This window comes from Tamandua tetradactyla, chromosome 7 (genome assembly GCF_023851605.1).
Source record: "Tamandua tetradactyla isolate mTamTet1 chromosome 7, mTamTet1.pri, whole genome shotgun sequence".
In the NCBI taxonomy this organism is placed as follows: domain Eukaryota; kingdom Metazoa; phylum Chordata; class Mammalia; order Pilosa; family Myrmecophagidae; genus Tamandua; species Tamandua tetradactyla.
This window is the reverse complement of record NC_135333.1, coordinates 31,735,273-31,805,534: the sequence shown is the minus strand read 5'-3', so window position 1 is coordinate 31,805,534 and position 70,262 is coordinate 31,735,273. Positions and strand designations below refer to the sequence as shown.

Below are 70,262 nucleotides of genomic sequence, written 5' to 3'. Positions count from 1 at the left end.
TGTGCATGTATGCCGCTTGCCTTTGTGCATGTGTCTGTCTGCATGCACCTGTGTCTGTGTGCCTACACACATGTGCACATTCTCATGTGCCCGTGAACTCATCTCTCTTCTCAGGCAAAGCCCAGGCAGCTGCTCCAGCTGGAAATCTTGCCTGGCCCCCACAGTCAGGTGGCACCACGGCCTGAGGAGTCCCCTCCAACCTGCTCCCCAGGCAGCCCCCTCTCCTTTCCGAGGCCACGCCACACCCCGCTGTCCTTCTCACCTCTGTCCTGATGGTCTCCTTGCTCCTCGGCCTCTTCTCAGATTTGGCTTTTTCAGCAAACCCAGCAGCAGCCCAATTCATCTCTGCAGGAAGCAGGTCTGATCATCTCCTGTTTGACAAGGACTCTAGAAAAGGCAAAATTATAGTGACAGAAAGCAGATCAGTGGCTGCCAGGGCTGAGGTGGGAGGGGTAGGGGATGACTGGAGAGGGGAGCAAAGGAACTTGTTGGGGTGACGCAAAGGTTCTACATTTTGATTGAAGAGGTGGGTACACCACTGTATACATTTGAGTTTTGTATGTAAACTATACCTCCATAAAACTGACAACCAAACCTTCCCGGATGCTTTTGAGCATCCCCTGTGCTCCTGGCACCACTCTGGGGAACAGCACTGGGCAAAACAGACAAAAACCCTGCCCTCATGGACGGGCAGAGAGAACAAACACAAAACACAGCGCAATTACACGAAACACAGTAGACAGTGATGCTAAGGAAGCTAAGGGGAAAAATTAAAGCAAGACATTGGAGATCAGGCCACGGCCCCCATTCCACGTCCCCCGTCCAGACTCACCTGCCCTGCGGCCTCACGCCCACCCACTTCTGCACTGCTGTTCCTTTCTCCAGAACACTCTTCCTCCCCCGTGGCCTCCTGACTATCCACACAACACTCGGGCCTGCCTCAGCAACCCACCCCAGTAGAGGGAAGAGAGAGGAAGAGAAGTCGGATGCTCTCGTCCTTTCTTACCATCTGTCCCTGACTGGGCAGGGGTTAGTGGTCCATCCCACAGATGAGGAAACTGAGGCAAGGAGAGGATGGCACTAGACTACGGCCATACACGGAGTTAGTGGTGAACCTGGACGTGAACCCAGGTGTGTCCGACTGAGTCTTCTCCTTCCACATGGGGGTGGGTGGGGTGGGGGTAGGGCTGTCCCTTGCCCTGGGTCAGTGACAGTGACAAAGGGTGTGCAGTTGGCTGGGTGGGGTGGAGGGGGGTGAACACATGAGAGGGGTGCGCTCTGCCTTGGCGGGGCTCAGAGTCTGGTGGGGAGGGACCCCTCACACTCCCTCTGCCCGGGCCCAGTGGACCTGACCTCCGATGTTGGCTTCATCACCGGCTTAGCAGCGGGACTGCGGCATCCACGTCTGGGACAGCTCCGCCCTGCAGGGACCTAAGAGGATGGCTGAGGCGATGAATGACAGTGGTGCACCTGCTCTGGGCCCTTTTCCATGCCAGGCCTTTCCCACTTATTGTAGTATTCATTTGGTGCTCAATGCAACCCTAAGAGGTAGGCAGAAAGTGGGGGGTGGGGGTGGCAGAGAGGTTGTAAGTCGCTAAAGTTGCTTAGCAGCTGGCGAGTGCAGAGTTTAGCTTTGCACCAGATGGTCCGAGCGTCCTGCCTGGGCTGGTGAACCTGCAGTGCCTAACCCGGGCAGCACACTCAGCAGATGGTCGCTTCTCTCCCCAGTCACCCTGGAAGGGGTGAGAGAGGCCTAGGAGAAAACGCACAACCCTTATTTTACAGATAGGGAAACTGAGGCACCGGTGGAGTCTGTGGGCACATGTGCCCACATCCCTGTGCACCGCTAGGCGTGTCTGCCTGTCTGTGTACTGTCTGTGTGTCCTGGCAGGGCAGGGCAGCACCCACCTGCATGCATCAGAGGGACAGGTAGGCAGACACCTTCCCAGGCACGTGTCCGCTCTCGCACTAGGGCTGGAGATGTGGGCGGAAGTGGCTGCCTGCTCTTGTCCTGGGGTCAGACCACGCAGGTGAGCGGCCGAGGCTGGGGGTTTCCCAGAGTCCCCCAGCACAAGCACTGCAGTGTGCCGGCACAGTGGACATTCCAGGTGTGAAGGGCCCGGGAGACCCATGCTTCTCACCCAAGCGGGAGAGGAGACATACGGACACACCTGCGGGGCGAGGGGACTGCTTGCTGCAACTCCTTGAGTGCACCCCCCGGGCACGCAGGGGATGCTGGCACACGCACTGGGCTTGGGTGTGCACACCTGCTCAGATGCTGGTGCACAAACAGAAGGACTTCTGGATACTGGCCCACATGCCAATCCACACCCTGGTCAGTTTTGGTGTCCATTCTCTTTCACGCCCACCCAATGCCTTCCACACCCTCTGGGCACCAACACACAGGCTGGTGCACACGCATACACACGCATGTTCATCTCCGCTCTGGAGCACACAGGTAAGATCTAACGCTTACACGTTTAGCCCAATTTTCCGACAACCCTATAAGGCAGGTGCTATCATGACCCCATTTCACGGATGAGGAAACAGAGGTGCTGAGGGGTAGCTACTCTGCCCAAGATCCAGGACGGATGCGTGGCAGAGCTGGGATCTGGAGTCAAGTTGCATGACTCTGGGGTCTGGTGCTTGTGGCACCTCATGAAACCACCAGGGTATCAGGGACACCCATTTCTGGGGTCTGGTGTCCAGTCGCAGTTTTCAACACTCTCTCCCATCCCGAGGGCAATGAATTGGCCTCATTTTACAGATGAGGACACTGAAGGAGAAAGGGTGGTCCAGGGCATGCTTAAGGTCACACAAGACTGGAGGGTGAAAACTGGACTAGACCCACACCCTTGACTCCTGGTCCCCGGCTCTTGCCCTGTCCTCCTGGAGTGCAGCCCACCGCACAGTGCCCGCTGGGTGTATCATCCAGAGCCCACTGCATGGCCCCTGGAATCTTCCGGAAAGCCACGAGCGAGGGCAGGCTTTGGATGGGCACTGGTACATTGTGGGTGCTGGGTGGGATGGAAGACATCTGAGGAGGCAGTGTGGCCAGCCTGCAATTTGAGGGGGCTCAGGGTGGGGGGAGTATGAGCCCAGCACCCCCCCCCGCAATGTCCCTGGGCTCAGCAGCCACTCTTAGGGAAGCCCCCTGGGGACCCCAGCACACAAATGTCTGTACTGACAGAGATGGCCTGCCCCAGCGAGAGATAGGGACCACTGAGGACTCCAGACTGAGGGAGAGAAGGGCCAAGGTGGGGGGTAGGGGGAAGCCGAGAAGGCCCTGCGTCTCCTGCTGCCAGGGGGTAAGGAATGCTGGCTCAGGAAGTGGGGCTCCCGACATGTTCCCCTCTGTCCTCTGAGCAGAGGTTGTACCGGGCCAGGCATTGTTCAAAGGTTTAAAAATAAAGGCATCTTGGACTGGGCCCTGTTAGCAGCGGGAGGAGGGTGCGTCCTGCCCCAGGCCCAAAGGGCAGCTGCCTGGGAAGAGAGGCCTCGCCCGGCCCCACTGCCAAGATGGCCGGACTCCTGGGGGGTCCCAGAAGAATTGCCCGAACCCTGAGCTTGTACTGCCATGAGGGGCCTGGGCAGCTGGGTTTCAGAGGTGTTGCTGCCTTCTCCTTACTCCAGCTGCTCAAGGCTGCCCCTCACCCTCACCAGAAGCTTCCAGTAACTTGGGCTATGAGCTCCCCCAACACCCCCTTTCACCCACCAGCCGATATAACAATAATAGCTCCCTTCCAACAACCCCTATGGGACAGATCCTGTTATTATTATCATGAGACAGGTGAAGAAATCAAGGCTCAGAGAGGTTGAGTAACTTGCCCCAGGCCACACAGCTGGTCAGGAGAGGAGCCACAGTTCAAACCAAGGCCTGCGGCCTCCTAAGTCAAGCTGCTAACCATACCCATGTCCCTTGATCCCCAAACACTCCACCTCCCCGCCCCCCGCCAAGCTCCCTTTCCAGGCACCCCTCTGACCAGCAGAGGGAAGAAGTTCTACTTCCCCTAAGTGGCCAGGGATTCTAGGAGTCTAGTGGGGCAGGAGAGGAAACTAGCAGATAAGGAACACAGGGGCCTACTGGGGTCTGGGCGGGGTGGAGGGTTTACGACACTGTCTTATTAAATACTCAACCCAGAGCCTCTGCAGCCTTTTGAGGAAACTGAGGCTCAGAGAGGCAGTCACTTGCCGAGATGGGATTTGAGCCCAGATCGGTCTTGGTCCAAAGCCCTTTTCCTCATCCACAGTGTCTGAAGGGTTAATAGGAGTCCCCAGTAGAGAGCACCAGCCCATTGCAAATAGGGGTCAAATGTAAACCAAGAGGGACTGAAGGGCCGGGCAGCTGGAGGGAGGACCATGGATGTGGGGTGCATGGTTGCTAGGGAACCAGCTCCCCCAATTCCAGAGTGATGATGAGTAGGGAGAGCAGGCCAGTAGGTTAGGGGACGAGTGTCAGCGCCAATCAGGATGCTCCCGCTGGAGGTGCAAGGTGCAGCGGGCAGGGCCCCGCGCCTCCCCCAGTGTCATCCTGCTGCCAGGCTTCCCTCTGCAGACGAGATCCGGTGATCTCCTTTCTGCCCCCGAGGCTTCTGTCGAGCCTGGCACGCTGGTGCTGGCACCAGAAAGCGACATTCCAGACCCACTCCCAGACCCCCTTGCCAATCGAATTCTTGGCAGAGCAGGAGAGTGGGGGCTTCTGGGAGACACAGGGTAGGAGTTGGGGGAGGGGTTGCGGTTGGGAAGGGCTGTGGGAGGGGCCAGAGCTGGTATACCTGAAGGCAGGATGCGAGAGAAGCCAGGCGGGAGGCAGGAGGACACTCACTGATTGCCAGGGGCTGAGCATCTCCTGGTTGCCCTCCCTGGACCCCAGCACGAGCCGGGTATGGGCGACAGAGTAGCCTACGGAATGGGCGGGGAGTGGGGGGGCAGTGTCAGGCGGAGGCCACTATCTCAGATATGGTGTCTCTAAAGAGACGCATCCTTTTCAGGTGACCAGGAAGCTCCCAACCACCTACTTAGAGAAGGGTATCAGGGCAGGCTGGACGCCAGACTCTGACTTGGCTGTGTGATTTGGGGCAAGACACATCCCCTCTCTGAGCTGTTTTTTCCCTTAGGTAATCCTGAAGATGCCTTTCAACAAGCAGGTACAGCGCTTGGCTTTTATTCATCATGCTGGGACTTTCACCTCGTCCCCAGTCTCCCTGCTGTCCTGTCTTTACAGCAGCCAGTTAAAGTTGTGATTCAGGCACTCGGCTCCCCTGCTCAGTGCTGGGGCTGCCTCTTATACACCAGGGATGGCTACCCGGTTCTTCTTGTTTGCCCTCTCCCTCCCCGAACCCCCACCTGCCCTCGCCCTCCCCGACCCCCACCCCACCTGCCCTTTCTCTCCCTAACACCCCCCGCCCACCGCTGTCTGCTCTCTCCCTCCTGATTCCCAACTCCCCCCCTCCCTGACATCCCCTCTGTCCTGCCTCCTGGCTGTTCCTCAAACCAGCCAAGTTTCTTCTCTCCTCAGGGTGTCCCTTGGCCTGGAGGACCTGGCCCCAAGCCAGGCCTTCGAATAGTTCTCTCTGGTCATCCTAAACTCAGCTCAAATGTCACCCTGCGGAGAGGCCTGCCCTGACCCCATTCTCTACCGGGGTGTACTCCACCCCGCCCGGGTTTCTCGATCACATTCCTCTGACTTATTTTCTTCACGGCACTTATCAAGACTGAGATTATCTTGTCCATTTATTGTTGGCTGGCGCACTGTCCTTCTTCCCGGTAGGACGGCGGCCTGGGCGGGCAGGCCCGCTGTCCCCATGGCGGCCTGGCCTGCACCTCCCTCCCAGCCCGGGCCACGCGCGCGGGCACTCAGTGTGTCTTTTCTGAACGAATGTCTGCTCCAAGGCCTGCAGGAGCCCCAGTCCTGGCTCTGCCCTGGGGCTTCCCGCCCCCCGCCCCCAGCCTCCCACCACCCTAGGCTGGTTGACAGGCTCCTGGGGCCTCGGCTCCGGGAGGACAGCCCCAGGCCCCTGGGCCCCCCACCCTGCCCCCAGCAGCCCCACGCCCTAAAGCAGGAGCCGGACCTGGGCCTGGAAAGCCCCTGGGGCTGGCTGCTGGGGTGACCTCATCCCCTTGAAAGGAGGGCACCAGGGACAGGAAATGGAGGACAGAGGACGCATCAGAAGGGCTAAATTTAGAGCTTTTGATTCAGCAGCGGAACAATATTCCTGGAGTCCCCATTGTTTGCGAGGGGCCAGAGGGCAGGCTGCCCACTCAATGGCTGGGTCTGAGCCATGCCAGGCTGTCTGGGCACATGGGAGGGGGAAAGCGGGTGGGGCGGAGCCGGGCCAAGGGTCAGGGCAGAGCCAGGTGGGGGGTGGGCTTCGGGGGGCTGCCTCACAGGTGAGGAGAAGGGCTCCTGGTGGTGCTGGCATCGACTGCTCAGCTGTCGACCCCTCACAAAAGCAGGCCCAGCCAGGGCTCCGCCATCCCACCCGCCACCCTACAGGCCAGGAGCCCGAGGCCAAGGCCTGGACTGAGTTGCCAAGGGCCACACAGATGGACACCCAGGCGTCCGGACTCTCAGCTTGATGGCCTCCCACTGGGATGGGTGCCGTGGGCTCTCGCCCAGACGTAGCCCTGTTTCTCCCAATCAGCTCGGACAGCCGCCGGTGGACAAGAGAGGGTGGCTTGGCCTGTACAGGCTCCAGAACCCACTGCCAGGTCAGACTGGGGTCCGGGCCACCAGCAAGGCTCTGGAGTGGAGCCAGAAGCCGAGGACTTCCTTGGCTGCAGAGGCAGGGGCTGGGGAGGCCTCTGACCCCCCGCCCACAAGACCCAGGACTGGGCCAGCAGCCAGGCCTAGTGGCCTGAGCTGCCCATGTCGGCTGAGCTGGCCTCGAGGGCATCCTGTTCCTCTACCCACACTGCAGAAAGACAAGGGTTGTCTCTGATTCAGGCTCATTCTGGCAGGTGACGGCTCAGAAGGCCAGGTGTCCAGGAAACACTTCCCACCTGGCAAGTCCCACTGAGGCCCCTGGCAACCCCTTGGGCCACCTGCCTGGGAATGGAGTTGAGGCCCAGGAGTTCCTCACCAGCTCCTCCCACCGACATGAGTGGGGCCCAGGGAGAGGACTCCACCATGCTCTGAGTGACCCCTGCCTCCTGCCTTCTTCCCAGTGCTGGGAGGGCCTGAGAAGCAAAGCCCGGCCTCCTCACAGTTCAGATGAGGAAACTGAGTCTGAGCGAGGAAGAGGCCTGAGACCTCGGATGGAGGTGGCGGCTTGGCCTGCCTCCCTAGCCCTGTCCACGGAGGGTCTCTGGGCACTCAGTCTCCTGCCTGGGGTGGCGGCCCAAGGCTGTTCCCTGCTCCTCTTGATTTCACATCATGACTCATGTTATCATGTTCTCAGGAGCTGAGTAACCACCTGAGTTATTTATACCCCTGGCTCAGCAGGCTTCCTTCCCTCCTCCCAGAGCTCCGGCAGGGAGGACGGGGTGGGGGTGGGGAGGGACCAGGGAGTGGGGGTGGGTGGGATGTGGACTGGAAGAAGGCAGCTGAGCCCCCCCATCCTCTGGGGTACCACCCCCGTAAAGCGCCCAAAAATAACCCGCACAACAGGATGGGCCTGGAGACGGCATGGATATATAGGTGTTGTGATGGTTTGGGGAGGGGGGAATTCCTTTCCCGAGCGAGTCACCCGTCTGGAAAAATAAAGAAGGAAAAAGCCCAAATTTTTTCCTTCCATCAAAACAGGAAGGAGCTGGGGGAGGTGAGGGATGGATGGGGAGGTGAGGGGTGGAGCCACTCGCCACCGGCGGGGGTCTTCGGGGAGGGGAGCCCCGGGCGCCTGCCTGCAGGGGCTGCTGCCCCCGGGGTCGTTTGCTTCCTCCCAGGCCTGTGGATGTTCCTGTGCACACTCAGATGCCCGCGTGCGCACAGACCGCTCACACCAACATCACAAAGCCACACACACTCATCCCCATACAGCCCCACCAGGTCCCATGTGAGAAAACATCCCACTGGGCTGGGCTGGGCCCTCGGTCCTCCTGACTTATCCATCTCCCCCTCCCCTGAGCACTGGCCTGGGAGTCCCGCGACTGAAGTTCAAGCCCAGCTCCGCCTCTAACCAGCAGAGTGATCTCAGACAAGTCACTTTCTCTCCCTGAGCCTCATCCACGAGAGGGTTTGGGCAGTCCATGCTGCTTCCCTCTTGGGTGCACTGCGGCAGCTGCTGGCAGCTCTGCAAGCCCTGGGTCTCCCCCGAAAGAGCCGACTCCTAACTTGGCTCCTGCGTGCTAAGCACGTGCTGCGTGCCAAGCTCAAGCATCCATTTGCTAGCCTGTCCCGTCCCCAGGTGTGGCGGGTGCCAGGATCATCCCCACCTGTGCCCAGAAGGCAGGGACTCACCCAGGGTGACCTGGACTCTGGGCTGTTCTCATCCAAGGAAAAATGGAGGATGGCCCTGTCACAGCCCCCAGAGGAGGAGGGGGGACAGGGGGAGAGGGAGGTCCAGACCTCCTCGGCCTCTGGCCCCCACCCGGGCCTACGGGTGGCAGTGTGGTGGCCTCGGCAGGGATGTGCCCAGTGGCCCAGGGTGCTGCCTGCACCCAGCGAGCTTTATGTCCGTGACCATGGCGGTGGCTGGTGTGATTAGTCACCCCGCCGAGCTGCCCTGTTTGCTTACACAGCCACCGCCCTCGCTGGGTGTTTGTACAGTTGTCTCCGTCTTTCTGTCTTTCGCCTGCCTGCCTCGGCCTGTAAGCCCTCCAAGGGCAGGGGCCCGCTAGAGCGGAGCTGGCAGCAGTAAGGCCTGAGTCTTTGTGAGGACCACCCCTGGGGTCCCAAGCAGGGCACACATTCCCCACCATCAAATTGTGTTGGGACCCCCATTCTGCAGATGAGGACACTGAGGCCTTCCTTCGAGGCCAAGCTAACTCACAGCGCCTCACCGACAATGAAGAACACTTGTAACTGCCTTTCCCACTTGATAGAGAAGGGGAACCCTTGGATGGTTCCAGGAAAATACAAGTATTTTCTGCAGTTACAAGTATTTTCTCCTGGAAAACTCTGTGTGCTGTCCCAGCCATACTCCTACCAAGGGTAGCTGCCTGCTCCCCACCTGCTCTCCCGCCCAGGACGAACACGTCAGGAGGCGTTGCTCTGAAGTCCAGGGCACTGGTTCAAATCTCAGCTCAGCCACTTCCTGATTGTGTGACCTCAGGAAAGTCACATGACTTCCCCAAGCCTCAGTGTTCTCATCTGCAAAATGGGGACAAGCTTTGCTCTCCCTGGATTGTTGGGTGGTTCCAGCGAGGCCCAACCAAATGAAATCGCTGACCTTTGCCCATTTTCAACTTACCACTGACACTAGTGCTTCTCAAACTGTACTGTGGACACAGGTCACCTGGAGATCTTCTCTCTCTCTCTCTCTCTTTTTTTTTTTTACAATCTAGAAGTCTTTAATTATTATTATTTGTTTAATACCTATTATGTCAGGAATCCATAGGGAATAGTTCCAGCAGCTCAGGCCCCTTTCCACTGGGCCTCACACAGCATGCTCCTCGGGGTGGCGCAGGCTGGTGCTTAACGTGAACCCAGGTGACTTCCTCTGTGGTTTCCCTCTTTTTCTGATCATTTTCCTTCAAGTACTGCGCGATGTGATCCTGCCTCTGCAAGGGCTTACTGTGCTCAATACGTAAGTCTCTTGGCAAGAGTCTTGCCCTTAACTTGTCTGTTTACAACAACACCAGCAGCCTGTTGGGAAGCACCACGGACTCACTTGGCTTTGCCACGGTCACATTGGTGGGGCGTGGCTTTTTGAACAGGGCTCATTCCCTTGCTCTCTACATTATCACGTTTCTTGCAGATTTACACGTATGTTGCCAAAGGAGCAACTCCATGTTTTCTGAAAGGCCTAGAAAACATACCGTGGGCACCTGGTATCTTCTTTCCCTTCGTGTTCGTGACTTTGGTGAATTACTGCGGGAGGGTGAGGCGGCTCCTCCATGCAGTTGAGGCAGGCCTGGAACAGTGCATCTCTGACAAGTCCCCAGTGAAGGGGCGGTCAGCTGCTGTCCACGGACCATACTGGGAAGTGATGCATAGATCACAGATGATGACAAAAAGGAACCAACTGCTCCCACGGGCTGAGCACCTGGGCTCTGGAGCCTTTGCATCCTCTCTCATATCCACTCCTCCAAGCTGCCCTGCAAGGCAAGCATGCTTAGCCCATTCACAGATGAGGTGGCCAAGGCTCAGAGAGATGTACGCCCTGTGCAAGGACACACACAGCCAGTGACTGGCACGACAGGGTCTGAGAGCCAGGCCATTAATCTAAAAGCCTGCGTGGGCTCAGGGTCTCTGTCTTCGAGAAACTCACAACTCCAAGGCAGACTGAGATGCACAGCAGGAGAGGGAAGCATCCAGGTAGCGGTGGGGAGGGGGCAGCTGACAACTTTTGGGAACTCAATGCAGTTCCCCAGAGGGCAGGCAGGTCAGGTAAGGAACTGGGTGGGACCTGGGCTGGTGGGGGAGGGGCACAAAGGACACTTGGGGAGGGGGGACGGGGGCAGCACAAATACAGGTGTGATTTGGGGTAGAAATAAGCCATTGCTACTGCAGCAGAGAAATCACTTAGCGTTCCATATTCAAGACAGGAAGAAGGAGTTAAAGTTTAATGGGCATACACTGGAGATATTGTGGGTTTGCTTCCAGACCATCACAATAAAGCAAGACACACAGATTTTTTGGTTTCCTCGTGCATATGAAAATTATGTTTACACTAAAAACAAAAGAAGCCATGGCTACTGCTCGTGGGTCCCCCTCCCCCCACCCCCTCCCCCAGCCACTTCCCTCTCCCACTGAATGTACTCCCGCACTTCATGCCCTGGGGTCCTTCCCCAGCAGAGGGCAGGGGTGCCCTGAAGTTGGCAGGACTGTTTCACCCCATTTATGCCCCTGACTCACCATGGGACCATGAGCAAGTCACCTGACATCTCTGACCTTCAGGTGACCTCTGAACAAAAAGCCCAATAACAGGACCTCTGCTGGGACTGCGGGGACAGGGTCTCGGGCACCGAGGCAGAGGCAGGCCCCCTACCAGATGGGAAGCTTCCAAATGATGGAGGGAGGGTCTCGGAGTGGTGGTTCAAGGAGAGGAAGGAGGAGGCCAGGGACTAGCTCTAAGACCTCCAAGCAGCCACCTCCCAGCTGCTTTTCCTTTTCACTAGCTCTTGGGGTGCAGTGGGTCATTACACACGCCAGGAGAGAAGTGCTGCTTGAGCCAGTGTCTGCCCAGTGGCCACCTGAGTGCCCTCCCCGATGTGGACCCGGCTTGGGCCAACATCTCTGGGTGAGTGAGGGGCGGAGCCCACAGGTGGGTATGTTTCCATCTTTGGCCCCACCTGGCAGGCGGATGGGTGCAGGGGAACGGAGCAGCAATGCTGGCACCTGGCTCCCTGGGTTCAAGTCCCAGCTCTTCCCTCACTCATTCCTGACCTCGAGCAAGCTGCTCAGGATCTTGGTTGCCCCCACGGGTTAAAATGGGGGTGAAGACAGCTCCTCTCTTGTAGGTAGTTTGTGAGCCTCGATAGTTAACACAGGGGAGTCGGAGCAAGCAGCCGGGCACCTGGTGAGTGCCACGCAGGCATTCGCTGTTGTGAATGTTGATGAAAACTCTGTGCCTTTTACGCGAGGTTGATTTCCCATTCTTTTATGGGCCTTTCATGTTTCCTGCAGTTACAAGTATTTTCTTCTGGAAAGCACTGCGTGCTGCCCCAGCCATACTCCCACCAAGGGTAGCTGCCTGCTCCACACCTGCTCTTCTCTCCCTCCTGCCACCCCCCACTTCCATTCCCAGAATCCCCAGTTGAGTCTCAGAACAAGACAGAAAGACACCTCGTTTGGAAAGGCCTGGCTAACCCACATTCTAGTACAGCAGCTCCCACCTGGTGGGTGGCAAATGGCTTCTGGGCCTTGGGGGAGGGGATTTGGGGGGGCGCTCCTGAACCTCTGGGCCAGTCATCTCCAGCCCTGCACAGCCTCCTCCCTCTAGCCCATACCATTTTCTGTGCATATGATGACCTGAGAAAGACTGGCTCGTTCTGGGCCAGGCCATACAATGAGATGGCCAAAATCGCAGCCCTGGATTCAAATCCTGGCACCACCACTTCCTTGCTGGGTAATGCCGGGCAAGGTGGTAGACCCCTGAACCTGCCCCTCCCGCCCTTCCTCCTCCTCCCCAGGTAGAAGAGCAGGTAGGGACTCGGCTGGCCGCCTTCTCTCCCTGGTAAATGGCATTAATTGCCGACTGCCCTCTCGGCCTAACCGCTTAGCCCAGGGCTAAGCTCCTGGGGGAGCAAAGGGTGCAGTTAGGACGGGCCTTCTCTGGGGAGAGCTGACCTTCGTGGGCGAGGCGATCCAGGTAGGGGGAGGGCTAGAGCCAGAGCCTGGGGAGGGGGCGTCTCCAGCCCAGCGCCCCTCACCCTAGGAGGGCTGAGCTCCACTTCCAGCCAGCATCCAAAGCAGGTAGATCCGAGCTGCCCGTCCAAACATCCTCTTCCTCGTCTGGAGCCTGGAGGAGCTAAAAATGCTTCAACTCAGCTCCAGGAAAATAAACCCTGAGCTTCCCTTGCCTTTGTATACAGGACATGAGGCCCAAGGCTGCAGAGGTGGGGGGTGGGGGCTCGCTCAGGCTGGAGGTCTGTCTGCCGGCCTTCCTGGGGGTCTCTTCTGCCTCCCTCGTTCTCAGGGCCACAGTGGCTGGAGCCTCACTAGGGTGGGACTCTCTGACAGAAGGAGTGGGGGACTTATGGGAGGATAATATCTAGCCCTCCCACCCCTCCACTCCTCAGTGAAGTGTCTGCGGCTCTTCCCAGGCTTGGGTCCCTCCCCTGCCCTGGCTCTGGAGTTCCGAAGGGGGAGGGCAGCTTGGGGAGAGAATTGGCATGGATGGGGTCCCCACTGCGGACTACCAGGCACTGCTATTGACGCTTTGGATGTACTGAGTCAGCGAACTGTATGAGGTCGGGCCTGTTGTTACTCACGCTTTACAGATGAAGAAACTGAGGCTCAGAGAGGTTAGGAAACTTGCTCAAGGTCACAGAGCTAGTAAGTGGGAGAGTGGGGCCTTGCACCTTGGTTGTTTCTGATGGGAAGTCTGGCCCCTTGCCCTCTCTGAGCCTCAATTTTCTCATCTGCAAAATAGACATATGAGAAGGCAATACCTCCCACCCTAGGAAAAAGCGAAGGTGAAGCGGGGCAAAGGGTAAAATCATGCTTTATAGATCGCTGAAAGCTGGCGGAGGGGCAGGAGGGGTGAGGCTCTGGGAGAGGCTGGTCTGGGGGTGGAGCCTGGGATTTGTATTACATCACCCGGAGCTGGGGTCTGAGACCCCCTCACTTGTGGTGAGGCTTTGGATGGTCCCAGTTTGGATCCCCCTTCCCTATCAAGTGGGAAAAGGCAGACTTGTCTTGCAGGGTTGCTGCCCGTGTCTCCCGGCCGAACGAGGGGACCCAGCCTATGTCGGTCTCACCTTCTCGCCTCGTGGGTCTGAGCACCCCCCTGGGATGGAAGCCAGCTCCTCCTTGCCGCTTCCTTGCCCCAGCAGGGGCACCAGGCCCTCACTCCTAGGGGAGGGCAGACGCTCTTAGTGGCTGAGGGCTTGGCTTGCTCTAAGCACAATCTCAGAAGCCCTGCCTTGGGCAGGCCCTGCCCGAGTACCTGGCCCACGGCTGTGGCCTCCTCGGCTCACACCTGCCAGGCACATGGGGGTACAGAGAGTTCTGGGGCATGGCCCCTTCCCCACAGTGCAAAACCTGGTCCAAGCCCTCCTGGAACCCGATACCTCAGGGACTCCAATGCCAAAGACGGGCTCAAGCCTTTCCAACTCTGACACTCCCAAGATTCTTCATCTTGAGGCTGTGAGGGGGTACCCCTTGGGACTCCTGAGTCCCAAGGCTCATGCTCCAGCTCTTGCCAGCCCTCAGGCAGGATCTGGCATCTTTGCACCCCACAGGCCAGCACTCAGAGGAAGAAATAGGTAAATGTTGACTCATCCCTTCCTTCCACAGACACTTGTCCAGTGACTACTGGATACCACTTGGAGCTGGGTTAAGGCCCTTGCTCACGGCATTCAAGACCCACAGGCCTTGGGCCCTTTGGCCTCTGCTGGCCCTTTTCCTGCCACTTTTGAACCTTGAGCAAAGACATACGGGTTATAATGCCCTAGGTTTGTCTCACTAAAGATGTCGGAAGGCTCAGACCTCTGTGCCAGGACAGGCTCTCCTTCCCTATTCCACTGCTCAGTGCTTCCCACAGGGCCTGCATACAGTAGGTGCTCAATGCTGCTGCACTGATGGCCTTCTCTGCCTTCCCCACCCCATGGTACCCCTCCAAGGCCGAGCTGTGTGCTCTCTCCTCTGTGTTTCCATAGAGCTCATGTTTTTATGGCACTTTTCAGTTGGAAAAGCACTTTTACATGTATCAAATCAATTGGTACTCACCAAAGCCCTGGACAAAAAGTGTCAAAGTCAACATCATTGTCCCCGTCATCTGCCAGGAAGCAGCACAGCATGGTGGTATAGGCACAGCAGCTAGACGGCTTGGGTTCAAGTACAGACTCTACCACTTACTAACTGTGACCTTGGGCCAGGCGCTTTAACCTCTGTGCTTCAATTCCCACCCCCTGAAAAGCAGGAACATAATTCAGAGACTTCCTGTAAAGTACCAGGACCTATAATCATCCCAATTACAGAGAAGGCTATAGAAGGTCAAGGTCATCCAGCTGTCAGGTGGAATAGGGTTTTATCTCCAAGACTTTAATCTCATGTTTAGGGAATCTCTCTTGATATCTCCCTATTGCCTGGCCCCCTAATTTACCTGTTTGTGCTTCTGTCTGTCCTTCTGGATGAAGGGCTCTTCAGGGCAGGGGTCCAGGCTTACTCATCTGAATTTGCATTATGCCTGGTTCCTGCTGGTTCCCCAGTGCCCGGAACAGCAGCTGCCTGCCAGCGAATGCTCCGGAGCAGTGCCGAAGGGATGAGCCACTCTGTGTGCTTCCTGCTAAGTGCGTCCACGTGGACTAGCTCCTCTCGGCCCCGAGACCACCCCAGGAGGTGAGTACAACTTCTTTTACAACAATAAACTGCATGTATCCGACTGGATATATGTATACACCTGTGACCCCACCCTTGCAATCAAGACAACAAACATTTCCATCGCCCCCAAAATTTTCCTTTGAGATCCCTCCCTCCAATTTATAGAGGAGGAAACTGAGGCATAAATAACCTTTCCAGAGACACGCAGTCAGCAAGTGGCAATGTCAGGATTTGAACCAGGGCAACTTGTCTCTCAGCCTGCCTGCGGCCCTGCTCCAGGCTGCCCAGATGTTGACAGGAAGACAGCGGGTGCCCAGGGCTGTCTTTAAAAGGCCACCTGTGACATCTTCTCCCCTCTGTCCTGCCCTGTCCAGGTTCAAGAAGACGGTTTGTGAAGAGAGGCAGGTGAAACTGTCTCAGTACCAAGGGGGTGGGTGTGCATGTGAGGAGGGGGCTGAAATCCCAAAGGCACAATAAGCAGATGGCAGAAAGGGCACAAGGGGACAGAATGAGGGCACCCTAAAGCCAGGAGGCTGGGTGACGCGGTGAGCCTGTGGTCCCGTGGTGGGTGCCGTGCTCAGCGGGCGTGTGTGTGATTCTGTGATTGTGACAGAGTGACTGCTGAAAGCAGGGACATAGCAGCTCCCTGAGCTGGGGGCGGGAGGCGTTAACTGTGTGAAAGCTGGTGTGGGTGTGTGGGTCCTTGGAACTGGAAGCCGGGGGCCGCAGGAGGTAGTAAACATCAGGGCGACCGTGGGATCATGATGGCGCCCCATGAAGATGCTGCAGGGCTGTGTGTGTGTATGTGTATGAGAGTGTGTGTGGGGGGATTGTGTGACTTTGCAGTTCCACAAATTCAAATTCAGCCAATGCCAGCAGCTCCTGGCGAGTGCCAGGCAACCAGCTAGGAGGAAGAGACGCAGACCTGCAGTTTAAGGGTACCGCTGCCAGGTTTTGTGTGTTGAACTTGTGGTTGGCCTGGGGCTGGATGCTTTTTGCCCCTTAGGGCATTCAATCCTCATGATAACCCCAGCCCACTTTGAGGCTCAATGGAAGCACACAGAAGGGAAGTGACTTGCCCAAGGTGACCCAGCTATTCAGCACCAGCACAGGATTTGAACACAAACTGTCAGTCGGCAGAGCCTGAGTCCTTTGCTGCCATGCAGGCGCCAGGGTACAAATGTTTGATCTTGGAGCTACCTGACTGCAGGTGAGGGCCTGGACCCCAGGCCACCGCCCTGGTGACACTCCCAAACACATGGGCTGGAACCCAGTTCACAGTCACTGTGTTATGAGGTGGCATGGTTGGTCACCCCTGGCTCCCCCTTGATTGAGGATCGATCCACCGAAAGAAGGACTGCGGGTGTTTCGCAGACCCCTAAGCGCCCAGCCCTCTCCCCAGGCCCTCCTCAGCTCCCGTCCTTCCCTCCCCTCCCTCCTGGCGCTGATTCCCGGCCAGAAGAGGAAAGGCTGTCTCCACCCACCTCGCGCTCTCCCTTCTTTATAAAAGCCGGAACAGCTGAAAGGGTGGCAACTTCTCCTTCTGCCGCCCGGAGCGGCCCGCCTGCTCTCCCTCGCCGCCTCCCTGTGGGCTCCACTTCGGCCACCAGCGCCCATCTTTCATTCTCGAGATTAGATATTTTGCGCACACACGCGCAAAAAGCAAAGGAGGAAAAAAAAAAAAAAGCCCACCCTCCAGCCTCGTTGCAAAGAGAAAGTCGGAGCAGCTGCAGCTCGCAACCTATAGAGGACGCCGAGAGCGGTGCGCGGAGAGACGGACCGACGGACTTGCGCCGCGTCCACCTGTCGGCCCGACCCGGCCGAGCGCGCTGCGCGCTGCGCGCACGTCGCGCGCGAGGAACAGCCGTGCTCGTCGCCCGGGCCCCGCGCCAGGCGCACACGCTCCGGCCCGCCCCCCCCACCCCCCACCCCAGCCGGGGCGGGAGTTTGCACCTCTCCCTGCCAGGGTGCTCGGGCCGCCGCTGCAAAGCCAACTTTGGAAAAAGTTTTTTAGGGGAGACTCGAGTTTTGAGGTGCCCAGCCCTGCGCTTTCCGATTTGGGGGGGCTTTTCCAGAAAATGTTGCAAAAATCCTAGCCGGCAGGCAGAGGAAAACGCCTTTAGCCAGCGAGTGAAGACGAACCATCGACTGCCGTGTGCTTATTCCTCTTGGAGGTTGGAGTCCCCTGCGCGCCCCCGCACGGCTAGACGCCTCGGCTGGTTCGCGACGCAGCCCCCCGGCCGTGGATGCTCGCTCGGGCTTGGGATCCGCCCAGGTAGCAGTTTCGGACCCTGGTCCTGCGCCCAGGCCCATTGCAGCCCCCCAACGACGGAGCCCGGGCCGGGGGCGGTGGCACCCGGGGGCCATGCGGGTGAGCCGCGGCGGCGGCTGCAGCGGCCTGAGCGCCTGATCACCGCGGACCCGCGCCGAGCCCACCCCCCTCTTCAGCCCCCGCCCCCCACCCTGGCCGCGGGGGCGGCGCGCTCGGTCCACAAGTCCGGGGCCCCGCGGGGCCGGGCCCGGAGTCGGCATGAATCGCTGCTGGGCGCTCTTCCTGCCTCTCTGCTGCTACCTGCGTCTGGTCAGCGCCGAGGTGAGTTGCGACGCGGCTGGGGCTGGTTCGCTTCATTCATTACCCCCACCCCCATTCCCTGCTTACCCCCTCCTCTCCCTGCAGGGAACTTTGGACCCTTGCAGCTCGTGGGTCTGGTGCCGGGTGCCCTCCGAGGGCTGGGACGCGAGGTCGGGGGAGGGGGGTGGGGGTGGGGGCTCTAAAGGGAAGGGGCAGCAGTGGCTTTCTTTCCCATGGATGATCCCTGATCCCTGGGGAGGGTGTCTAAGGCGGGTGTGTATGGCCATGCCCCTTACCCCTCAGAAACCCTAGAATAAGCACCCTCCCGGCTGGAGGAGAAGGGGTGCGGTGGTGCCGAGGGCGCCTGAGGCAGCGCGTCCCCTTGAGTCCATTTCGGCTCCAGCCTCGGCTTAGGGTCTGCTCAGGACCGGGCTTGCTCGGGAGATGCCAGCTCGTCCACCCGTGGCGGCCACGCCGACCTTCGGCGGCGGTTTGGGTCTCACTAGGACTCCGGCTCGCGATTGGGGTGGGCGCCCTCAGGCCCTCGCAGGGCATGCCCGGCCCCGGAGCGCGGTCCACGAGCAGCTCGTGTCTTAGGCGCGGGGAGTCGAGAGACAGGAAGAGCAAGGTTTTGCGGGCACGCAGCACTAGAGGTAGGGGGTGGGGTGGGGGCTCTTAAGAAATCCAGTCCCCGGGGCGGTGTGTGCCTGAGGCCCCGCCATACCTGCGCTCGCGCCCTGCGAGGGGAATCACTTCTTTCCCCTGCATGCTGGGTGCCCAGCGCGTCGCCTGCAAAAGCCTGGCTGCAGGCGAGGTGAGTAGAAAAACGTCTGCGGGAGCAGTCAGGTCGGATCGGTCCCCTTTACCCCCCAACCCTCCAGGCCTCTCCTAGCAGTGAGTTGGCAAGTCAATCTGGAACCCAGGTGGGAAAGGGGGCGGGGCAGGGAGGAGGCGCGAGGTAGAGTGGAAAAGAGGGCAGCCGCGAGCGCGGCGTGTCTGGGTCGCGCCCTGCCTCCGCGGGGCCGCGGCCTGGAGCCGGCACCTGGCCGGTCCCCGGGGTCGGCCTGCCCCTCTCCGCCTCCAGCGAGGCGCACGAAGGAGGCAGCGGCGGCGGCGAAGAGGTTAAGGCTCCCGGGCCGCGCCGGGTCTTGGGCCGCCGCCAGCGCAGGTTGTTTTGACCACGGAGGAGCCGTCGCCGTCTCCTTTTGTTCTTGGGGCTCCTCGAGGGCCGCCGGCCGCCCTCCCCGGGGCCCCGCCCTTCCGCGGCCGTCCCCCCCCCGCGGCCCGCACCCGGGAGGGAAGGCGCGGGGTTCGGCCTGGCGGTTCTGCAGGCTCCTCCCGATGCTCCCTCCACTCCTCTCCCGCAGTCACCCGGGCCGCCGCCAGCTGTTGGGGAGGGGGGCGCCGGCCGGCCCCAGCTGCCGCCTCGCCTGGTCGCGGGGCCTGGGTGCTGGGCCCCGTGCCAGGGCGTCCTGGGAACGGCGGGCGCCCCCGCCCTGCTCTCCGCAGCCCACCCCGCCCGGCCCCCCGACTCGCTCACTCACCCCACGCATGCACACTCCTGGCCGGAGGCAATGCTGCGCTCCGGCGGGCGGGCGCGCAGAGCGGCGGGCATGCACTACCGCGGCCGGGTCGCGCGCCCGCCGCCGCCACGCCCGTGCATACGCGGGGCACACGCGCGCGCACCGCACACCAACGCACGCACGGTCCCGGCACACGCAGACTAGCACACGTGCACGCACAGACGCGTACGGCCCGTACACACCCAACCCAGGTGCTCGCCCCCGCGTAACAGGTGGCTCACCATGGGCCTTGGAACCTCTCCACCTGCATAGTGACCCCATTCCTTACTGGGGTCCTATGAGGGGAGGGGAAAGGGGGACCTTACTATCAGATCCCAGCTCCACGGTACTCACTTTTTTTTGGCGGTAATAGGTCGATGCCTCTAGATCTTGCTTTCAATCAAATGTGGCCGAAAATGGTGTTGATGTGAAGGGCACTGCCAGGTGGAGAGTTATTTCTCCCTTCAAACAAACCCTTATTTGAAGCTCCAAGACTGGAGGGACCCTGCAGGCTGAGAAGGGCTTGAACAGCAACTTGGGCTCTCCTCTCGCCTTCCCAGCTTCTCCCATTATTTTCTGGTCTTCACTGATCCCAGCATGCTCTGGAGGGGCTGTGTGACAGCTGGATGAAGTTTTCCCAGGCCTCCCCTTGCCATTTCCAGCTTCATCCAGTACCTCTTCCTCCTTTCCCACAACTCCATGGGAACGTGAGCTGGGATGGGGGGTTCAAGAGGGAGGGGAGGTGCTGGCATGAAAACACCTGCTCTTCTTGCCCCTTCAATTATGGGTGTCCTTGACCACATGGCCCACAGGAGCCCACAGTGGTGTGTAGTGCTTGGCAGCTGAGCAGTACGCTGCTAAGCCAGGCCTGCTCTGGGGGGAGGAGGCCTAAAGGGACAGGGTGGGAGAATCCCGGAGGGCTTGCTGGTGGAGGTGGCCTTGGGCTTGTCGTATCTCCAGGCCTGTTTGGATTGCGATTAAGCAGGCGGTCCAGGTAGCAGGGAAGGAGGGATGGGCAGCTCTGAGGCTGGGTCGAGGGTCTACCAGGCCAAGGGGAGTCCCATGAGGCTCACGCAGGCCCCCGTCCATCAGCTGGACCGGCTTCCGGGAGGGTGACTCCCACTGTCATGTGATGACTCTGGTCTCAGCACCCTTCTGCCAGGAAGGAGGGAAGGAGGCCCACAGTGCTTGGCTCCCCAGCTTCTTCCTGACCTGCTAATAGCCTTAGGTGGTGGAAGAAAGACTTGCTGGAATCCCCCAGTGCTGGAGGCATGTTGGATTTAGGACCAAACAGAATTTGGAGACTAGTGCAAGAGCTAGGAACGATGTGGGGGGAATGGGGAGACATTGGGGTGAGGCTGTTTCCCACAGGCCTTGGAAGACCTGGGCCCCACCTGGAATTGAGTTGGGGGGGCAGTGGTTTAAAAGGGCTGTCAGGCTTGTAAGTTGTTGGACCGGCCCCTCTCTTCCCTCACCTCCTGATAAGATGCCCCTTCTATGAGGACATTCTCGTTTTCTGGCTTGTTTATTCGTTTCTTATATGTTTCCCCTCTGGAGTGTAAATGCCACCAGAGGAGCTTTTGTATTGATTACCCCTGTGTCTCTGTGTTTAGACAAGTGCCCAGTGCCCAGTGGATCATCAGTCAATGTTTGTGGAAAGGACGGTGACTTCTGGGGAGAGAGTTCAGACTTGTGTGCACTCTTGGCAGGTGCTTTGTGAACATGGCCTCTGTGTCCTCTGCGTCTTGAGAGGCAGGCTTGTCCTTCTCATCCCTCTCTGGGGATGAGATTGTCAGAACTGAATGGAACCAGAGAGGAAGAAACTGGATGAAGGGAGTAGAAGGAAAGCCAGAGGGCAGTGGGTCTCTATATCTCTAGCAAATCTCTTGCCCTTGTTGGGCCTGTTTCCCCACTTAAATAATTGAGATTGGATTTCCCTAAGAGTAGCAGAATTAGCTGGCCTCTTGGAAATGCAGATTCCTGGGCCCCACCTGGAATTGGGTTGTGGGGGCAGTGGTTCAAAAGGGCTGTCAGGCTTGTAAGTTGCTGGACCGGCCCCTCTCTTCCTGCTCTCACATTTTCTCTGCTCCAGTAAGAAGGGGTGGGGAGCGTGGCTAAGTGCAGAAGTGGGAAGGGTCCCAGGGGCAATAAGGAAGAGAAGCGCTGGGTGGGAAAGACTGGTTCTAAGTGGCTTCTGTGGTCTGCCAGGAGAGGCTTCCTTGCAAGAGATTGGCTTTGGCGTGCAATCTAAATAAGGCCTGAGTCTCCCAGGCCGGTAGGCGCTGGGAGGCCTTGTCAGCTTCTCTCCTTGCCAGCCGCAGACAACGCCCCGGTTGCTTGGCCCAAGCCTGTGTCTCCCTCAGCGGGAAGGGCAGGCGGGCAGGGTGGGGAGTGTGTATTTGTGTGTGTGTGTGTGTGCTGGGGCTTAGGAGGAGCTGGGAGCCAAGCCCCTTTGATCTGCCAGCCTGGTTGGGAGCAGGTAATTCACCTGGCCTCGTGTTTGCAGCTGGCGTTGGGGGTGCGGTGGGGAGGAGGCTGTTTGCCTGGGTCCCAGGGTGGCCAGCTTTGCCCCAGCTGCCTCCTCACCACGCCCTCCTCCTGCCAAGAACCCTGGACCTGGTTTCTGGGGCAGCTTCGTCAGGGAGCCGCGCCTCCTTTCCCCACCTCTGCGGGGTGGGAACTGGGCCGTGCGGAAAGAGAAGCCGCTCTCCTAAGGAGCCTCCCAGAACCTGTGCCCAAGAAAACAGGGCTCCGGACTTCTCGCCCTCCCACGCCAGGCAAGGCTGATTCCTGCGCCCCCCCCCCCTTCTCCGCTTCCCCTCCCCCAGCGCCGGAAGGTACCGCCGGCCCACGGGCCCCAGGCCATGTCGGTGTGGAGCTGGTGTGCCATTTCCTGTGGCCCCACACGGGATGGTACAAAGTCACGTTCTCTCATCAAGGGCAGGCGCCTCTCCACCCACACATTGTCATCCTTCCCGCTGGCTCCCGGCACCCGTGCCGCTCACTGCTGCCCCCAAAGCAGTCGAATGAATGGTGAGGGCAGTGACAGCTCGTGAAGGGGCGTAGGGGGGCCTCCGAGCAACCCGGTGAGTTTTTAGAAGACGAGGAAGCTGAGGTTTGGGGTTGTTCAAAGACGCGGGCAAGGCGCAGTGACAAAGCCGGGTCAGATGCCAGGTCTCCCCAGCATCTGAAGACACCCTTGCTCTTTCCTCTATTTCGGGGTCTCTTGGCCTCTGCATTGTTGATGTTTGGGGCTGGAGAACTCCTGGTTGGGGGTGGCGGGCTGCCCTGGGCGCTGTAGGTCGTTTAACAGCATCCCTGGCCTCCAACCTGTTGGATGTCAGTAGCAGCCCCCTGGCTGTGACAATCAAAAATGTCTCCAGTCATTGCCATGGACCTCCAGGGACTAAATTGTCCCTGGTTGAGAATGTGGCTCCGTGACATTCCCTGGGGGGTAAGGAGCCAATGGCGCTAAGGCCGGTGGCCTTCGAAGGGAAGGAGGGGGAGGCTGAGAAGCCCCAAGGTGGACTGGAGGGGGTGGGGCATTCTGGGGCCTGGGAGGAACCCATTGCTGCCGCTTACTAGTCAGGTAGACCCATAGCCGTTTCCTTAATTTTACTGTGTCTTGGTTTCCTCATCTGGAAGGTGGGGGATGAAAATAGCCCAGCTTCTTGGCGTTGGCCGTTTGTGAAGCATTAAGCTCATTGCCTGGCTCGTGGTCAGTCCTTAAGTGTTAGCTGTGGTGTTATCAAATTCAAGGCTTGTAGTGAGTTCTGGGCATCCAGCAGCCAAATTCCCAGAAGCGTGAGCAGGAATAGCCCTCTCCTTAAATTAAAATAGACTGTTCGGGAGGCAGTTTACTTGTGAGGTGGGAGAAACAAACCTAGCTAGCCCTCCTGGTAGAGGAGGTGGGAGAGTCTCACCCGAGAGGACACCAGAGAGGAGATGCCTTCATGCATTTGACAGGTATTTATTGAGCACCTACTATGTGTTCCCCCCACCTCCCCAGGCTCTATTCTAGGCTCTTCTCCACCTGACCTTGGAGGGTCTGGGTTTGTTTTTATAAAATGTCATCCCCTTTGCGTGGCAGACCTGAGTCTGGAGCACCGCGAGGGCTCATAGGGGCTCCGCTGGGCATAGGAGATCTTGGCACAAGCACTCACTGTCCACTGGGTACTCGGCCTCCTACCCCCCACTGGGGGTCAGCAAATCATTACCTCACATCATTCCCACCTTCCCTTCTGCGGGTGAGCATGGAGGCCAGGCCAGGTACCCACACCCTCAGCCTTCCTTGCTGTTTCTCCTGCTGCCCCCAGGCAGAATTAGAATGGAGTCAAATGTTCTTCAACCCCTCCATTCCTGGATGTGAACCAGGCCCAGAGAGGGCAAGTGGCCAGCCTGGGGTCCCACAGCAGTTAGTAGCAGTGTGAGGGGTGGAACCATTTTGGGGCCTGACTTCCTGGATCCTAACTGGAGATCAGCACCCACGCTCCTACCTGTGGGTTATGTACTGTATTCACATTTGCAGAACACAGAAGGTGTGACCTCTTACCTGGGGTTGGAGGAACAAACTGCCTTGAAGACGGGAGGAATCAGAAGCACTGTTGAAGTGCAGGAGTGGGGAGCAAGGGGCAGCTAAAGTCAGGGGACCTCCCTCTTTCCCCACTCGCATGCAGCCTCGGGCACTGCAGTGGCTACTGAAAGCTCCTGACTCTCAGCCAACCTCACTGCTAGACCCTGACCCAATCTTTCTTTCTTTGAATCCCCCCCCACCCCCCAATAAAAGAAAAATTCTAAGGTACTGGGCCCCATGTTCAGATGAAGAAACAGAGACTTGGGTTTCAAGGGGCTAGCTTTAAAAGCTGTTGAGCCTAGCTCCAAGGTGGCCGGAGCTGGCCATGATGTACCCCTGGAGGGGTGTCTCCAGACCATGACGAGTGTAGAGGAAATAACTTTCGGAGAGAACTCCCCTTGGGGTGGCCCCGGGGCTGAGGTGGACTTCCTTTCATGCATCAAGCCAGCCTGGGCTCAGCCTCTGAATTCCAGCCCCTGTAGTATTCCTTGAGTGAAGTAGGGTAGAAATTCCTGCCTTCTTAATCAAGGGGAAACTGAGGCACTGTGTGGTTCACCCCAAGGTTCGATAGTGAGTAAGCCATGTCTGCTGACGCCCTATCCAGGTTTCTTTCTGCCACCCCGCATGGTCCTGCATGACGTGTGTGCATGTGTGTGTGTTTGGACACACATGAGTCTGGGTCGCCTTTTCTTTGCTCCTCGGCGGCTGGCTCTCTGGACTGTGGTCTCTTTCCCATTTGCCCTCACTGCTTTCCTGAGACCTCTGGCATTAGGCCCTTGGGTCTCCCAGGATCGTGGGGGAGGTGGCAGTGACCTTCCTATCAGGCCTCGTCATTGCAGGACCTGCGGTTTCCCTGGTGGAAGCCAGGCTCCACGTGGGGCCCGTTAAAGCTCTTAAATTTCAAGTGTGTTTGGTAATAAGCCAGAGGGGCTTTAAAAATAGGGCTCAGTTGGGCACTGGGAAGCTTTTGGGCTTCCCGGCTGTGTCTGAGGATTCCCTTCTCTCCTCTTTCATGCGTGAGACTAAGTAGATATACTCATATATGTGGCTCCCTGAGTTCAGCTGAGTCTGCAAACATTTATTAAGCACCTCTTGTGACAGAAGGCCCAGAGTACAGGCTCTGCCCTCAGACGTGGGTTAGAATGCAACTTCTTCTGATAATCGGTTGTTGGTCCTTGGGCAAATGACGTCACCTGTTTGAGCCTCTGTTTTCTCATCTGTAAAGTGGGATAATAAGATCTTCCTTGGTAACTATTGTCTGTCTTTAGCTACCAGGAGAAGAGGGAGAAGCAGGAAGAAATTAGACTTTTGGAGCCTTCTGGGAACCTGTAGGGTGAAGGGCGTGGCAGATATAGGAAATCCAGCAAGCCGGGATTTTTGCTTGTGGGTGGGGAGTGCAGCATTGAGGGTGGGGAGTGCAACCTCCGAGCTGGGTCATAAGGGCTGCAGTGGGTTCTGCTGTCCAAGGCTTTGTGCAGCTGGTTTTCGGGCTTGGATCCTGCCCCCCTGCGCCTCCCACCACTCCCCACCTGCCTGGCCATTTGCCCATGGCCCAGGGGCCCTTTGGGACAGACAGGAGACCCCGTGTGTGTGTGTGTGTGTGTGTGTGTGTGTGTGTGTGTGTGTGTGTTTAAGGGGGCCTGGTTCAAGAGCTCTCCCTGCCAGCTCACTCAGCCCACGTGTCTGCTTGGCAGGGGGACCCCATTCCTGAGGAGCTGTACGAGATGCTGAGTGACCACTCCATCCGCTCCCTTGAGGACCTCCAGCGCCTGCTGCAGGGAGACTCCGTAGGTAAATGAAATCCTTGGCCAGTGCTCTGGCCCTCTGCCAACCCCTCAGAGGTCAGAAGACACAGGGCAGGGCCATCCCCTCTCCTTGACATCCAGAGAGCAAGAGGCCCATGCAGCCCAGCAAGGGCCCAGTCCCATTTGTCCAGGACAGGGCCAAGGAAGCAGACAGGCTGGGGTGTGGCAGGAGAAACACCCCGATGTGGCTCTGGCTTGGCGCAGAGGGTGGAGTGCCCAGGAGGAGGTGCCAAGGGCATCTGCCGGCGATGTGTCCAGGTGTGAACCAGCCGCAGAGGGCGGAGCCAGAGGAGTCATCTCCCTGCCCCAGCTGGCTGAGGGCCCGCTGTCTGAGGTCTCCCGGGGACACCTGGCCCAGTGAGCGGGCAGCCCTGCCCGTGCCCGAGAACAGTGCGGAGGAGGGGCACGTGCTCGGTGGCACACACGTGGCACGGCTGGCGGGTGGGTCGGGAATGTATTTATAACCGCTGTCTTCAGAGCAAATTCCATTCTATTCTAACCTCTGGCCTGTTCCCTGGAGCCCTGGTCAGCACCCTCCCCTCCCCCCTGCACCCCTAGCTCCCCTTCCCCTTCCCCTGGGGTTTTGTCTCTTTGTCACTTTGTAATCCTTGCCCAGACGCTATCTACTGGGGAACAGCATTTCCTGCCTTTGTCTCCTCTCCCCGTTGGGCCCCTGGCTCCCTCTCAAAAGCATTCCCGGGCCCTTTCAAACCCGCCAGAGCTGGGGGACAGCGAGGCAGGCAGGAGGGGGCCCCAGGGAGGCCCACCTATTGTTCACCAGGCCCCCACCCGATGTCTCCCACACCCCCACCCCATGCCCGGCCTGCCGGCCCTGGCCACACAATGGGCAACTTCCGAATTTAGCCCTTCTGCTGTTTCTTTCCAAGGCCCCAGCTCCCACCCTCAGTCAGCCTTCCACAGCCCGGGTGGGGGTCGGGATCCCGGAGACGAGGTTTTCAATAGCAGGTCTGTTTCGAGGCAACCATGTGGCTATTTTTTCCTAATCAACTTAACCTTTCCACCAAGCACATCTTTTCCCCCATCTCCTCCCCACCAGGGACATTCCAGAGATGGCAGGGAGACAGGAAGGGAACCAGAGGGACAGGCAGATGCACTGACATGGGAGTAGCTGGGCTAGGTGGAGAAGCACCAGCCAGGAGGCTCCCAGCAGAACGGTCTCCTCCAGTCGAGATCCCCTGGGACTCCCGGTCAGGGCACAGCGGCAGGAGCCTTTGTCTTTAGCAGGACCAGAGGTCTGGGCAGGGACCGTGAGTCATAAGGGACCTACCTCATCCCCCAGCACCCCTTAGTTTATCTGCTGGTTCTGCATACATCAAAGAGATGGAAGATTCTGCCCTTACTCAAGTTAAGCTCCGGTCCTCCTGCATACCCCTTACCTCACTGCAGCCGGCCTGGGGCCACTGCCTCTCAGGGACCATGTCTCCAAGGAGAACTAAGCAGGACACAGAGCCGTCCAGGCCCGAGAAGAGAGCAGTGGTTTGGATTTAGGAATAAGTAGATGACTTGGGGTGGACGTGGGGCAGAGCAAGAAGGAGGGAGACAGATAAAGTGGGGAGATAGACCAAGATCTGGAAGGAGCGGGGTCAGGGTCCCCCAGAGCAGGCCCCTGGCTCTCCAACCCTCTTCTCCCCCACCAGCTAACCTCCTCCCTGCCTCTTTCCCAGCAGGGCCATTGTCCGGGGCTCCAGAGGGGCTGTGGCCGGGGCATGCCGGTCCCCCTGGGGATTCTGGGAATTTCTCCATTCAGCACTTCCTATGGGAAAGCTGGGTGGAGGGGGCACTGGAAACTGGCCTTGAGCCTTTGGGTCCTTGCCCCACCCTGGAGGCCGAGGAGGGTTCTCTTACAGTAGCAAAGGAGAAGGGCTATTTTTAACTCCATTGACATGGGTTCTGGCCAAAAAATGTGGCTAAAGAGTCCAGAGGGGCTTGCGGCCTCAGATGCAGGCAGGCCCCACCCTCGACCCCTGGGGTTGCCTGGGGTTGGTGAGAGGGCCCCCTCCTCGGGGGCTGGGCCCGGGGGTATGTAGGAAGGGCGGGCTGTTCTCTCAGGCGGGGTTCCAGGTCGGGGGCTGGGGTGCCGAGCCTGGGGGTCGGGCTGGCCAGCATGTGGTGGCGGTGTGTCTGAGCAGGCCTTCTTTTGCAGATGAAGACGGGGCTGAGTTGGACCTGAATTTGACCCGGTCCCATCCCGGAGGGGAGCTGGAGAGTTTATCTCGGGGGAGAAGGAGCGTGGGTAAGACTGGGGTTAGAATGGAGGCCGCTCAAAGGCTGGGAGCTGGGGAGGGGAGTGGGGGCGTGCAGCCAGCCCAAGGGCTCAGAGGCCGACTTGGTAGGTCACCCTAAACCCCCTTCCCCCCACGCCGAGGGTGGAGAGTGGGCTAAGTGTCTAACCAACCATCCTTCCCTAGCCCATGTGGGGAGGTTTAGTCCCATGCCCCACCCCTGACACCGCTCTCTGCTTTGTAAAGATAATGCTTTTAAACTCATCTGTTCCTTATGGTAACCCTGGAGGTAGTTATGACTGACCTCAGTTGACAGAGTTGGAAACTGGGGCCCAGAGAGGACCAGCCCAGGGTCACACAGCCAGGAAGCTGGCCCCAGATAGTCAAGCTGGCACTTCTCACCTGAACTCAGGGCCATACCTGGTGGTAGCATGGTTCTCCTTATGCCTGAGAGTAGGGTGCTTGCCTCCTGCTCCACTGCAGGGAGACTGGAAGGGGGGGCTGTATGACCGAGACCCAGGGACGCCTTCCTGGACAAGGCAAGGCTCTACTTGAGCCCCTCCTCTCTTTTATGCAGCCGCTGTCCCCTGTAGACAACGTGGGGTGGGGGGCTCCAGATAAGAGTTGGGGGCCTCAGTTCCATCCCTCTCTCTGTGCATTGGGCCGCAGCAGCCCAGCCCTGACTGAGTAGGGCGGGCCTCACTCGCATTACTCCTTAGAGCTGCACGCATCTGAACTGCAGGCACCGCTGTTAGCCCATTTCACAGATGAGGAAGCTGAGGTTTTGAAAGATGCAGCAGTGTAAGGCTGAATTACGGTGTAAGATGGCTCTGTGAGGCTCTGTGAGCACGTTTACAAGATAATACACGATTCAGGGCCACACGTGGGGCAAGCCCTTATATGCCTGAGATTGTAGAATAAAGTCATGGTGGGCTAGCAGGAAGAAACTAACACTTACCGAGATCTCACAACACGCCGGCACTCTCTGAATCCAAGCCAGGGCAGAAAGCTAGTAGAGGTCCTCATATTTGATCCTGACCCCTGTTCTTGCGTGTAGATCTCATCATCCCCATTTTGCAGCTGGAGAAACTGAGGCTCAGAGCAGCTCAGCCACCCAAGCACTATAGGCGATAATAGCCAAGCCAGGACTGGGAACCTCCTCCCTGGCATTGAAGGAAGCGGGCCTCGGGCCAGCCACTCTGAAGAGGAGCAGGCCTGGGACAAGCCCCCCCTGAGTTTCCGTCTCTGCCAGGTGGGGGTCTCTGGGCAGGCCTGGCCCTCCTGACAGAGGTCCCCCCTCCCTCCAGATTCCCTCGCCACCGCCGAGCCAGCCGTGATCGCCGAGTGCAAGACCCGCACCGAGGTGTTTAAGATATCCCGGCACTCTATAGCCCGCACCAATGCCAACTTCGTGGTGTGGCCGCCCTGCGTGGAGGTCCAGCGCTGCTCCGGCTGCTGCAACAACCACCGCGTGCAGTGCCGTCCCTTGCAGGTGCAGCTGCGGCATGTCCAGGTGCGCAGGTCCCGCAGCTGCCCTGCGGCTGGGCTGGGCTGTGGGTAGGGACTGCCCCTCTGGGGTGCGTAACTCACTGACCCAGGCTTCCATGGCAGGCTCCTGGGCTTAGCTCAGAGAGGGCCGCTCTTGTGAAGCCCCCTCTGTGGACAGGTGTGCCGAGGTCACCCATGGGTCCTGTAAGGCCGCCCAGGCCGCTGGAACCAAAAGCCACAGACAGACGTCAAGGAGAGGTTGCTTCGTCCTCCTTTTCATGGATGAAATTCCAGTGTCCCTCGAAGAGACATGGCTACCAACATTTATTTGGCACTTAGCATGTTCTGGACAGCTGCTTAGATTCTCACAAAGCTCTCCGCTCTTTGGATTCTAAGTTTCTTCCCATTTCATCAAAGAGAGAGGCTTAGGTACCGACGAGTCCTTAACACCTGCTCATCTCCCTTTGGCAAGTTATGTCTTTAACAAGGAGCTACAGATACTGCAGAGATATAGATAACTGCCAGAGATGGGGCTGCTCCCTAGCAGAGAGTCGAAATGATAACTCCTCATGTTTCCCAGACAGAAATCTTGGGCAGGATCTAAATCCTGGGCAGGTAGCTCAGCCCTGGCTGGTGAGGCCAGCCCTTGTTTGGCGGACACTCAGCCCATTGGCCACACTGCCCTCCCCTTGGTCAGCTCGTGGCCTTTCTCCCTGCCCGTTTCGCACACCGCAGCCTGCCTTCCATCCCAGGCTCGGCCTGAGATTACAAGTGCCGCCCCCCCCCCCCCGCCAGGCTCGGCCCGAGATTACAAGTGCCACCCCCCCTCCCCCGCCCCCCATCATGGTGTCTCCTGTTCCCTGTGCTGCCAGCTCTTATGGACGACACCTGATAGCTGACCTCACCCTTCCCGCCTCCTCCTAGACAGTACCTCCCCCCACTTCCTTCCAGACAACCATCTCCCGCCTTTGTCCAGCCCCTGACCTTGGCTGGTGCTCCAGGAATGACACCAGAGGCTCCACTTTCAACCCGGAAATGCCTTTCTCCCTCACTGGGGGCACCGAGGGGGGCTGCAGCAAAGCAGGAGGTTAGATCGGGGTGGGGGGGGGCTTGTTTTGTTGGAAAAGCAAAGAGAAGGGCAGAGGTCAAGGCCCTGCTATTGTTTGCCCCGCTCACAGGTTGCTCTCAGGACTTTCGAGGAAAGGTCGGAGTGGGGGACTTGGGGGCTGGGAGAGCAGGCAGGGCAGGCCCCCTTGCTGCCCCTGTGTCCTCTACAGCGGCGTTGTGATGGTTCTGTCCTCCAGGTGAGAAAGATCGAGATAGTGAGGAAGAAGCCAACCTTCAAGAAGGTCACAGTGACCTTGGAGGACCATTTGGCATGCAAGTGTGAGACGGTGGCGGCTGCCCGGTCTGTGACCCGGAGTTCCCAGGAGCAGCGAGGTAACCACCTTCCAAGGGTCTGCAGGTCCCTCCTCCCACGACTGCCTGGGGACAGGGGGAGGGGGTCTCTTAAAAAGTAGAAATCAGATCAGAATGCTTCCCTGGTGAAACTCATCTGAGGCTTCCCATCTGACTGAGTACAATCACTGAGGAATCTGCATTCGGCAGCCTTGAGAGGCCCCACACGTTGATGCAGCCCCTGCCGGCCTTCTGGCCTGGTCACCAACCAGTCCCTCTAGCTTTGCCCCTCCATCCAGTCTGGCCTCCTTGAGCGGTCAAACAAGCTTCTGCCTCAGGGCCTTTGCATGCACCCTTCCTTCTATCTGGAACTCACTTTTCCCAGTTTTTCACAAGCCTCACTCCTTTTCTTTATTTGGGTCTCCACTCAGACATGTCACCTCCTCCCAGAGGTCTGCCTTGACCACTCCCTGTTCCAGCCTTGCTACCACATCCCCCTACTCTGTTGAATTAGTGCATGAAATGGTGGAAGGAGTCAGGCCTGGACAAGAGGAGATCCCATGCCTTAGTCTTTAGATATTTAAAAACTTATCCTGGGGATGACAAATCAAACTTAATTCCTTGTAGAACCAATGGGGGAAAAGCCACCAGAGAGAGTTTTAGTCTCATTGACAGAAGAGGTGGCAATCAGTCAGGGATCCGAGATACAGTTGGCAGCCTTGTGAAGTAGTGAGCTCCCTGTCACTAGAAGTGTGCAAGAAAAGCCCGGGCAGCCCCACAGCAGGAGTGAGATAGATGGATTCAAGCATCAAATGATGAATGAAACTGGACTTATGTTACTGCCTTGAGAGTTCATGAGTTCACAGTCTTAGGGGGAGAATTAGACTTAAATAGAGTTGGAAAAGACCTAAGAAATAAAAATGGCTGTCCAACTGCCTCCCCATCATTTTACAGAGGAGATATCTGAGGCCCAGAGAGGCTGAGAATTTTGCCCAAGGTCACACAGCTGTTCCCTGGCAGAGGTGTGGCTGAACTGCTGGTGTCCTGAAATTTTGTTCTCAGCTCTTCCCTGACCTGGACAGTTGTCTCTAACTCTCATCTGCCTTGTCATTTTTCTCTTATTTTTTGCGAAGGATGTTTGAACTTTAGAGCTAGAATGGACCAAAGATGACCTTGTAACTCAGCCCTTTATTGTCACTAATGGAACTGCTGTTGCACAGAGAGGTTAGGTGACTTAAAGAAGGTTGCACAGCAGCAAAACCTAGCCTGGAACCTAGGTCTTATAATACCTAGTTCTGGTCCTTTTGGCTACATCCTGCTGTCTTTTTCCCCTTGAATGTTTGAGATGAGGATCATTAAGTCAATATGATTAGATGATAAAACAAAACAAAACAAAACACATCAGTGAGTTTTGATCTTCAGTGACTTTCTATTGAGAGGGAGCAGAGCATCTTTATCATCCTCATTTCCTATTAACAAACTCCCCTGGAGGCAGGGTCGTTTCTTGGTCCCTTTGTCCCATTCTCAGGGCGCTGCTGTAGCCCTGGATGCCCTGGGAAGGCTGACAATTGAACAGTTTCAAGCTGATATGTTTACATTATTTATAGAGTGCTAACATGGAGAATGATTTTTCTCTTAAGGAAAAATTGCATTCTTTTTTTTTCCCATTCTTTTTTTATTTAGAGAAGTTTTGGGCTTACAGAACATTCATGCACAAAATAGTGACTTACCTTCTACCACCCACTTATCAGCACTTCGCTTTAGTGTACTTCCGTCACAGTTGATGAAAGAGCATTTTTAGAATTGTATTATTAACTGGAGTCCGTGGTGCTGTGTCTGAGCTCCAGCCGGCCCCTGTGCTGCTGCTTGGAGCATGGAGTGGAGGTAGGGACCCCCGGTGGTCGTCCGCATGCTGACGAGACCTTTCTTTCTCTTGAGCAGCCAAGATGCAAACTCGGGTGACCATTCGGACGGTGCGAGTCCCCCGGCCCCCCAAGGGGAAGCACCGGAAGTTCAAGCACACGCATGACAAGGCGGCACTGAAGGAGACCCTGGGAGCTTAGGGGCGTCTGCAGGAGAGTGTGGGCAGGTGAGGGCCACACAGGGACCCTGGCGCCCGGAGCCCTGAGCTTCCTTCTCCCTGGTCTGTGGCTCCGGCTGTGGTGGGACTTGGGGAGAGGCCTTTTCACATGGGACGTCTGGGTTTATAACAGCACCCAGGTATAAGCTGAATTCTCCCACAGGGTGGGTGGGGTGGGGGGCTTTGGAATCCAGCCTAGCCTGTCCCAGCAGACCCTAATAGAGTGGGACGTAAACACCCAAGTCTTGCCAGCCCACCCTCAGTTCCCCAGACCTAAATGCGGCTGGGAGTCGGGGACAGCTGGTCAACCTGATCCCCCACCCCTGACACAGGGGGCATTGTGGGACAGTGGGCCCTTCTTAGGCTGAATCTGACCTTGTCTCTCTGCTTGGCCTACAGGGTTATTTAATATGGTATTTGCTGTATCGCCCCCATGGGGTCCTTGGAGTGATAATATTGTCCCCCTCGTCCGTCTGTCTCGATGCCTGATTCGGACGGCCAATGGTGCTTCCCCTGCCCCTCCACGCGTCTGTCCATCCCTCCGCGCGTCTGTCTGTCTCCCCACCGGCGGTTTCCCCTGGGGCCTCCGCAGCCTGCACAGCAGCTCGAGAAGAAAGCAAAGGACCTGAGCTCCGCCCCCATCTTCCTGCCTTGTCCCAACCCTCGGGATAAGGGTGCAAGAGAGACTGACGGGGTCGCCCAGTGCTGCAGCCTGGCCTGAGGATCCCTGCCCGGGGCCCTAAGGACTTCTCTGCGTGGTCTCCCTGGTCCCGGGACCCCTGGCTGCTTGGAGGGGAATCACCCCCAGACGGGCAGGCGGTACCTCCGGCCTTGTGCTCCCCTGGCTCAGACCACGTGGGGGAGCACAGAAGAGAAAACCCCCTTCCGCAGGGCCCAGGCCCAGTCAGCCCCTCTCCCTGGTCACCTCTGCTTACAGTGGCTTCCTTTCATTTTATGCATATGACATCTTTGAAGATGTGGACTCCTTAAGGCGGATGTGGCCAGAGCGCCTGCTGAGCGCCCTCTCAGGCCGGGGGTGGGGCAATGAAGATTGTCTCAGGGCAGACGTAGGTGGTGACCTGGGTATCTTCTTGCTGCCTCCTGCCCCGTCCCTCACTCCTTTACTTCCTCTTCTTTTTCATTTCATCTCTACCTCCAGGCCACACCTTTCCCTTGCCCCGACCCTTCAGACCACTTCCACCAAGGGGCTCGTGGGCCCCTCAGGAAGGCTCCAAATGACCCCAGTCTTGAAGGCAGAAGACCAGGGGCCCCGGCCCATTGTATTGCAGCCCAGATGAGACTGCCATGGAAGGTTGGGCAGGATGTGCACTGCCCAAGGGCACCGCAGGCGGAGGGCACCCCTCACACTGCAGAACTGGTCGATCTATATATTTATTATGACAGCATTCTGGCAGATGGAAGTAAAGCGTCTTGAGGAAGGAGGCCCTGTTCCTGGTTCGCACAAAGGCTCTGCGTGAACTGGCTGTGCTCCTGACCCAGCCTTTGGCTTGGAGTGTTCTGGCAGGAACAGGCCTCGGGGTGGGGGTGGGGAGGCAGCACTGTTGTCCCTCTGCTTTCCATTTCCCAGAGTCCTCAGTTCCGAGAGTCCCCTTTCCAGAGAGGCGTGAGAAACCCAAGAGAAGGTCTCCAAAGGAGGGAGCAGCCCCTCACTCCCCTTTTTGTACCCCCTCCTCCCCGTCTTAGACCCTTTTAAGTCCCACCTCTGGCATCTCCTCCCAGGAAACCAGTTCATGGGCTGAGAGAGGGGGAGAAAAGGGGAAGGGTCTCCGGGACTTCCTAGGGGAGGGGTCTGAGCTCCCCCCTCCCTTCCCCTCTCCCACTGCACTTCCACCCTCTCCCCCTTCTCCAAAATCTGCTTCCTTCAGTTTGTAAAGTCGGTGATTATATTTTTGGGGGCTTTCCTTTTATTTTTTAAATGTAAAATTTATTTATATTCCGTATTTAAAGTTGTAAAAAAAAAATAACCACAAAACCAAACCAAACGAATCGGCTGGAGGTCTGTGTTGGCATCGCGCGTGACAATTAACCTTTCCACATTGGCAGGATCTGCCGACAGCTTGGTGCGTGCGCCTCATGCTCCGGGAGGCGCAGGCGCCTTCGCACATCCTCACACACACACACTCACACATTCATACATGCATACGCACACAGGCAGGCCTGCTGCTCTGGGGGAGGGCTGGAGAGAGCCTGGTGGCCAACCGACACAGGGACCCCAGTTCCCCGCCTTGCCTCTGCCGCTGGCAGTGACGAGATGGGTTCTCCAACCAGAGGTCTCCAAAGGGAAGCGGAGCCCCAGCACCCTGCAGGGAAGGGGAACCCCATATGGGGAAGGCTGGCTGGAGGAGCCTCTGGGATTTAGAAGGAAGCACAGCTGGAAGTTGGGTCTGGGGTCTGATCTTGGCAGGGCCCTTCTTAGCCAGCTGTGTGGCCTTTGGAAGTCACATCCCCTCTCTGGCCACAATGTCATCTGAAACATGAATAGACTTTTGGGGAAACTTCTGGATCAAGGGCCAGGCGGGGGTTTTATGGTTTCCCTCGCCTGTGGAGATGCAAGTACTGTCCCAAAGAGAATGTGTCCTGGGCCCCTCCTGCAAATGGGCTGAGACCAATGAGGGAAACATCAGGTTGGTGAAGAGTTTGATTCATCATAAGGAGGATGTTCTAAAACTAAAACCGCTGGGCTTTGGGGAGTAGTGAGCTCCCTGTCAGTAGGTGTGTGCAAGGGGAAGTTGGGTAACAACTTGGCTGAGATAAGACTAAATAACATTTTGATACTGATTGATTTGATTCATTCATGTTCTTAAGTCCCTTCCATGTTGTGCTTGTCACTGTCAGGGGCTCTTTCAGCAATTTGATTTAAATTCATTCTGGAGTCCCTAGCCCTGCACTTGAGGAAGTAGAGTTCATCTGCAGTAGTAATGGGGTGCAGATAAGAGGGATTTACCAGGAAACTCCTGCCCCCGCCTGCTCAACACTCGCCTCCTCAACCCCACATTGCCCTGCGTTCCCAGGGTGCCAGGGCAGGCTTTGGCTGGGAGAAGGAAAGAACAGCTCTCCTAGGAGAAGTGAATTAGAGGGTGGAGGGAGCCCCAGCATACATGGGATCATGGCAGCTGCTAACAGCTGGGCTGCTCCATAAACGGGCACAGGGACTTCCCAGGGGAAAGAAAAGCAGAGCTGCCCACATTACTTCCTTCCCCAGGGGACTCCCCAAGCAGCAGCAGTGCCCAGTCTGCAGGCCCCGTGGACCCTCTGGCTCTCACAACCCCCAGGCTAGAACAGCATTCTCTTGGAAAGCCCTCTGCTGGGGAGAAGGCACTCTCGTCTTCATCCCTTTCTTTGACCTGTTGGCTGTAATATAGATACAATGTCTGGGACTCAAGCAGCCATACTGAGCCATGAGGTGAGGGCCAGATGCTGAGGTTGGAGTGAAATGGAAGAGGCCAGGGACTCTGGAGTGCCTAGGTCAGAATTTTTTGCCGTTCTGTTTGACTTATTCTTACTATGCGTCTTCTATCCTGATGGATGGATCTGGTCACTCTAGCCACTCTGATGTGACCACCAGGCTGGTCTCTTTGTGTCCCCCCAATCCTTGAGCATTCAGCTTCACCATATGAGCGCTTATCCACTCTTCATGGCCGGTCTCAGGTTGCATTTCCCCCCTGAAGAGCCTTCTCTATCCCTGCCCAAAGCTCCATCCCTCCTCCGTCAACTAGAGCATAGGACTGTAGCTCTCTTTGGAGGCTCAGCATTTCCTGCTTCCATAAAATAGCAAAACAATGAATGTTTACAGATTATAAAGTCAAGTACCTGTGGACTCAATACCTGCAGGATTGCATTAAGGAAAGGAGGAGACAATGAATGACAAAGTGATGGTGAACAGGCTTAGCAAAGATTAAGTGACCAGCCTAAGAGGACACAGCTGCTGGGTGACTGGGTCCTAACTTGATCCTCCACTACTGACGCCACATCCAGCACATTTCCACTATTTTATAGTGTCAGGCCAGGACCCCCAGAACTGCAACACCTCGTCACTGCATGAACTCGGGTTATAATCCCAACCCCACTGTGCAGTTACCATGTGATCCTTTTCCTCCCGGATCCACCTACCCTTCCTTCAGACCCCCATTCTGATGTCAACCCTCCAGCAAGACCTGTGCTGATCAGCTCTTCCAAAAGAGTAGAGCTCGGCCCGCTGGAGCCCCCTCTTTTTAACCCTGCTCTGTTTATCACCTTGGCCCTTGTCTCCAACTAGCTCACTCTGCAGAGACAGTTTTCCTCATCTTCCCTCCCCCTCCCCATGATGGAAGCCCCACATGGAGTTATTTTGTTCACTCTTCTGACCCCCAAAGAGTGGCTGGTACATAGTAGGAGCTCAATAAATGCCTGCTGAAGGAATGAATAAACATACAGTTCTGTTATCAGTCATTGCCTCTTGCTCAGCCAACCGTAGCACATGCTGTGCTGTAGCTGAAAATTGCTGACTCTGAGCATGTCACTAACTACAGATAAAATTTTCCAACTCAGCTCACTCCATGCTCAGCACAGCATCTTCCTTGATCATAGGCTCCTCAAGGACTAGGATCACGTAGAATCCATTTTTTAAGTCTATCCAGCAGTCATCTTTCACATCTCCACCTCTCCATCCTCCTCCATGCATCCACCCACCTACCCCTCCAGCATCATCCATCTATCCATCCATCCATCTATCCATCCATCCACGCATGCATCCATCCATCCATCCATCCATGCATCCATGAGTGGATCCATCCATCCATCCATGCATCCATGCTTCCACCCCACTTCCTTCCTTCCCTCTCTATTTATCACCCTCCCCATGTCCCAGGCCCTGTACTCACCACTTCGTTTATTAACCTTTGAAGAGCGTGGTGCTATGACATGGCTTCCCTGCTGCATGCTTGAGGAGCTGCTGCTTAGGTTTGGGACAGTGGCTGTGCCTGGTCCATGCTTGACCCTCGGTCAGGGGTTGGGGCTGTTATCCCACCTCCCGGGCCCTCCAGCCCCCAGCTAATGGCTGATCCTGGGACAGTGAAGTGAAGATGGAAACAAATGAAAGAACAAATGCAAAAATCACAGAGGGATTAGCACTTCAGTCGCTGCCGAGGCCTGGGCTTGTACTCCAGGCACTGCCCGTTATTCCACAACAATCCTTTCAGGCAGATACCATTCTCCTCGCGTTACAGAGGAGGAAACAAGGTTCGAGCCACCCTTCCTCCAGCTTCCCCGGTGCATTTACCTTGCACATGGCCACACTGTCCTTTCGGGGAAAGTCTGGGGAGATTCACGGGACAGGCTCGGGATGGAGTGTCACGTCCTTCCTTCATTTCGGGGGCCCTGGGTCTGTGAACCGACTCGGTCAGGGACTGGGGGAAGGACCGCATGTCTCTGTCCTGGGGAAGCCGGGATTCTGTTCACCAGGCCCAGACCTTTCTCATTGTAAAAGCCCCAGTGGGCCACTGCTGCCTTTTGTGCTCAGAGCCTCGTGGCCCGTTGTCTGTGCCCCCAGTTGCTGGTCCTGCCACTGGTGATGGTAACAGGCCCACCACACTCTGGCAGTTCTTTGCTGCCCCTCAACCTCTGCCAGCCCAGGATCTCAGTTTGCACCCCAGAAATCAGGAGTCTGGTCACTGGCAGGACTCCCCACTGGACACTGAGGTCTTTCTAAGGCTGTCAGGCTCCCTCATCAGGGAGGTTTGCACCGTCTGGTGAACGGACTGTATTTGGGGCTCTCACGGGGGGTGTAGTTAAGGGCAGTGGGTAACCAGGTCACCGTGGTTAACCCACTCCTGTGCCTCTGTATCCTACCTCGTCACCTCTGCCGTCTTCACTTGAGTTAGCAGGACCACCGCCGAGCCAGGCTGCAGGACCACCGCCGAGCCAGGCTGCAGGACCACCGCCAAGCCAGGCTGCCGGCTCACCTACCACTCCGCAAACCAGCCACGGAGACAATTAGAACCGCCTCCAGCTGGCGCAGCCAGCACGACGGTACAGCCAAGCAAGTAATTCAGCCCAATCAAAAATCCTGTTCTCTCCTCCTCGGTGAGAGCCCTCAGAATCCATTCATTTTCTCCAGATTTCGCATGCTGAGAAACAAAGTTTTGCAGAGCCTTTGGTTTGGAATTGATGTTAATTCTCCACCCTCCCCCTTAGACATCCTGGGTCCTGGGCTCTAGTCTGGAGACAGTGGGGGGCGGGGGGGAGACAGGTGGGAGGAAGTGGTTACATGGTCCTATCGAGGCAGGACCAGCCTCATCACACCATGATGAGAGGCTTCTTCAGCTGGCAACAGGGGCTTGAGGGTGGGGATTGGGAGTTCCAGGGTTCAGAGTCACCCCAAATCCTCCCATGTGGCTCCAGGCCAATGCTCAGTGGTCCACTCTTTCTCCATCATTGGTCTAACCTCAGCGGAGGAGAGCTGGTGAGGCCGTGGCATCTGCTAATGACAGAACTAGCCATTCCTCCACCTCAAAATTTGACTTTAATTTTTGGTATCTCAGCCTTGTGGCTATAAGAGAAGCTTTCAGCTCAGCCATAGAAGTCCTTGATTTTTTGAAATCTGGGTCTTGAGCCAAATATTTAGGAATTTGGGAGATCATTATCTCTTTCTTTAACTGCCCGGTACTGTAAGAACCAACAACCCATCCCCACAGTTTTCATTCCTCCTTCCTTGCCTTCTCTTCTAAGGCAATGGGTTGTTAGTCCCAAAGCCTTGCCTTTGGTGGGCTCTTCGCTCCAGGTGGTTCCAGGTGGTTCCAGGTGGCAAACCTGACTTCCTGTTTCTTTCGGCATGCGACAACCTTCCAGAATCTCATCCTTTACTATGTGTTGAAATTTTATTGCCTTCAGCCCCAAGCAGTCCAGGTCACCAACCCCAGCTTCTCCAAATTTCCTCAAGTATCCATTGCCTGCAACTACTCCTGGCACCAGTTTCTATATAAGGCCACGTTCTCAGTTGCAGGTAACAGAAACCAATTCCAGTTAACTTAGGCAGAAAAAAGATTGACTCAGTGAATATTGGATGACTCACAGAACAGCCTGGGGATCTGGGCTTGGGTAGGTAGACAGGATCCACACGCTCAGATGTGGCCTGTGAGGACAGTTCTTGGGCCACCTGCTGGACACTGAGGCACGTGGGGCCAGCACCTCCCAGGAGGAACTCCAGCCCTGGACACCGGCTGCCTGTGGGCTCAACCAGGGAGAGGAGACGCCTGCTTCTTTGCAGCACTAGGTTTTGTTTTTAAGTCCTGGGCTGGAGCATCCTGACCTGATTGGTCAGGACTGAATGCCCCAGCCGCCAGTGGGTCTGAGAAGATGAGTAGCTGGTACTTTTAGCTTCTATAGAGGGGGGCAGGTCCCACCTTCTACCATAACCTATAAGGTGGGGTTCAGAGAATGGGCAGCCAAAACAGTGAAACAAAGCAATGGGGCAATTGTCTATTTCATTCAGAACCGTTCTCCTTTCACTGCTCCCTGACTAGCCCAGGTTGAGTCTACCTTCCCTATGATCCATCCCTTCTGATTTATCACCCCTACTTGGCCCTGAACTTGAAGATGCAAACTATAAACTTGAGGATGGAGAACTATGATTATTTCACCTACTGTTAGGTTGCCAAATGCTAGCATAGCCGTGACCAAATTGTGGGCACATAGTACACGGGGGTTTAATGCTTCAATAAATCTTTCTGCCTGGCTGAGACTGGGGTGAGGCAGGTGAAATACCTAGCCTCAGTACGCAATTCAAGGGGACACGAAAATACCCTCTGTGATCAAGAGGAATCATATTTTAGTACAATATTTAAAAAAATCAAAATGAATGCAAAAAACCAACGATGAATCAAGTCCTCAAAATTGTAATAAAGCTAGCACCCAGCCCTGCAGTGGCATGACTCACCTCACTCGCCTCACCCTAATTTCGGTCCTGTCGGGTCCTGCCTTTGTTGAAAAGTTGCTGCCCCAGGCGAGTGCCTTGCCTGCCTCACTCGAGTCCTGGCCCTGCTGTCCAGTCTCTGTTGCCACTGCTCTTTGTCATGGCGTGGCCTTGGTTTCAGGTCTTCACTTTCTCTTGCCCCCAACAATCAGGAATCCTCCCTCCACACCCCTGGCATCCCCCCCACAGTCCTCCTCACTCTCAGCTGCTGCTTGGGCTTCCTGGGGGTCCAGAACTCAAATCACTTCTTCCTTCAAAACTTTCCCTGGCTCCTATGGCCAAATGAGGCTCAGACTCACTGGCAGGTTGTGCAAATCTGCCTTCCCTCTTCTTCCTCACCTGCCGCCCTGCAGGCGTCCTGTCCTCCCCACTATTCGCCCTGCAGATAGCAACTCCCCCCACCTCCATCCCACATCTAAACCCCACCAGCCTTCCTCAGGGTCAGCCTCAGACTCATGATCAAACTGCCCCCATACCTCTCCTGGCCGGAAGTGGGCTTTTCCTCCTTTGAATCCCCTCTTTGAACTGGGATGGATAGGATCTGTGCCTGAGCCACTGATGTGATCCCCCAAGGCCGGCCTCAGTGCCTGGCTCCGACAGGTGTAGGATGGATGAAGGCAGAAGTGACAGGGGCTTGGTCCCTCGTGCTGCCTAAGGCTCCCAGGTACACAGCGGCAAGAGTTAGCTCTGCGGGCACACAGGCATTAGTGCCGCCAGCCGTCTGTACCTGGGCAATCTGGTACGCTGGTCCCCTGCACTGTCAGAGCCCAGGGAGGGCAGGTGCATGGCGAGGTTGGTGGTGAGAAGGGACTGACAATGGTCTCGGTGGACAGTCTCTTCCTTTCTTGGCATTCGAGCCTTCCATGGCCTGGCAGTCTAGCAGAAAGTTTCAGAACTTCGGCCTTGGGTTAGGTCCCAGCATTGTCACTCACTACCGTTGTCTCATTTGTTAAATGGACATAAAAGAGGACTGGCTCCAATGAGATGATGCAGTGGTGTCTGGGGGAGCAGGCCCTGCCTGCTGCCTTCCTGGTGGCCATCCTTCCTGTGCTCTTTTGTGGACCCCAGAAAAGCCACGTCTTGTAATTCTCATTCAATATTGCTGGGTGGGAGCTTTTTGACTGTTCCCAGGGAGATGTGACCCACCCAATTGTGGGTGGGAAACCTTTGATTGCATGGTTTCCATGGAGATGTGTCTCCACCTATTCAAGGCAGAATTGCTTACTGGAACCCTTGAAAAGGGAACCATTTTGAAAAGAGCCACCAGAGCCCACACAGCCAGAGACCTTTGGAGATGAAGAAGGAAAATGCCTTTGGGGGAGCTTCATGAAACAAGAAGCCTGGAGAGGAAGCAAGCAGATCTCCCCATGTTTGCCATGTGTGTTTCCAGTTGAGAGAGAAACCCTGAATGTCATCGGCCTTTTTGAACCAAGGTATCTTTCCCTCGATGCCTTAGATTGCACATTTTTATAGCCTTAAAACTGTAAACTTGCAACTTAATAAATTCTCCTTTTTAAAAGCCGTTCTGTTTCTTGTATATTACATTCCGGCAGCTTTTACAAATTAGAATACCTTCCTTCTCCTGCCAACAGAAGCACCCTGACCTGTTTATGGAGCCAGAAGAAAACCAGTGATGCTCATCACCAGAGGATCAATTGTGGTTGGTTCAACCCAATCATGGATATCCGGTTCCCCAGACCAACGTAGGTCCCAGCTGTGGCCATGGGGTTTCATTATGGCTAATGAGATGTAAGAGGCAGTCTGAGGGGTGTGGTGACATCCTTGACAAAGACTTATAACGACACTGTCCTTTCCTCTTCTTTCTTCTTCCTGGTTTGAATGCAGATATCATGTTTGGAGGATCAGCAGCCATTTTGCAGTAATGAGGTGAGAGAGATGATGAAGAGGTCAAGAGAAGAGCAGGAACTCCAGCCCTGACATTGTTAAGTCACAGAGCAATGCCACAGTTATTACCTCCTGACTTCTTGTTATGAAAGAAACAAACCCTTTCTACTTAAGCCACTAAAAGTTAGTTTTTATCTTTTATTTGAGGCTGGATGCATTCCTATAGGATATGCTGTCACATATGCCCAATAAATGTTAGCTTGTACCTGACCTCATATTTTTTTCTATTCTGGGTGATATGTAGCCTCTCTGAATCTCCCCATCATCTTTAAGATGGGGGTGGAGATACCTGCATCCCTGGGCTGCTGTGAAGATTAAATGAGACATAGGCTGTGAAATTACTCTGTGGACTGTGAAACCTTCAGCCGGGAAGGAGAGTTGTTCTGGGCCTCTCACCTGGAGACCAGACTCCTCTAGGGGAGGGACAAGTCAAACACAGCAAGAGAGAAGAGAGCAGGCCTCTGAGCAGAGCTTGGGCCCGGCTGGTGGGAAGGCGATTTGGTTATGGAGACACTGTGCAATGTCCTGGTTGAGCATTCGTGCTCTGGAGCCTCTTTCCAGGCATGCTGTGCCTTGGTGGTCTCACTGGAAAAATGGACCTAATGATAAGACCTACTTCAAGGTTGGTAGGTCAAATGAGAAAATGCAATAGGTGCTCAGTAAAAGTCAGCCGTTTCAGTCAGCAATGTCCACGCTAATGCCATACAACAAAGCACCTGCCAACTAATGGCATAGAGCAATGACCATTTCTTCCCCAAGGGTCTGAGAATTGACTGAACTTGGTTCCCAAGCCATGGGATGAGTCCAGGTTTGCTCCACATAGCTCTCACGCCCTTTGGACTAGCCACCACCTCGCCCCGTCTCGGCAAAAGGCAAGAGCACAAGAGGACAAGCCCATTGTGCAAGCATGTTTTGGACCTTTGCTGGTGTCCTGTCTGCTGATGTCCCTTGGCCAAGCCCACAGCCAAGGAGTGGGGAAACCATGGCGAGGGTGTGGACGTGTAGCCCTACCATAGGGCGGTGAGAATTGAGGCCAGTATGAATGTGAGACTTTCACATTAGTTGGGCAATCCAGGGCCTGTCACCTAGTGGGCATTTGAATAGTAAGGAAGCTTCTGGTTACCGTGTGAGGCACTTTTGCAGGGGAAAGAAGTTTAAGTAAAAACACTCTCTATCACCCTGCCCACCCCCGAGGACAGGACATCCCATGATGATTCTAGCCTACGGTGTGCCAGGCCCAGGGAAATCATGAAAACTGGGTCCCCGCCCTCAGGAAGCTCTCGGGCCCTTGGAATAGAGGCAGGTCGAGGATCTAAAATCGGGGGGCGCCAAGGGTCTGTGATATGGGAGGTCATGGGAGCATCAAGGAGGAAGGTCTCTAACTTTGCCGAAGGATAGAGGGAGTGGGAGGGGCTTGGAAAGAAGACATTTGGACCCACTTGGAGGGGCGGGTGGGTTATCAGTAAGTGGACAGGGAAGCAGAGATGGGACAGCAAGTGCAAAGGCAGCCGAGAGTGAGAGGAGCGGAAGGGGCCCGTTCTGGGAGCTCGGGTGACGCTGAGTTCTGCATGGCTGCATGGAAGAAGTCGTGGGAGAATGCAATGGGCCACGGCGACAAGGGGCTAAGCAGGGCAGCCCCCGCAAAGAACCAAGATGACCGGCGGAGTCGTCTCTCCTGTACCTCACCACCCCCACAACAGGAAGCTTTCTGAGTGGGACCCCCTTGGATCTCCCAGGGCCCTGTGCATCCCCTCGCCCCCAGAGTGGCTGCATCCACTCTCTGCATTGTCATTGCTTGGTTGCCCTGGACTTCCTGAGATGGGGCAGAGAGTGCTCTCCTCACTGGCTCACCCAGCACAGGTCCTGGGGAGGTCTGGAGACTGGAGAGGGAGGCCGGCATGGGCTCAGGGCAATGGCCCGGGAGGAAGGGGTGGTTGATGCCTTGAAGGAGGGGGGTGGGGTGTGAACCTGACTCTGAGGGCTGGCCAGCATGCGGCAGCTGGGTCTACTAGCAATGGAACCAAGCGTGGTCAGAGGCGGGAGCTGGGCTGCAGGGCTGTGTCCTGGGAGATGAGAGTGGAGGCGTTGTGGGGGTCAGATGGCAACACCTTGGAGCCGGGCTGAGAATGATTTGGCTTTTCTTTTGAGCAGTGGATGAGGGAGAAGAGGCCTGGGCGTCAGGTGGGGGATGGTCAGTTCCCGTCCACGTGTATGGAGGCAGCTGTATAGGAGCCTCTCTTGGGGGTAAGAGCAGTGGCTACAGGGCTGTGGTGAGGTTGGGGCCCAGGGAAGGGCTGCCCAGCCATTCATGCAACACACAGATGTTCGCCGAGCACCTGCTGTGTGCCAGGCCGGGGGGGATACAGCCATGAACCAAAGACGCTACACACGTGGAGCCCATATCCCAGTGAGGGGAGATGGCAGTGGAAGTGGATGGAAGAAATAGGTGCATCACCGTGGGTTCAAAGGCGAGCAGTGATGACGGGACACTCACTGGGGACCTACTGCGTCCCAGATTCGGAGCCATCTCTGCCCTCCAGGAGCTCAGCCTAGCGGAGGGAAAAAGCTGTGTGAGTGCGTGCACACGCACACCCTACTCTGTGGGTGTGTGACGCGTGATCTGCGAGGCCCAGTGTGTGTGCACAGCTGTCTGTGGGCGTGTCTGTGAGCCTCTCTGTATTCTGAGTGCATTGTGCTGTCCTGTGGCTCTGTGTTGTGTGTGTGTAAAGAGGGAGGCAAGGGGGTGAGAGCTGTGAGTCAGACCCCCCCACCGCGGCACGATGAGGTCTGCTGGGGGGAGGGCCTCTCCTACGCACCTGCCCCTTGGCTCTGGGGTGGGGGTGGGGCACCCTGGGAACGCCCACGACGTTGTGGGAAGAAGTCTGGGGCGGCTGGAATGTGTTTGTGTTTCCTGGGTGACTGAGGAGCGGGAGAAGGCTGCCTTCCCATGACAGATGTAGGAATGTTTCCGCTAATCAGGGCGGAAGGCAGGGGCGTGGGGGCCACCTGAGGCCTCCCCCAGCTTGGCTCCACGGGACCACCTGTCCAGAGCAGTGGCAGGGAGACGGACGACCTCAGACCCTCGCTCCCTCTGCTCCCTGCACCCTGCCTTCCTTGGGTCAGGCCCGTCTCCTCTGCCCCCCTCCCAGGGTTAATGAGCTCAGCGGGGGGGCCAGGGTTCAGCCCAGAAGATGATCCCGGATGTGGAGGGCACTTTGCATGGGGGAGAGGAGAGATCAGGAGTCTTTCCCCAGCTTATGTCGGTGGGGGGTGGGGGTGGGGGAATGCAGGGAGGGGAACTCTCCGGCTTTTGGAGATTGATCCTGACCAGCCCTGCCAGCGCCCCTGCCTCCCACCAGCCCCGCCAAAGGCCGCCTCAACACACTCCATCTTTTTTCTAAGTTGCCGTATAATAGAGATCTAGGGCAGTGAGTGATGGCAGGACACTACCCAAATGGGGAAACTGAGGTGGGGAGCAGGGAGCTGGCTGCCCCAGGTCTCATGGCCAGGCGGTGGCCTGGGGGTCCCAGCCTTGGTGGTCCTGACCCCAGGCATGCCCAGCCCCCCACCCTCCGTCTGCCCTCGCCTGGCCCAGCTACTCCAGGAGTTCTGATTGGGCTGCTGTGTGCTCTGGGCCTTGGGGTGGGGTTAGGGCACAAGCAGGGAAGGATGCAGAGGGAGGAGCAGATACTGAACACATAATCGCCCCAATCAATGTGGTGTTCCCTGCTGGTGCCCCACCTGCAGCTTCTTGAACCAGCTCCCTGAGAGACCCTGGCCCCTCCCAGGATTTCAAGCCCTGCCCTGGCCTCTGCCCTGCCCTGGACTGTGCTTCTCATCGGTGAGAACAGGGAACCCTCCTGCTCTGTCTGCATATGCATCCTGGAGGTGGGGAGAGCCACCTGAGGCTCCAAATATGTGAGGACCTTGTGACTGAGAAGGTCCGACCTGGGGGTGGGGTGGGGCAAGGGGCCCTTGGTCACTGGTGGCTCCAGCGTGATGGCTCCCACCCCAGGATGCACTAGGCAGGAATGTGAGGGGAGTGGGGGGTGTCCCAAGGGCTTGGGGCCACGGCTGTCTTACCCATTGCCCTTCCCACACTACCTCCCCATTTAGGAAACTGGCTGGGCCCAGTCTAGAGGTCAACAAGATCCGGGTGGGGCCTGGGGCTGGAGCCAGGGCCGGGGTGGGGGGGGGGACAGCAGCTGCAGGGAGAGGAGCGGGGGGTGGGCACAGGCTTGGGAGAGAAGGAAGGGCTTGGTGATTTGGTGACTTGCCTTGTTTCCCAGGCTTGTGCAGGCGGGACGCCCTGGATCCTGTCCCCTGCCCCAGTCCCTGCCCCTAGCTGTCCCTCGGCTCCCGCGGGTCCATTTCCCTTCTTCGATTTGGCTGAGATACCGCCTCTCTCTCGGCCTTCCCCAGCCTCCCTGCTTTGAAGATCAGGGAAGGAGGGATGTGCCTGTGAGTCACCCTGTGACTCATGGGAGATGTAGCCAGGGCCTGGTGTGTGTGCACTTGGGTGAGTGTGCATTTGTGCATGGGTATGCACTCACATGGATGTGCATATGTGTGCACACCTGATGCATGTAGCAAATTTGTGCTGTGTTTTAAATATTTTACATTGATCACGTTACTGCTGAGAACACAGCATAGCATGCAATGGCTGTGTGTAGACCCTCATTGGAAATAGCCTCAAAAGTTAAGTTTGATCTTCTTTGAATATGAGGTCCAAGTCCCCCGGCTCCCTGGCGCCCGCTCTCTGACTAGTCCGGACCGGAGGGCAGGGGGTAGGCCAGGAGGGAGGGAGACCAGACATCCAGGTGTGAACGAGAGCTCCCCTGGGGCTCTGCTTTGCTTGCTGCTCATTTCTCAGCATAGAGCACTGCCTGGCACACAGTAGGCCCTCAAGACATTTTGTTGAATGAATGACGAGTCACTGTATGAGATGCTGAGGGGCTGAACCCAGGGGTGCAGGGGATAGAGAGAGGGTGCTGGGGCAGGGGATCCTGCTTATTCTCTCCTCCAGGCACAGCAGGAGGGCCCTCTTTCCTCCAATGTTGACCAAGAGAAGCTGGGTGGGGAGCTGAACACCTGGGTCCTAATCCTGGCCTGCTGGGTGACCAGGGGGGGTCACGTCCCTCCTCTGGGGGTCAGCAGTCTTAAAAGGGGGGGGTGATGGTTAAGTTCAGGTGTCGACCTGGCTGGGTTATGGGGTCAAGCAAACCCTGCCTGATTGTTACTGTGAGAGTATTTCATGGAATTAAATCATTAGTCAGTTGATTGCATCTATGGCTGATTGCATCTACAGTCACCAAAGAAGACCGCCTTCTCATCCGAACAGTTCTCCTTTAAGGAGAGAACTGATGATTTCAGCTGTCAGGAAGATTTCTGTCTCTACTTCAGTCAGCCAGTGTCTCCTGAGGATTCATCGAAACCGTTCATCAGAGTTCCCAGCTTGCAGCCTGCACCACAGAATTCCGAGTTGCCAGTCCCTGCCGTCACCTGAGACAATTCTCTGGAGAGCCCTGACTAATCCTAGGGGGATGTGTCACAAGGCAGCATCAGACAATTCTTTGAGGAAAGATTTGGGAAAGGGGAATTCCCTTGCAGAGGGAGTGGGGTGGGCACAGAGACAAAGCGAGCAGAGGAACGGTTTGTGCCCAAAAAAGCAGCAGCTCACAGAAGCAGGCGTTTTATAGCAATGACCAAGGGAGAGCTTTTATGAGGCCCCACACTTGGGCATCTCCCATCAGCCATCCGATCAGGTATAACCGCCCCTGCCCTGAGCTGTTGGTTAGCCCCAAATCTTTATCTTACCTGCGGGGTCATTTGAGAGTGGCGTTCAGACGCTGTACCAAAATCTACACACACAGCCTCCCTTGTGCCCTTGGATCCCTCAGCCAGGTGGCCCTGTCCAAACCCAAATGTTTGGCCTGCTGCCCCGACCATTTCTTAGAGACCCCACCAGGACTCCTGGTGATTTAGATAGTCCCCCCAGAACTCTCGGTGTCGCCAACCCTGGGAGTCTGCCAGCGCCTGATGTCAAGCTCCAGGTTTATATTTTCTGGTATCAACACATCTCCTCTTTTCAAACATTTGAAACCGCAGCTGCCTGCCTTTAGCTTCTGGCTCCAGTCCCATTCTCTACAATTCCTCAAAGGTGGCGGCCGTGGTTCCAGGGCCTTGGCTCCCCGGTCACAGCTGGACTTGCTCTGTGGTGGCTTGGACCCCGGAATCTGGGCATCATCCTCAATTTTCCTCACTGCAGGGAAGGAATGGGAGGGGAGCTGTGGGGTTGGGAAGTGGGGAGCCATAGTGGGTAAACTTCTTATAATTGGACCTTTTATTTTGAGATCTTGTAGATTCACAGGCAATTGTAGGAAATGATACAGAGGGGACCCCGTGTACCCTGTACCCAGTTTTTCCCAATGGCAACATCTTGCAAAAGATAGTACAAATCACAACCACAAGGCTGTCCCCTGCTGCCCCCCTTTTATAGTCATGCTCTCTACCCTCCGTCATTACTCTTGGGAACCACTAATCTGTTACCATTTCCGTCTTTGCTGTAGTTTCATCATTTCACGTATGGCACATGAATGGAGTCATGCAGTATGTAATCTTTTGGGGTTGGTTTTTCTCATGCAGCATAATTCTATGGAGATTGGTGCATGTATTGATAGTTCATTTCTTTTTATCGCTGAGTTGGATACTGGAATATATTTAACCATTCATTCCTTGAAGGACATCGGGGCTGTTTCCAGTTTTTTGGCTATTATGACTAAAGCTGCTATAAACATTTGTGTGCAGGTTTTTATGTGAGCATAAGTTTTCATTTCTCTGGGATAGACGCCCAGGAGTGCAATTGCCAGGTGGTGTGGTAGCTTTGTGTTTCACTTTTTTTAAATAAACTGCCAAACTGTTTTCTGGAGCAGCTATACTCTTTTATTTTCCCACCAGTGATACAGATTTCTCCACATCCTTGCCAGCATTGGTGTTGTCACTATTTTATTTTAGCCATTCTGGTATTAGACTTGTAGTGATATCTCATTGTGGTCTTAATTTACATTTCCCTGATGGCTAATGATTTTGAATGTCTTTTCATGTGCTTATTTGCCATCCTCTTTGGAGATAGGTCTCTTTGTGTCTCTTGTTCATCTTTCTAAATGGATTGTATGCTTTTTTTTTTTTGCTATTGAGATTTGGGAATACTAGTCCTTCGTTGGATATGTGGTTTGCAAACATTTTCACCCAGTCTGTAGTTTGTCTTTTCATCCTCTTACCAGAGTCCTTAACAGAGCAAACAATTTTATCAATTTTTCCTTTAATGAACCATGCTTTTGACGTCAAATCCAAGAATTCTTTGCCTAGCCCTAGATCCCACAGATATTTTCCTAAAAGTTTCATAGTTTTATATGTAAGTCCAATATCCATTTTGAGTAAACTTTTGTGTAAGAGGTAAGACAGGCCAAACTTCTTTTCTTTTTGACCATGGATGTCCATTGCTCCAGCACCATTTATTGAAAAGTCCATCTTTCCTTCACTGAACTGCTTTTGTACTCTTGTCAAAAATCAGCTGGACTTATTTGCATGGGTCTGTTTCTGGGTTCCCATTCAGGTCTGTTCACCTGGGCGGATCTCCTCCTGCCCCACCACACATCTCGAGTATTGCAGCTGCATCATAAATCTCCAAATTGGGTAGACTGACTCCTCCCACTTTATTCTTATTTTTCCAAAGTATTTTAGCTCTTTTGCTTTTAGAGTAATCTTGTTTATATCTACCAAATAAAATTTTGCTAGAATTTTGGTCAGTATTGCATTAAACCTGTAATATCAATTTGGAGAGAATTGACATCTTCCAATCCATGAACATGGCATGTCTCTTCATTTATTTATCTTCTTTAACTTCTTTCATTAACATTTTGTAGTTTTCAGCATGCAAATCCAGTACATGTTTTATTAGCCTTACATCTAAATATATCGTTTTTCTTTTTTTTTGTAGCAATTGTACACAGAATTATATATTTAATATTGATGACTGCGTCAGTCAGAGCTCTCTAGGGAAACACAACTGTGCAGGTTTGAAAGGCTGGATGTACCCTAGAAAAGCCATGTTTTAATTCTAATTCTACCTTGTGGAGGCAATCGTTTCTTTTAATTCCTATTCAGTACTAGGTTGGAGACTTGATTAGATTATCTCCACAGAGATGTGACCCACCCAAATGTGGGTATTAATCTTGATTAGATGGAGAGATGACTCTACCCATTCCAGGTGGGTCTTGATTACTTTACTGGAATCCTTTAAAAGAGGAAGCATTTTGGAAAAGGCTTGAGATTCAGAGAGAAAGCTGCAGCAGAGCCACTAGAGCAAGAGAGGCCACACATCCAGAGATTTTTGGAGATGAAGAAGGAAAATGCCCCTGGGGAGCTTCCTGAAACAAGAAGCCTGGAGAGAAAGCTAGCAGACGTTGCCATGTTTGTTATGTGCCTTTCCAGTTGAGAGAGAAACCCTGAACTTCATCGGCTTTTCTTGAGTGAAGGTAACCTCATATTGGTGTCTTAATTTGGACATTTTTATAGACTTGCCTTAATTGGGACATTTTCACATCCATAGAAACTGTAAACTTGCAATTTAATAAATTCTCCCTTTTAAAAGCTGTTCCATTTCTGGTATATTGCACTCCAGCAGCTAGCAAACTAGAACAACAACCCACAGGAGATATCTGTATATATTATAAGATTTTATAAAAATGTCTCTTGCAGCTGTGGGGATACACGAGTCCAAATTCCATAGGGCAGGTTGCAAGCTGGCAACTTCCATAAAGGTTTTTGACAAATTCCCCAGGAGAGTTGCTTGGCTGAGATGAAGGTTCTCTCTTCTGACTGCTGAAGTCATCACTTCTCCTTTTAAAGCCTTCAACCAGTTGGATTAAATGTCTTATTGCTGAAGACACTCTCCTTATTTGATTGTGGATGTAGTCAGCCATAGAAGCAATCAATTTACAGATGAGTGAAGTCCACAAAATGTACTTACAGTAACAGTTAGGCCAGTGCTGGCTTGACCAGACAACTGGGCATCACCACCTGGCCAGGTTGACACCAGAACTGAGCCATCACAATGTCCATATATTCATTGCTCGTGTGTAGAAATACAACCTTGTAAGTTTCAGGAATTTGCTTTATTTTGTAGCTTCCTTAGGATTTTCTAACACAGACAGTAGTGTTATCTGCAAATAGGGACAGTTTTAATTCTTCCTTTCAAATTAGTATATCTTTTATTTCCTTTTCTTCTCTTTTTCCACTGGCTAAGACTTCCAGCACTATGTTGAATAAAAATGTGAGGGTGGATATCCTTCCTTGCTCCTGATCTTAGGCGAAAAGCATTTTGTTTTTCATCAATACATATAAAGTTAGCTGTAGGTGTGGTGTAGACACTATTTACTAAGTTGAAGAAGTCCCCATCTATTTTATTTTTTTCTTAGATTTTTAATCATGAATGAATATTGAATTTTGTCAAGGGCTTTTTCTGCATCGATTGATATGGTTGTGTGATTTTCTTCTAATTTATTAATTTGGTGGGTTACATCGATTTCTTTTCAAACTTTGAATCAGCTTTGCATCCCCGGAACACATCCCACTTGGTAATGGTATATAATTCTTTTTATATGTTTCTGAATTTGCTAATATTTTGTTAAGGATTTTTGCCTCTATATTTATAAAGGATCTAAGTTTGTAGTTTTCTTATATTGACTGTCTTTGTTTGATTTTGATAGCAGTGTTATATTAACTTCATAAAATTAATTGAAAAGTGTCCCTTCCCCTTCTATTTTCTGGAAAATATTGTTTAGAGTAGTGTTAATGATTCTATAAACATTTGGTAAAATCTTCTGGACCTGGAGATTTCTTTGTTTTTTAAATAACAAATTCAATTAACTTAATAGTTATAGAATTATTTAATTAACTATTTCATATTGGATGAGTTATGGTAGTTTGTGTTTATCTGGAAATTGGTCCACTTCTTCTAAGTGGTTAAATTTATGTGTGTAGAATTGGTCATAGTATTTCCTTATGATCATTTTGATGTCTGCAGGATCTGCAGTGATAGTCCTCATTTCATTCCTGATACTGGTAACTGGTGTCTTTTCTCTTTTCTTTTTTACTCTTGTAGAGTTTCATCAGTTTTACTGATTTTTTTTTAAGGAAACAGCTCCCTGTTTCATAAATTTTCTCTGTTTTTTTTTTTTCTGTTTTCAGTTTCATTGATTTGTGCACTTATCTTTATTATTATTATCCTTTTGCTTGTGTTGATTTTATTTTGCTATACTTTTTCTAGTCCCTGAGATGGAAGACTATCCTCTATTCTAATGCGTGCATTTAGTGCTATAAATTTCCCTCTCAGTACTGCTCCCGCTGTGCCCCACACATTTCGATATATTGTATTTTTATTTTCATTCAGTTCAATGTAATTTTGGATTTCCCTTGAGACCTCTTATTTGACCTATGGATTATTTAGAACTGCACTGTTTAATTTTCAAGTGTTTGGAGATTTTCCTGTTTCCTTTCTTTTATTGATTTCTATGTTGATTCTATTGTGGCTGGAGAACATACGCTATATGGTTTCAATTCTTATTAATTGCTGAGGTTTGTTTTATGACCCTGGATGGGCTCTATTTTGGCAGATGTTCCTTGGGCACTTGAAAAGTTCTGCTGTTGGATGTAGTATTCTGTAGATGTTGATAAATCCTTTTGGTTGGTGGTGCTGTTGAGTTCTTCTATACTCTTGCTGATTTTCTAATTGTATATATTGTTGTGAGAGGGTGTTGGAATCTCCAATATAATTGGGAATTGACTATTTTTCCTTCTAGTTCTATCAGTTTTTTGCTTCCTATATTTGCAGCTCTGTTGTTTGGTGCATACATGTTTAAGATTGCTGTTTCTTCTTGATGAATTGACCCTTTCATCATTATATATTGTTTTTCTGTGTCTCTGGTAAGTTTCTTTGCTCTGAAGTCTATTTTATCTGATGTTAATATAGCCACTCCTGCTTTTTTTCATGTAAATTCAAATTTCTGTGTTTCCTTTTGTGGAATAAAACAGCTTTTCATTGTTTATAAGGTTATTCTGAATTGCAAAAATTATCTATCCATCCCCATATTTTTAATTCTTCCTGTATTCCCTCATCCAAACATGTCTGCCACACTCTGACAGACAGAAAGTGCAAGGATCTTTTTCCTTGCATCTTTTTAACATTTTTTTAAAATTGTGAAATAGAACATATATACAAAAAAGTAATAAATTTCAAAGTTTATTGCGACAAGTAGTTATAGAACAGATTTCAGAGTTTGATATGGGCTGCAGTTCCATAATCATAGGTTTTTCCTTCTAGTTGTTCCAAGACACTGGAGACTAAAAGAAATATCAATATAATTATTCAGCACTTATACTCATTTGTTAAATCCTATCTTCTCTGTTATAACTCCCCCTTCTCCTTGATCCTTCTCCCAGTCTTTAGGAGTATTTGGGCTATGTCTATTCTAATATTTTCATGTTGGAAAGGGATTTTGATAATATGGGATAAGGAGATAGAACTAGTTGATGTTCTCGGAGAGGCTGGGCCCTCTGGGTTTCAAGACTTATCTGGCCTAGGGACCGATCTGGAGATGGTAAGTTTCTGGAAAGTAATTTTTATTTATTTATTTATTTATTTATTTATTTTTTACATGGGCAGGCACCGGGAATCGAACCCTGGTCCTCTGACATGGCAGGTGAGCATTCTTGCCTGCTGAGCCACCGTGGCCCGCCCAGGAAAGTAATCTTAGTGTGTAACACTTTTGTAGAATCTCGGAGCCCTAGGTGTTCTTTAGGGTTAACAGGAATGGTGTTGGTTGGGGGTTGGCAAACTGTGGTAATTAGCAATATCTAGTTGAAGCTAACATAAGAGTAGTCTCCAGAATAGGCTCCTGACTCTATTTGAACTCTCTTGGCCACTGATACCTTATTTTGTTACATTTCTTTTCCTCCTTTTGGATAGGAAGTCATGGTTGATCCCATGGTTCCAGGGCCAGACTCATCCCTGGGAGTCATCTCTCATGTTGCCAGGGAGACTTTCATCCCTTGATGTCATGTCCCAGGTAGGGGGGAGGATGCTGATTTTACTTGCAGAGTTGAGCTTAAACAGAAAGAGGTCACACCTGAGCAACGAAAGAGGTTTTTCTGGAAGTAACTCTTAAGCATAACTATAGGTAGGCTTAGCTTCTCTGTTGCAGAAATAAGTTCCATAAGAGCAAGACTCAAAATCAAATGCTTGGCCTATTGACCTGGGAGTCCCTAGTGTTTGAGACAGTATAAGAATTTCCTTGGTGGTGAAGTTTAATAGTTCCATATTTTTTCTCCAGTCCCTCAAGGGACTTTGCCAATACTTCTTGTTCTAGTTTGCAAAAGCTGCCGATATGCGATATAACAGAAATGGAATAGCTTTTAAAAATGGGAATTTATTAAGTTGCAAATTTACAGTTCTAAGGCCGTAAAAATGTCCACATTAAGATAGGGCTATGAAAATGTTCAAATTAAGGCACCAAAAAGAGGCTTATGAAATTTGAGGTTTTTCTCTCAGCTGGAAGGGTACATGGCGAAGTCTGTTAGATTTTTCTCCCAGCTTCTTGTTTCAGGAAGCTCCCCTGGGGCGTTCTCCTTCTTCATCTCCAAAGGTCTCTGGCTGTGTGGGCTTTAAAGTTTTTTCCTAAATGGTTCCTTCTTAAAGGGCTCCAGTAAACAACCACACCTTGAATGGATGGAAACATGTCTCCATGGAAACCATCTAATCAGAGGTTACTACTCACAATTGGGTGGGTTATATCTCCATGGAAACAATCAAAAAAGTTCTACCCAGCAATAGCGAAAGAAGATTAAAGGACAGGGCTTTTCTGGGGTATACGATAGCTCCAAACCAGCTCATTTCTTAATTATCTGCCCCACATACTCTGTGATGTATTTGAAGATTTCATTAAGCTATACAGAATTACAAGCCCTCATTCCCATTCTGGGCTCCAGGTGTTTGGGTTGTTTAAATGATCTATCAAGACAGGTTGAGATAGATTATGTGCTACAGAAAATTTAGGTTTTGGAGAAAATAAACCTCTCCACCTTTGGTCTCATACAGCGGATGAAGTTGTAAAACACAGACAATATTATCCTTTACCCTGTATTCTGATTTACCTTGGTCCTGACCAGATCTGCTTTGTTCTTATCTTTAATTGATGCCTAATCTCTTTTTCAGCTCCTTTCGCAGTTGTTGCATGCTCAGTGCTGACTTTCAGAGCTGCAGAACTTCAACTCTGAGTCTTAGGAGTCACACAGGTAGCCAAAGTCCCAGGGAGATCGACGTTATTTATATATAGCACAGCATCTCAAAATCTAGAAATAAAACTTATAGTTCTGGACTAAATGTGACTGCTATAAGGGGTTACAATCTAGGCCCCAATTTTCTTATAAATATGTTCTATAAGAGACCATACAATATTTGTTTTTTGTTTTCCAGCTTGTTTTGCACCACATGATGTCCCCAAGTTGCATTCATCTTGATGCCTGTCTCATGACTTCGTTCCTTTCTGTAGTTGTACAATATACCATCATGTGTATATTCCACAATTCACCGTTCTACTTCTCAGTGTATCCTTCAGCCACCTGCATTCATTGGGCTTCAGGTATAATGTCTCACATTATCCTCACTTAGTTGTACAATCAAACACTCTCAATTTTAGATAATTTTCATTGCTCCAAAGAGACAAATAATCAATCAACACACCTTCACCAGATAGAAAATCCAAATCTCCCCTTAATTCTAGTCCTTCCCCCCAATTATTTACCCCTGGTGTTGCTGTGGTGCTGTTGATGTCTTCCTGTAAAATACAGACCATAGCATGCAATAGTAGTTTTCCCCCTTGCCCCTTTATTATTGATTCTTTGTATAGGATTCATACCTTTGAAGTAGTTCATGCAAGAACTTATTTATATTTGTAATGTTAATCGGTGGGATACCTGGTTCTATACAACTGCTTTCTATTATGTTCCCCTTCAATATGTAATACTTCTTATAGACCCACTAGTGAACCACCTTCACTTCTGTCTATTCCCTTACATGTAAGTTCAACCTCATTAGCTAACCATTCACCCATCTCTAGGTCCCCTATATTTTGTATTATAAGTTTCTGAGTTTATCTTTACCAAGGTCATAATGGCAACATAATACAGTATCTATCCTTTTCTGTTTGGCTTATTTTGCTCAGCATTATGTCCTCAAGGCTCATCCATGTTGTCGTGTGCTTCAGGACGTCATTTCATCTTACTACTGCATAATATTCCATCGTATGTATATACCACATTTTGTTAATCCATTCGTCTATTGACAGGCATTTGGATTGTTTCCATCTCTTGGCAATTGTGAATAATGCTGCCATGAACGTTGGTGTGCAAATGTCTGTTCATGTCATTGTTTTCAGTTCTTCTGGGCATATACTGAGTAGTGCTATTGCCAGGTCATAGGGCAACTCAATATTTAGTTTTCTAAGGAACCACCAAGCTGTCTTCCATAGCAGCTGTACCATTATACATTCCCACCAGCAATGCATACGTGTTCGAATTTCTCCATATCCTCTCCAACATTTGTAGTTTCCTGTTAGTTTAATAGCAGCCATTCTTAAGGTGTGAGGTGATATCTCATTGTAGTTTTGATCTGCATTTCCCTTATAGCTAATGAAAATGAGCATTTCTTCATGTGCTTTTAAGCAATCTGTATCTACTCTTCGAGAAAATGTCTATTCATATTTTTTAGCCTATTTTGTAATTGAGTTGTTTATTCTTTTGTTTTTGAGTTGTATGATTTCTTTATGTATATGGGATATCATACATTTATCCAATGTGTGATTTCCAAATATTTCTCCCATTGAGTTGGCTGCCTCTTCACCTTTTTGACAAAGTCCTTTGAGGCACAGAAGCATTTGATTTTGAGGAGTTCCCGTTTGTTTATTTTCTTCTTTTGTTGCTTATCCTTTGGAAGCTGCCTCCTATTATTAATTCTTGAAAATGTTTCCCTATATTTTCTGCTAGGAGTTTTAAGGTACTGATTCTTATACTTAGGTCTTTGATCCATTTTGAGTTAATTTTTAGATAAGGTGTAAAGTAAGGGTCGTCTTTTATTCTTTCGGCTATTCATATCCATTTCTCCCATGGCTGTTTATTGAAAATACTATTTATTCTGTTCTAGGTCAGAGGATTTGGGGACCTTGTTGAAGATCAATTGGCCAAAGATTTGGTGGTCTATCTCTGCACTCGTGATTCAATTCCATTGGTCAATACGTCTATCTTTGTGCCAGTACCAAGCTGTTTTCAACCACCATAGCTTTGTAATAAGCTTTAAAATCAAGAAGTGTTAGTCCGCCCACTTTGTGATATTTTTAACTATTTGAGGTCTCTTTTCCTTCCAATTGACTTTGATACCTAGCTTTTCCAAGTCTTCATATGTTGTTGGAATTTTGATTGGTATTGCATTGAATCTGTAGATCAATTTGGGTAAAATTGACATCTTAACTACATTTAACCTTCCTGTCTATGAGCAGGGAATGTCTTTCCATATATTTAGATCTTCTTTGATTTATTTTAGCAATATTTTATAGTTTTCTGTGTACAGGTCCTTTATATTCCTGGTTAAGTTTATTTCTAGATACTTGATTCTTTCAGTTGCTATTTTGAATGGAATTTTTTCCTTAATTGTCTCCTTAGTTAGGCCATTACTTGTGTATAGAAACATTACTGATTTTTTACATTAATCTCATATCTTGCCACTTTGTTGAATTTGTTGATTAGCTCAAGAAGCTTTGTCATAAATTTCTCAGGATTTTCCAAGTATAGATCATGTCATCTGTAAATAATGAAAGTTTTCTTTCTTACCAATTTAGATGCCTTTTATTTATTTTTCCTGCCTGATTGTTCTAGCTATAACTTCTATACAGTGCTGAATAATAGTGGTGACAGAGGGTTTTGTTCCTGATCTTAGGGGGAAAGCTTTCAGTCTCTTACTGCTGAGTATGATACTGGCTATGGGTTTTTCATACATGTCCTTTATCATATTGAGGAAGTTTCCTCAATTCCTACCTTTTGGAGCATTTTTATCAGAAAAGGATGTTGAATTCTGTTGAATGCTTTTTCAGCATCAATGAGATGATCATGTGATTTTCTCCCTTTCAATTTGTTAATGAGCTATATTACATTGATTGATTTTCTTGTGTTGAACCACCCTTGCATTCCTGGTATGAATCCCACTTGGTTGTGGTGTAGAATTCTTTTAATGTGACATTGAATTCAATTTGCTAGTATTTTGTTGAGAATTTTTGCATCTATGCTCATTAGAAATACTGGTCTTTAGTTTTCCTTTCTTGCAGCATCTTTACTTGGTTTTGGTATTAGAGTGATATTAGCTTCAGAAAATGATTTAGGGAGTGTTCCTTTTTCCTCAAATTTTTGGAAGAGTTTGACCAGGATTGATTTTAGTTCATTTTGGAATGTTTGATAAAATTCCCCTGTGAAGTCATCTCACCTCGGGCTTTTCTTTGTAGGAAGATTTTTTTTTTTAAATTATTTTATTTTTTAAATTTTTTACATGGACAGGCACCGGGAATCGAACCCAGGTCCTCTGGCATGGCGGGCAAGCATTCTTCCCTGCTGAGCCACCGTGGCCCGCCCTGTAGGAAGATTTTTGATGACTGATTGAACCTCTTTACTTGCAGTTGGTTTGTTGAGATCTTTTTCTTCTTGAGTTAGTTTGGGTTGTTCTTATGTTTCTAAGAATTTGTCCCTTTCATCAAAGTTATCTGGTTTGTTGGCATATACTTGTTCATAATATCCTATTATGATTTTTTAAAATTCTTTCAGGATCCATGGAATTACCCCCTTTTCATTTCTGATTTTATTTGCATCTTCTCTTTCAGCCTAGCTAGGGTCCATTGGTTTTATCAAAGAACCAGTTCTAGGTTTTATTGACTCTTTCTATTGTTTTTTTTTGTTGTTGTTGTTGTTGTTATTCTCCAATTCATTTATTTCTGTTTTAATTTTTGTTATTTATCTTCTTCTATTTGCTTTGGGGTTAGTTTCCTCTTCTTTCTCCAAGTCCTCCAGGTAAGCAGTTAATTCCTCAATTTTTGCTCTTTCCTTTTTTAAAATATAGGCATTTAGGGCAATAATTTCCCTCTCACCACTGCCTTTGCTGCATCCCCTAAGTTGTGATATGTTGTGTTCTAATTTTCATTCATCTCCAGATATTTATCAATTTCTCTAGCCGTTTCTTCTTTGACCCACTGATTGTTTAAGATTGCATTATTTAATCTCCATTTATTTGTGATCATCTGGTTCTTTGGTGGTTATTGATTTCCAGCTTCTTTCCATTGTGATCAGAGGACGTGCTTTGAATAATTGCAATCTTTTTAAACTTGTAAAGATCTGTTTTGTACCCCAACATATGATCTAGAGAATGTTCCATGAGCACTATAGAAGAATGTATATCCTGGTGTTTTGGGGTATACCAATCTATATATGTCTGTTAGATCTAATTCACTTATCAGATTAAGTTCTCTATTTCCTTCTTGATACTCAATCTGGTTGTTCTATCTATAGAGAAGAGTGGTGTATTGAAGTCTCCCACTATTATCTATTGCTCCCTTCAGTTTTGCCCATGTCTGTCCCATGTACTTTGGAGCTCCTTGATTGGCAGAGTAAATATTTATGATTGTTATTTCTTCTTGGTGAATTGTCCCTTTTATTAATAGTAATAAATATTAATAATAAGTAGCATTTAATACATAGTTTCCTTCCTTGCATCCTATGATGTCTTTATATTTGAAGTCTATTTTGTCTGATATTGATATAGCTATTTCTGCTTTCTTTTGGTTACAGCTTGTACGAACACCTTTTCCATCCTTTCACTTTCAATCTATTTGTATCCTTGTGTCTAAGATGAGTCTCTTGTAAGCAGCATATAAAGGATCATATTTTTTAATCCATTCTGCCAGTCTGTATCTTTTAATTGGTGAGTTTAGTCTGTTAACATTCAAAGTTATTATTGTAAAGGCATTTCTTGAATTTACCCTCTTATCTTTTTTTTATTTGTCAGATTTATGTATTTTTTCCCCTCTTTCTCTTTTTGTCTTTTAAGTTACCATTACTGGTACTTTTCAATTCTGTGCCCTCCTTCAGACCTCCCTTTTCTGTCTTTTTTAGCTGACATAACTCCCTTTAGTATTTCTTGTAGGGCTGGTCTGTTGTTGACAAATTCTCTCAGCCTTTGTCTGTGAAAATTTTAATCTTTCCCTCCCTTTCTTTTATTGTGAAAAATAACATGTATACAAAAAAAGCAATAAATTTCAAAGCATACTACAGCAATTAGTTAAAAAACAGATTTCAGAGTTTGATATGGGTTACAGTTCCACAATTTTAGCTTTTTCATTCTAGCTGCTCCAAGACACTGGAGACTAAAAGAAATATCAAATAATGATTCAGAAGTCACACTCATTTGTTAAATCCCATCTTCTCTGTTATGACTCAACCTTCTCTTTTGATCTTTCTCCCAATCTTTAGGGGTATTTGGGCTATACCCATTGTAATTTTCATGCTGAAAAGGGATTTTGATAGTATGAGATAAGGGGATGGAACTAGTTGATGTTCTGGAGAGGCAGCCCCTCTGGGTTTCAGGACTTGTATGGCCTAGGAACGATCTGGAGATTCTGGAAAGTAATCATAGTGCATGGAACCTTTATGGACTCTCAGATACAACTCTAGGTGTTCTTTAGGGTTGGCAGGAATGGTTTTGGTTGAGGTTTGGCACACCATGATAAATAGCAATATCTAGCTGAAGCTTGCGTAAGAACAGCCTCCAGAGTAGCCTGTCAGCTCTATTTGAACTCTTTCAGCTACTGAAACCTTATTTGTCACAATTCTTTTCTCCTTTAGGTCAGGAAGGCATTGTCAATCCCACAGTGCCAGGGCCAAGTTCATTCTTGGGAGTCATGTCCCATGTAGGGGGATGAGGATAAAGATTTTACTTGCAGAGTTGGGCTAGAGAGAGAGAGAGGCCAAATCTTAGCAATAAATGAGGTCCTCTGGAAGTAACTCTTAGGCATAACTATACATAGGCTAAGCTTCTCCTCTCCATTAATAATCTTCACAAAAGCAAGCCTCAAAATCAAAAGCCTTGGCCTACTGACTTGAGAGTTCCTAAATTTTGAGACAGTATTAGGGGTTTTCCCAGTGGTAAAGTTAATAGTTCCATATTTTTTTCTCTAGTCCCTCAGAGAACTTTGCCAATACTTCTTAATTATCTGCCCAACATAATCTGGGATGTATTCTGGTATTGACTTAAGCTATAAAGAATTACAAACTCTCATTCCCATTCCATGTGTTTGGGTTGTTTAAATGATCTATCCAGGCAGGTTGAGTTAGATTATGTTCTACAGAAAATTTAGGTTTTGGATAAAATGAACATCTTTTTCTGTCGTCTCATAGAGTAGGTGAAGTTCTAAAATACAATGTCCTCTTTATCCCTGTATTCTGATTTAACTTAGTCCTTACGAGATTGGCTTCATTCCTATCCCTATTTGAAGGCTGACCTCTTTTTCAATTTCCTGAACAGTTGTTGTATGTTCTCCCTCACTTTTTTTTTCCATCAGTGATTTTTTAAAATAATTTTTCCTAATAATACCTCCTGATGAGGTTTATTATTAATGAAATCCAGGTTTAAATTATTTCTTTCTTACATAGTGTTCTAGTTTGAAAGCTGCCAGAATCTGATATACCAGAAATGTAGCAGCCTTTAAAAAGGGGGGATTTATTAAGTTGCAAGTTTACAGTTCTAAAGCTGTGAAAATGTCCAAATTAAAACAAGGCTGTAGAAATGTCCAATCTAAGGCATCTAGGGAAAGATACCTTGGTTCAAGAAGGCTGATGAAGTTCAGGGTTTCTCTCTCAACTAGAAAGGCACATAGTGAACCTGGCAACATCTGCTAGCTTTCTCTCTTGGCTTCTTGTTTCTTGAAGCTCCCCTGGAGGTGTTTTCTTTCTTCATCTCCAAAGTTCACTGGCTGCATGAGCTCTTGTGGTTCTTGCAGCTCTCAAGCTTTTTCCAAAATGTTTCCTCTTTTAAAGGATTCCAGTAAACTAATCAAGCCCCACCGGAATGGGTGGAGTTGCATATCCCTCCAAGCAAAGGTTAATATGCACAACTGGGCGAGCCACATCTCTGTGAAGACAATCTAATCAAGTTTCCAACCTACACTGCTGAATAAGGATTAAAAGAGATGGCTGCCTTCACAAGATGGATCAGAATTTAAACATGGCTATTTTAGGTACATAACCTTTTCAAACTGGCGCACATGGTTATTGATTTTATGGCTATATTAGTCAGGATTCTCTAGAGAAACAGAACCAATAGGAGATATCTGTAAATATGAGATTTATAAAGGTGTCTCATGCAACCATGGGAAAGAAAGAGTCGCCAAAAGTCATAGAGCAGGCTGTGAAGTCGACAACTCAAATGAAGGGTCTTGAACTCAGCAGGAGAGGCTCGTTGGCTGAGGAAGCAGTGAAAATTCTCTCTTCTTCCTTAAAAATCTTTGGTCAATTGGATCAAACCCAACTGACTGGATTATCTCATTTGTGGGAGACGTGCTCTTATTTGATTGTAGATATAATCAGCCAGTTTCCCTCACTTTTGAAGGGCAACTTGGCTGATAAAGAATTCTTGGCTGAAAGTCTTTCTCTTTCAGGATCTAACTATACCATACCACTGCCTTCTTGTCTCCATGGTGCCTGTTAAAAGCAATCCAAACTCAACCTTATGTGGTTTCCCTTGGATATGGTGGATTGTTTTTCTTTTGCTGCTTTCAGGACCTTCTGTTTCTCTTCAACCTTTGACAGACTGATTTGTAAATGTCCTGGAATAGGCCTATTTGGATTTATCCTATTTTGGGTTCGTTGGGCTTCTTTGATTTATATATTTATGTCTTTTATAAGGGTTGAGAAGTTTTCCCCCATTATCTCCTCAACTAATCTTTCTAGCCTTTTACTATTCTCTTTGCCTTCTGGGACACCAATGATTCTTAAATTCGTATGCTTTGTTTTGCCCATTATTTCCCTGAGATCTAATTCAATTTTTACTTCTTTTTTGCCTTTTGTTCTTTTGTGTGTTTGAATTCCATTTTCCTGGTCTCTAGTTCACTTATTCTTTCTACTGCCTCTTCAAATCTGCTGTTGTATATCTCTAGTATATTTCTAGTTTGGTCTACAATATATTTCATCTCTGTGATATCTGCTATTTTTCTACTTATTCTTTCAAAGTTTTCTTTATGTTCTTATAGTGTCTTCTTGATATCTTTTATGTCACTAGGTAACCCACTGAATTTATTTAGGAGATTTATATGAACATCTTTGATTAGTTGTTCCAAAGCCAATGTCTCCTCCAGTGTTTTAATTTAGTCATTTGCCTGGATCATATCTGCCTGTATCTTCATATGCTTTGTGATTTTTTTGTTGACTTGGAGGCATTTGATTATCTTGACAGGGTTATTTTAAAAGTTGATTTCCCTCAGTCAACTAAAGTTTTGTACTTGCTTGGGTTTGCATTAAAGATCTCCTTTTGCACTTGTCATCAGTAATTCCCCACCAAACGAAGGACTGGACCTCATACGGGGGATGCAACTCTACTTGAGGATCTGTTTTCAGCTAGACAGTTAGGTAGTTTGCCAGACCGCACTTTCCATTTCTTCCCAGCAGATGGTACTACTGGGCCTCCCCCTCCCCTCAGGCTCACCGCACCCTGACGGCAGGAGCCAGGTGAACCGGATGGAGACCTGGTGCAATGCCAGTGAGTTCTGCTGGTCCCAGTGCATGCTGAAAGCTGCCAACCCTGTGGCTGGGGAGTGGGCAGTGTGCACCACAGGGGAGATTCTACTGGTGGGACTAATACATCTGGTGGCCGAATCAGGTTCCCACTTGGAATGACCATGGGCTGTGGAACTGGGTATGTCAGCTGCTCCTGCCCACAACCAATCTGGAAATGCCTGTTGGCTAGTGTTCTAGTTTACTAGCTGCCAGAATGCAACACACCAGAGATGGATTGGCTTTTAATAAAAGTGGATTTATTTCGTTAACTCTTTAGAGGAAAGGTAGCTAACTTTCAACTGAGGTTCTTTCTTACATGGAAAGGCACAGGGTAATCTCTGCTGGCCTTCTCTCCAGGCCTCTGGGTTCCAATAACTTTCCCCGGGGTGATTTCTTTCTGCATTTCCAAAGGCCTGGGCTGTGCTGCAAGTGCTGAGATGAGGTATGCTGAGCTGCTTGGGCTGTGCTGTCATTTGAGCACCAGCCAATTAAGTCAAACATCATTCATTGCAGCAGGCATGCCTCCTAGCCAACTGCAGATGTAATGAGCAACAGATGAGGTTCACGTACCATTGGCTCATGCCCACAGCAACAGTACTAAGCACCTTCACATGGCCAAGTTGACACCTGAACCTAACCACCACAGACAGGCGTGTGTGGTGTGGTGGCACAGGGTGGGGAGCTGGATTGCAGAGAGTGGGGCAGGGTGTGGGGCAAGGGGCATGGGGTGTGGTGCAGGGTGTGGGGCATGGGGCATGGGGGCATGATGTAATGTGTGAGGGGCATGGGGACACAAGGCACAGGGAGGTGGGTATCATGGCAGGAAACAGGGTGTGGGACACAGCATGGCTTGCTTCCTCATCCCCACCTCTCCATCCATGCACTCCTGAGGGCTCCAGGCTTCCATATGGAAAAGAGCACAGTGGGCGCTGTGCACTAGCTGGATGGTCTCTATGCACAGGGAAAACAAGTTTACTGGTGTCTGGGTTGCCCAAGTGCTTTTGTTTGTTAGAGCTGTTCAGATGAAATATACCAGAAATGGAATGGCTTTTTAAAGAGGGAATTTATCAAGTTACAAGTTTACAGTTCTAAAGCCATAAAAATGTCCAAAGTAAGGCACTTAGAGAAAGATACCTTGACTCAAGAAATTCCGATGTCTGTCACATGGGAAGGCACATGGCTGGTGTCTGCTGGTCCTTGTTCCTAGTCCCAGTTCCATTGCTTCCAGTTTCTGATGCCAGTAGTTTCTTCTCTAAGTATCTGTGGGTCTTCACTTAGCTCCTCCAGGACACAGCTCTGGGTTCTGGCTTGGTTAGCCTCTCATGGGAAGGCACATGGCAACGTTTCTGGACTCTGCATCTCCAAGCATCCTTTCGTAGGTATTTGCTCTCTCTGTTGGCACTCCAGGCATCTCCAAAATGTCTGCATCTCTGTTGACTCTGAAGCAACTATTCCCCAAGCATCTGCTTCTGAGATTTCTCCAAAATGTTTTCCCCCATTAAAGGACTCCGGTAAATTAATCAAGACTTACCTGAAATGGGCAGAGTCACATCTCCATCTAATAAAAAACTCACACCCACAACTTGTTGTGTCACATCTGCATGGAAACAATCCAGTCAAAGTTTCCACCCTAAATAGTAGGTTTTCTGTTGGGTTAGGAAAGAAAACACGGCTTTTCTAACAAGTTCAAACCAGCACACAAAGGGAACTCCAGGCTGCGGAGCTGAGGGGGTTGATATCCCAAGGTAGATGTGGGGGCAGTCCCTGCCTGGGCATGCCCTCTTGTCTCCTGTGAAGTCCTGACTGAGCCCACTCACCTCATTCTCTGCATCCTCATTTCTCAGGTTTTTCACGCAAGACCTCCCTATAGTATGTAGAAGACCCTTTCAGATCACTCACACCCTAGAACCACTGTCCTGGTTGTTGTTCTGTCATTTCTCTAGTTTTTCATTGGAGCAGGGGTGAACACAGACTATCCTATTCCACCACATTTCTGGAACTCTTCTGGGTCATGTTTTTTAAAGCCACTCTGCCAATCTCTGTCTTTTAATTAGCATATTTAGACCATTAGCACTTAATGTAATTATTGATACATTAAGATTTAAGTCTGTCTTTTTGTTTTCTGCTTGTTCTTTGGTTCTCTGTTATCTTTTTCCTACCTTTCTAAGGGTTAATTGAAAATCATTTAGGGTTCCATTTTGCTTTATTTATAATGGTTTTAAATATATATCTCCATAAAGCTTATTTAGTGGTTGCAGTAGATATTTCATTATATATACATAATGTTTCATAGTCTATTGGTGTCATCATTTTACCAGTTTCAGTGAATTATAGATATTTTACCTCCTTTTATGGCCCTTTACCCTCCCCCATCTTAAATACAAGTGGCTTAAATATTTCTTCTATATACATTTGGAACTAGGTCAGAAAATGTTATAGTCTTTGCTTCAATCTTCAAACATAATTTAGAAAACTCAAGGGAAGGAAAGTATCTTGGATTAACTTCTATTTTTAACTTACCGTGTTTTTTTTCTTCCTTTATGATGTTTGAACTTCTTTTAGCCACTTTTTTAGAATCAGTCTGTTGATGACAAGTTCTCTTCATTTTCCTTCCTCCAAGAATCTCTTTATTTCCCTTTCATTCCTGAATGATATTTTCATTGAATATAGGACTCTGGGGTGACAATTATCTAATGCTTAAAAAATGTTGGGCCATTTCCTTCTGGCCTCCATGGTTTCTGATGAGAAATCCTCTGTGTGCTGTTGTATACCCCCAGAAAAGGCATGTTCTTTTAATCCTAATCCAATCTTGTGGGGGTAGACCTACTGCAGAAAGGGATTCTTTAATTATATTGTTTCCTTGGAGATGTGACATACACAACTGTGGGTTTTGGTCTTTTGATTAGATTATTTGCATGGAGTTATGACCCCTCCCATTCAAGATGGGTCTTATTTAGTTTATCAGGGTCATTAAAGGAGCTCATAGAGGAAGAGCCAGAACTGGTATAGAGAACAGAGAGATGCAGATGTTTGGAGATGTGTGGAGAACCGACACTGAGAGCAGAGAAATGAAACCAAGACATAGAGTTTGGAGATGCTAAGCTAAGGGATGAAATCTAGAGTCTTCCCTGGAGAAGCTGAGTGAAGACCCACAAAAGCTCAGAGAGGAGGCCACTGGAACCAGGAGTTGAAAACAACAAAACCTGGGAACAACGGGCCAGCAGACATTGCCATGTACCTTCCCATGTGACAGAAACCCTAGAAGTGATTGGCCTTTCTAGAGTGAAGTATCCTCTTGTTGATGCCTTAATTGGGTTACTTTAGTGGCCTTAGAATGGTAAATTTGTAACTTAAAAAAAAATCCCCTTTATTAAACCAATCTATTTCTGTTATATTGCATTCTGGCAGTACTAGCAAACCAAAACACTTTGTCTTTCTAAACTTTTTTTCCCCCTAGAGGTGAGGTATTGTTTCTCTCTTGCTGTCTTCAAGATTTTTCTGTCTTTAGTTTTTAGAAGTTTGACTATGATCTGTCAGGTTGTGTATTTCTTTGGGATTATTCTGTTTAGACTTCACTAAGCTTCTTGAATCTGTAGGCATATTCATTTTTTGTGTGTGTCAAATTTGGGAAGTTTTAAGCCATTATTTCTTTGAGTACTTTTGTAGACCTGCTCTATATTTTCCCTCCTTCTATACATGAATATTAGATCTTTTGCTGTAGTCCCACAGGTCCCTTAGGCTCTGTTTGTTTTTTTGTTTTCCTTCAGTCTGTTTTCTCTCTTTTATTTGGGTTGGGTAATTTCTATTGTTATATCTTCCAGGCCACTGATTCTTTCTTCTGTCTTTCTCATTTTGTAGTTGAGCCTATACACGGAGCTTTTTATTTCACTTCTAAGATTTCTCTTTGGTTCTTCCTTTCTTCTATTTCTTTGCTGAGACTTTTAACCTTTCCATTTGTTTGACATGTGTTGTAATTGCTCACTGAAGTATTCTTATGATGGCTATTTAAAAATCTTTGTCAGATAATTCTAATACTTTTGTTATCTCACGGTTGGCACCCATTGATTGTCTTCTCCTCCAGTTTGAGATCTTCCTGGCTTTTGGTATGATGAGGGATTTTCAAGTGAACCCTGGAAATTTTGGATATTAGGCTCTGAGACTCTGGATCATATTAAATCTGCGTTTGTTGGCTTTTTCGGATACTGTCACAATTGGTGAAGTAGGAGTGCTGCTTCTTTACTGGCAGGTAGAGGTAGAAATTCCAAGTTCCCCACTTGACCTCTGTTGATATCTGAGGTGGTGGGGCTTCTCAATGCTGGTGGGTGATGAAATTCCTGGCTTCCTCCCTAGTCTCCTCTAACAGGACACTGATGAGGTGTGGGGAGCCTCCTTACAGCTTCATGAGGGTAGAAGTCTAGGTTACCCACTCAGGCTTTTTTGGCAAGGGTAGGGCCACAGTTTTTTTTGTGTGGTGTTTGACTGTAATAGAGTGGTTAGCATCTAAAAGATGTCTTGCTAGGCTGCTCTTCTCTTGGTTCTTTGACTACAGAGAGCAGGCTTTTGTTGGAGTTTTTGGTTTCTGCCCCTTGGTGTTTTGGAGTTGCTATCTTCTTCAGTTCCAAGTCTGGGCTATATGAGATAAAAAGAAAACACAGGGAACTCACCACTATGTTGTCCTCAGGTTGTGAGGCCCCTTTCTTTCTTCTGATCTGCTTTCTTCTCTCCACCTTTTAGAGACTTATGTTTGTTTTATATATAATGTCCACGGTTTTTAGTTGTACTTAGTAGGAAGCATAGGGTAAAATACATCTACTACGACTTTCCTGAAGTGCTAAAATTTTCAAGTTTAACTTTTATTTTACTTTTTACCTTAAGTGGATTGTTGAGCTAATTGTACTCCTAGATTCTTAATACACTTTCATTGCCCACTATTTTAGTTTGCTAGAGCTGCCGGAATACAGTATTCCGGAAATGTGTTGGCTTTTACAATGAGGATATAATTTGCAAATTTAATGCAAATTTACAATTTACATTACATGAAAATGTCCAAATTAAAGCATCAAGAGGAAGAAACCTTCTCTGAAGAAAGGCTGCTGGCATCTGGGGTTCCTCTGGCACTTGAGAAGGCACATGGCTGGTGTCTGCTGGTCCCTTTTGTCTCTGAACTCTCTCCAAATGTCTGTGGGTTCTTTTTTGCTTCTCTCAGGGCTTTCTCCTCGCTACTCTCTCTCTCTAAGTGTTTCTGCCTTTTAATCCTCTCATAAAGGACTCCAGTAAAGGATTAACCCTACCTTGAACTGGATGAGTCACATTTCAAATGAAACAACCTAACCACGAGATCTTACCTAGAATACGTCTGCACCCACAGCGATGCATGAAAAGAACATGGCCTTTTTTGGAGTGCATAGCAGCTCCAAACTACTGCACTCATATAAGACCCTCTCTTATTTTACATAAAGTATATATGTATGTGCATAAGTGTATTTATGTAAAATCTCCCCCTCATCCCTGAGCTCCATTCTTGCTTTCCTTCCTTCAAAGGCTCTCTCTATAAGGTATGCAGTATATCCCCTTAAATATCTATGCATCCTTAACAAGGATGTAGGGTTTGTTTTGTTTGTTTGCTTGTTTGGTGTGTGTATGTTTTTTTTTTTTTTTCAC

The 70,262-nt window shown here is 51.2% G+C and overlaps 1 protein-coding gene across 2 annotated transcripts; it reads left to right on the top strand.

The window, feature by feature from the left end:
- The first annotated feature begins 17,538 nt into the window (after window positions 1-17,538).
- PDGFB (platelet derived growth factor subunit B) lies at window positions 17,539-37,063 on the top strand. Of its 2 annotated transcripts, none has more exons than XM_077168865.1 (7): window positions 17,539-17,681; window positions 25,490-25,586; window positions 27,765-27,854; window positions 29,151-29,356; window positions 30,636-30,771; window positions 32,671-32,818; window positions 33,209-37,063. In XM_077168865.1, the coding sequence occupies exons 1-6, from the start codon at window positions 17,619-17,621 to the stop codon at window positions 32,790-32,792; spliced, it is 714 nt and encodes a 237-aa protein (XP_077024980.1). In that variant the 5' UTR covers window positions 17,539-17,618; the 3' UTR covers window positions 32,793-32,818; window positions 33,209-37,063. The 2 variants fall into 2 exon arrangements, with proteins under 2 accessions (XP_077024980.1, XP_077024981.1); XM_077168866.1 differs by lacking the exon at window positions 17,539-17,681 and adding an exon at window positions 19,377-22,308 and having other exon boundaries at window positions 33,209-37,062.
- The last annotated feature ends 33,199 nt before the right edge of the window (window positions 37,064-70,262 follow it).

Coding starts and splice junctions, on each gene's coding strand:
- PDGFB (XM_077168865.1), top strand. CDS start 17,619: ATGAATCGCTGCTGGGCGCTCTTCCTGCCTCTCTGCTGCTACCTGCGT. Junction 27,855..29,150: donor TCGGGGGAGAAGGAGCGTGG/GTAAGACTGGGG, acceptor CCCTCCCTCCAG/ATTCCCTCGCCACCGCCGAG. Junction 29,357..30,635: donor TGCAGCTGCGGCATGTCCAG/GTGCGCAGGTCC, acceptor TCTGTCCTCCAG/GTGAGAAAGATCGAGATAGT.